The sequence below is a fragment of the Herpailurus yagouaroundi genome, unplaced genomic scaffold (assembly GCF_014898765.1).
Source record: "Herpailurus yagouaroundi ecotype Mexico unplaced genomic scaffold, PumYag 160, whole genome shotgun sequence".
NCBI lineage: Eukaryota > Metazoa > Chordata > Mammalia > Carnivora > Felidae > Herpailurus > Herpailurus yagouaroundi.
The window spans coordinates 13,547,929-13,614,551 of record NW_024412401.1 but is presented as its reverse complement, the minus strand read 5'-3'; the positions used below and the strand labels follow the sequence as shown (position 1 = coordinate 13,614,551).

Sequence of the window (66,623 nt, the reverse complement as noted above, 5' to 3'; positions counted from 1 at the left end):
GATTGGGAAATGTTACTCAATCTTAAAAAAAAATTCTAATCTAACTTCTAGTATATTTTTCTATAGAAAATTATACACTGTGTTTGGGCTGCTACAAAAAAAAAAATCCAACAATAGATTGGATGGATTAAAAACAAACATTTATTTCTCACCATTCTGGAGGCCAGGAAGTCCAAGACGATGGTGCCAGCATATTTGGTGTTTGACAAGAGCCCATTCCTATTTCTTGCATGGCAGAAGGAGAGAGATGGGGTCTCCCCATTCACGAGGACTCCACCCCCACTAATCATCTCCCAAAGGCCCCATCACATTGGGGATTAGGTTTCAATACAATGAATGGGGGGGGGGGGGTGTATAAATACAATTTTGAATATTTTTTCATTTAACAATATCTTTCCATGTGCTTTCCTTCAATTTTTTAAAATGAACATGTTCATACATAGAAGTTCAAAGAGTACAGTGAACACTCATGGACTTGTCAACTAGGTTCTACAGTTGTTAACATTGCTATATTGGCAATGTTAACATTGCTATATCTCTTTCTTTTGAAATTATTTAAAAGTAAATTATAGACATTACACTTATCAACCATATACTTCAATTTGTATCTTCTAAGAACAAGGACATTTTAAGGAATATTATTTATAACCATAATATTGTATTTAAGAGAATCAGTGATTTCCTAATATCTAATAACTAGTCCACATCCAAGTTTCCTTGTTGTCTCATAATACCTTTTATCACTTTTTTTTTTAATGTTTGTTTGTTTTTGAGAGAGACAGACAGACCATGAACAGGGGTGGGGCAGAGAGAGGGAGACAGAACTTGAAGCAGCCTCCAGGCTCTGCACTGTCAGCACAGAGCCCAACACAAGGCTCAGACTCATGAACTGTGAGATCACGACCTGAGCCGAAGTTGGATGCTCAACTGACTGAGCCACCCAGGCACCCTTATCCCTTTTTTTTAAAAGATCTAATATAAATAATCAAGGTTTATGTATGGTATTAATTTGGTTATGTCTCTTTGGTATCTTAATCCAGAACAGTTCCTCCATTTTTATTTTTAATATCATTGACTTTGAAGTGTTTAGGCAGTCCAGAACACAAGGTACCCCAATTTTATATTTTTAAAACATATTCCTGTAACTTCCATATTAAGTATTTACTACTGCTTAATAGATTACCCCACTACTAAAGTGGCTTAGAACAACACACATTTATTATCTCAAATTTTCTGTGAGTGAGGAATCCTGGCCCAGCTTAGCTGGATCCTCTGTTTCACATGAAGCTGCCATCAAAGGTATCAGCCAAGGCTGAGGTCTTATCTGAAGGCTCCACTGGGGAAGGATGCAGTTTCATGCCCACTTATATGGTTAGTTTCAGTTCTTTTCAAGTCATTGGATTGAGGACTTAAATTCTTAGTTGGCTGTTGGCCAGAAGCTGCCCTCGGTTTTTCTGTTTTATAGTTTTCTCTGTCACGGTAAGTGGTTTTATCAAAGACAGCAAGGGAGAGAGTCTGCTAGCAGAACCAAAGTCAGAATATTTACAATCTAACCACAAACATGCCACCCCCTCAACATCAAGGTATTCTATTGGTTGAAAACAAGTTGCTCAAGGAGAGTGGATTACACAAGGCTGCGAATATCAGAAAAAGGGATCACTGGGTGACTCAGTCAGTTGAGCATGAGACTTCGGCTCAGGTCATGATCTCATCGAGTTCGAGCCCCGTGTCGGGCTCTGTGCTGACAGCTCAGAGTCTGGAGCCTACTTCAGATTCTGTGTCTCCCTCTCTCTCTGCCTGTCCCCCACTCATGCTCTGTCTCTCTCTGTCTCAAAAATAAATATAAACACTAAAAAATTTTATTTTTTAAAAAAAGAAAAAGGGATCACTGGGAGCCTTCTTAAAATCTGCCTGCCATACTTATTTCTTATAAATTAAAAGCTAAATCCAAAGGCTTGGTTAGATTAAGCTTAAAGTATTGTAGCAAGAATACTCCATAGGTGTGTGCATTGTTTTTGTTTTTTTTTTTTACTTGATTGCATCATATCTGTGCTTCTTTAAAGTTTATGTTTCCCTTACCATAACTAAAGGAGGTTAGGAAGACAAAACAGGGCATAATTGGCCTATTTGCCATATGCATAAGTGTTTTATTTTATTTTATTTTTTTAATGTTTATTTTTGACAGAGAGAGACAGAGCATGAGCAGGGGAGGGGCAGAAAGAGAGGGAGGCACAGAATCAGAAGCAGGCTCCAGGCTCCAAGCTGTCAGCACAGAGCCTGACATGGGGCTTGAACTCAGACCGTGAGTGAGATCATGACCTGAGCCACAGTTGGATGCTCAACTGACTGAGCCACCCAGATGCCCGATGAATGTTTTTAAAAAGTTTTCTCATCTTTCTGTATTTTCTTTTCCTTTTTTTAATGCTTATTTTTGAGAGAGAGACAGACAGAGCATGAACGGGGGGTGGGAGTGGGTGGGCAGAGACAGAGGGATACAGAATCTGAAGCAGGCTCCAGGCTCTGAGCTTCAGCACAGAGCCTGATGCAGGGCTTGAATCACGAACAGCAAGATCATGACCTGGGCTGAAGTCGGCACTTAACCGACTGAGCCACCTAGGCACCCCTATATTTTATTTGTTTAAGTGATTATCATGTTTTTACTTGTTTAATGTTTAAAATTAGGGTACTTGTTTTCTGGAGGTACTAAGACAGGATCTTGACTTTGACGGCAACAAGTAAACCACTTTGGTGCCTCTCATGGAGGAAAAGGGTCTTGAGAATACAGTGAGTAATGGAAGTTTTAAAGAGAGAGCTGGGGTGCCTGGGTGGTCCAGTTGGTTAAGCGCCCAACTTCAGTTCAGGTCATGATCTCAAGGTTTGTGAGTTCAAGCCCTGAGTTGGGCTCTGTGCTGACAGCCCAGAGCCTGGAGCCTGTGTCTCCCTCTCTCTCTGCCCCTCCCCCATTCACTCTCCCCACACCCCCAAAATAAATAAACATCAAAAAAATTTTTAAAAATAAAATAGCTGACTAACGCCCTTCTGTAAAGTAAGTAGGCTGATACTGGTCCTAAGCCTTATATGATGAGGTCCTGGGACTTAAAGCTTGACCTTGGGGCTCCTGGACACATTATAATAAATCAGAAAAGTAAAAACGCACAAATGGCAATAATACTTTCATCAGATTTAAAGGCATATGATCTAGTAATACTTACAGGATAGATTGTAATACAGGATAGATTGTAACTGAATTTAAAGCAAACCAGTTAAGTAACATTGCAAAAAACAGAAATTTAAGTAGACTAGATAGCATGAATTAACTTTTTTTTTTTTTTGACAGAGACAGAGAGAGCGTGAGCAGGGGAGGGGCAGAGAGAGAAAGAGAGAGAGGATCCCAAGCAGGCTCCGCACTGTCAGCACAGAGCCTGATGTGGGTCTCCAACTCATGAAACTGTGAAATCCTGACCTGAGCCGAAATCAAGAGTCAGACGCTCAACCGACTGAGCCACCCAGGCAACCCAGTGTGCATTAAGCAATTACTTTATACTAGTTCTAAGTTTATCATATCTAAGTATATCTAAGTATATCATCCCTATGGGGAAATTACTGTTAGTAATTTTACTTTTACAAGTGAAGAAACTCAAAAGAGTCAAGTAAATCTTTCTGTAACAAGTCACTAGCAAGAAAACAATGGAGAAGAGAGTAATATTTAATAAATTTAATAAGTTTATTTAATAAATGATGTTGACAAAGCTGGATATCAAGATGAAGAGAAATACCAGTTTGTGGTAGGCACTTCACTTTATCATAATAGCAACTATGGTGTTTGGTACTTGCTTATACGTTTGATACACAGAGCCGAAAGTCACCTGAAACAAACTCTAAATCACATTTCTTTCATTCGTGTGTTTTCAAAGGAACTAATAAATTCAAGAAATGTTTGCTTATTTTTATGCCATTTAAATTTTTCAGTAGTAAAAGTGACCAGAGATGCAGTGTAATATAGTGAAAAAATACTGGCTTTGGGGTTTAAAGGCATACATTTCAATGACATTTCCACTTGCTATGGAATGAAGTTGCTTGATCTCAGCCCCAGGTTAATCAAAGTTACATTAGGATTTCATAAAATAGGATAAAATATGTAAAATGTCTGCGACCTAATGAGTACTTACCAAGCATTGCTTGGTAAGATAATATAAGGCTACCACCATCTTTAACAATAAAAGTGACTGCTGTATACAAGGAACATTTAGACCGGGAAGAAAAGTATTTGATTTTATTGCTACTGTGAAAAAAATGCCCATTAGAGGGTATCCTGATGATATTTTGTAAAATTAGTTGTTTGGAACTCTGAACACACAAATATCCTTACACCTCATTTAAACTTCCTATAATACCACAGAACCTCACCATGAAATATAAAAATGTTTCTGTTGGAATACAAGAATCGTATCTACCACACAATAGTCCTGGCATTGAATAGTGACTCATGCAATATCAAGCTAGTTTTGAAGACCCTTCTCATTGCTAGCAGAGAAATACAGGACAGGGGGCTTTAGAAAGTGTGCCTATGAGGTAACCATAGCCTCAATAATACTGTTCAACAACTAACAACAAAAACAATAGCATTTATTTTGCTAAGAAGTTAACAAGCATAGGGTTGGCTGATCCTGACTTGGACTCATTCACGTCTGCAGGTTGGCTGAGGACTCTGCTTTAGGCTAGACCTCACTGGATAGTTTAGCTTGGCAGCTCAGCTCTCTTTGTCTCTCATCTTTCTCTTGGGACCAGTGCGCTAACCTGAGTATATCATTTTCATGGTAATGGTGGAAGCACAAGAGTAAACCATCATTATTATAATTTTTTGGTTGTTTCTTTTGTTGTGTATTTGTTTGTTTGCTTTTTAAGTAGGCTCCATGCCCAAAGTGGGGCTTGAGCTCAAGACCCTGAGATCAAGTGTCATATGTTCTACCCACTGAGCCAGCCAGGTGCCCTTGTTTTGTTTTGAAACATTTATTTATTTTTGAGAGAGAGAAAGAGCATAAGCAGGGGAAGGGCAAAGAGAGAGGGAGACAGAGTTTCCAAAACAGGCTCAGTGCTGTCAGTGCAGAGCCCAATACTGGCTAGAACTCATGAGCCATGAGAACATGACCTGAGCTGAAGTTGGTTGTTTAAATGACTGAGCCACCCAGGTGCTCCTGTTTTTTGTTTTTTTTTAAATACTGCGCTTGCTACACATCTGCTAACATTCTTTTGGCCAGAGTAAGTCATTTAGTCAACTCCAATGGCAGGGAATTACATGTCTTGCCTGTAGTGGAAGGACACTGCCAAAGCACATGGCAAAGGGCATGAATACAGGGAGAGGTGAAGAAATGGTGCCCTTAAATACAATTTACCACGGTGGTGATTTGGAAAAGAGCTCTGTATGGATCCTGAACTTCTCAGTTCAGAATTTAATATTGTATTCTTAGTATATGCCAGGCCCTGTATTAGGTGGTCAGACTACAAAGATACATAAGACACCGCCTCTGTTCACGAGAACTAACAGTATATTGAAGAAGATACTGAACAAATACCCGCAGTCAAGAGTTCTGGATGCTCTGTAGGAAAGACAATGTCTAACAAAGGTATTAGTATTTCATTTTAACAGGATTAAGAAATGAAGTGATTTGGAATGGTTTTAAACAAGAAGTGATACTTAAAAAGAATTTTAGATTTAACAAGTTGTGTGGAGGTGGGGTCGTTGAACAGACCTGGAGGGTATATTTCTGGGAAAGATATGAGCTACAGAGAAAAATGCTGTGCAGATCATGAAAGGTCTTCTTAAATGTTGTATGTTGTTTTCATTAGGAATCTGGGTTGCAAGAGAAAGAAACCAATTCAAATGAGCTTAATGAAAAAAGAATTGTTTGTTCATTGATACGAAGATGACAGTATCAAGGACTCCCTGTGTCTTGTTTCAGCGTGTCTTTTGTTGGTCTCATTCACGTAGGATCCTTCATAAGACAGAGAATGTGACAACTAGAACCTATGAGGTAATTTATTCACTGTTCATTTAAGTGGAAGATTGAATTTCTTACCTAAGTGTTTTTTTCTTTTTATTTTTTTTTCAACGTTTATTTATTTTTGGGACAGAGAGAGACAGAGCATGAACGGGGGAGGGGCAGAGAGAGAGGGAGACACAGAATCGGAAACAGGCTCCAGGCTCTGAGCCATCAGCCCAGAGCCCGACGCGGGGCTCGAACTCACGGACTGCGAGATCGTGACCTGGCTGAAGTCGGACGCTTAACCGACTGCGCCACCCAGGCGCCCCAGTTACCTAAGTGTTTTTAAATAAAACTCCAGAGAAGCACTGATTGGCCCTAGCATTAATACCTATATAAGCCAGGCCGATCACTGTGATAAACGCTGAGTTGCTGAAGAGCAGTTATAAAAATGGCTTATAAATTCCTATCTCTGTCCACCCTCCCATATATTTGTTCCAGGACAGAAAAGCAGGCCTGCATTTGTTTGCCGAGCTGTAATTCCATAACAATACATAGTGCTGAGTCTCTTAAACGCTATAATATTCTATTGAAGCATATGAAACTGTCAACATTCAATCAGTTTTGACCTCCAAAAAAGGCAATTTCATATGATTCAACCTAAATAGACAATGGCCTTTCTCTGGCTTTAAGCCAACCAACCTTATGATGTGTCTACGACATGTTCACACCATGAATCAAAGTCCTTTCCCTGTTCTCTGCACAGCAAAACTCTATGCAGAATTATCTGGTTTCTGTTAGAAAGCTGTTTGTACCTATTGTTCCAAAGCCCATGTGACGTCAGCATCACAGCAGCAGCTAACTCCATATAGCTAAGTCTCTCTGCCCTGTGATAAGGAAGCACTGAACTATTCCCAGCAAAGCTTCTACTGACCTCCTTAATTAAAGACTAGTTTCTGGCCATTAATCTCACTAGGCGCTTTTACTCTCATAATATAATGAGTTCATATAATTCTGGATAAATCTGGTTCTCCATCTGAAACTATGCAATCATCCACTCATTTATTCAATAAGTTTGTATTAGGAACCAACTATGCAGGGAATTGCGTGCGTGTGTGTGTGTGTGTGTGTGTGTGTGTGGAAATATTTTATTAAGGGTATTTGGGTAGTGGGCATACAAAAGTGAATAAAACAAAGTCCTTGCTTTCATGGAGCTTACATTCAACTGAAAGGAGACAGACAAATAAATGCATGTATAGCAGTGTTAAGAGCACTGAAGAAGGGGCCCCCGGGGTGGCTCAGTAGGTTAAGGGTCTGACTCTTGATCTCGGCTCAGGTCATGACCTCATGGTTCATGGGCTCAAGCCCCATGTTGGGCTCTGAGGTGACAGTGTGCAGCCTGCTTGGGATTCTCTCTCTTTCTCTCTCTGCCTCTTCCCTGCTCACATGCATATGCTCTCTCTCAAAATAAATAAATAAACTAAAAAAAAGCACTGAAAAAAAAATTAAGCAGAGTAAGAAGAATGTACAATGCCAGATTGAGTGAGGATGGAAGCACTTCCTGTTGTGTATTTCCTTTGGTTTGTTTCTCCCCACTAGAATATAAACTAATGAAGGCATGGGTTTTGTCTATTTTGTACTTTTCCCTAGCACCAGTGGTCAAAACAATGCCTTTGTATTCTAGAACCAAAATATGGGAGAGTGGACAAAAACTGGGATTCATCTGTCAAATTGGTAAGTTCCTCAGCCACCTAGCTGAAGTGCCCTGACTTCTGCTCCAGCCAAAGAAATATGGGAACTATTGTCAGATTGCTGTAGAATGAGGTAAAAACAAAGAAGCTTTTCAACTGACTTTATTAAGGAATAATTTGCACCTAGTAATTAATAAACAACTAGCTTTATCCAGGCTGATACATTCCAGTTTAGGTTTATATCAGTCAGCTCAGGCTGCCATAATGAAGCACCGAGGACTGGGTGGCTTAAACAATAGAAATTTATTTTCTCTCAGTTCCAGAGGCTACAGGTACAAGATCAAGGTGTCGGCAGGATTGGTTTCTGGTGAGATCTCTCTTCTTGGTTTGTAGCTGGCCTGTTCCCTTCTCACACTAGCCTTTCCTCTGTGTGCTCACAGAAAGTGGGAGGTGGGGCTTGGAGGAGAGAGGGGAAAGGATAGAAGGGGACCAGGTGGGGGCCAGGGGGAGAGAAATCTTTAGTATCTCTTCCTCTTATAAGGACACCAGTTTTATCTGATTAGGGATCCAACCCTCAGGACTTCATTTAACCTTAATTACTTCCTTAAAGGCCCCATTGCAGGGGCGTCTGGGTGGCTCAGTAAGTTAAGCGTCTGACTTTGGCTCAGGTCATGATCTTGTGGTTTGTGGGTTCGAGCCCCAATTCCAGCGTGGTGCTGACAGCTCAGAATCTGGAGCCTGCTTCAGATTCTCTGTGTCTCTCTCTGCCCCTCCCCTGCTTGCGTGCACGCTCTCTCTCTCAAAAATAAATAAAAACATAAAAAAGTATAGATACATTTGGGGTCAGGATGTTAACATATACATTTTTGGGGGACATAACTCACCCCATAACAAGGTTACAAACATTATGTTATTATACGTTTTTATTTATGAGCATAATACTTTCAGTCCTTTCAGGTAAGATACTTAATGAGGCCAATATGGAACTCCTAAGAGCATAAAATGCTCAACTTCAGCATTAAACTTACAAGGCAAAACTAAGGGTGGGGCCAGGGGGTGGAGCCAGCTGGGCTCCAGTTTCCCCAGGGCTGGAATCTCCCTAGCTTTGGAATTTGTTTTAGACACTTATTAAATAGCTGTTGAATGACAGAGATAGGTAGGGGATATGGATATGGTCAAAGGGAAGTTTCTTTTTTTTTTTTTTAATTTTTTTGATGTTTTATTGTTTATTTTTGAGACAGAGAAAGCACGAGCTGGGGAGGGGCAGAGAGAGAGGGAGTCAGGAACCGTAGCAGGCTCCGTGTTGACAGCAGAGAGATGTGGGGCTTGAACTCAGGAGCCCTGAGATCATGACCTGAGCCAGTCACTTGCTTAGCCAACTGAGCCACCCAGGTGCCTCAAAGGGAAGTTTTTTAAATTGCTTTCTGTCACTCAAGTGAAAGATACAGGATTACTATCACTTAGTGTTGCCTCAGGCCCTATCTTTATTCTTCTGTGGCCAAAAGCCCCTGCTGAGACAAATCAACCCTGCCAAATGAGGACACTTTTTAAAAAATGTATTTGTGATCCTGATTTTTTTATTTTTATTTTTGAGAGGGAGAGAGCGAGAGCAGTGGAGGAGCAGTGAGAGAGAGAGACAGACAGACAGACAGACAGACAAAGGATCTGAAGCAGGCCCTGCAGTAACAGCAGAGAGCCCAGTGTGAAGGTGGAAATTATGAATCGTGAGATGACGACCTGAGTCAAAGTCAGACCATTATTCGACTGAGCTACTTGATCTTGATTTTAAAACCCGGCTTGTGTTTAGATCCAAAATCCTCCCCAGCAGCCCACAAAATCTAACCCTGACACAGCTGTGACACATACTCAGTTTTCAAAAACTCACTCAAATCCTTTACTTGTCCCTCATGCACTCAATGCAGAAAATATATAATCTTCAGAAATACTCCCTAAAGTCTCTTCAGTTGTCTTCCATTTGCTGCCCTCAGGCACTGCCGAAAATGCAAAATCTTTTGCGCATTTCTTGCCTTAAATTCTTTTTGAGGGGAAGGGCAGAGAGAGAATTCTAAGCAGGCTCAGCACTGTCAGCGTGGGGCTTGAACTTGCAAACTGCAAGGTCATGACCTGAGCTGAAATCAAGAATCAGTAGCTTAAACGACTGAGCCACCCTTGCATCCCGCCTGTTTCTTTCTAAACATGGCCTGGGATTTCCTGACCAATCCTGTGCACTCCTGAACTCTTCTTGTTTTCTTCTCCTTCAAAAACCAAGACCTACTCTGAAAAGGCAATTTTTGAGGAAGGGAGGGAGAGAGAAAAGATACGAACACTGATATGCCAAGATTTTTCCCTGTTCCTCTCTCCCATCTCACCAATATAAATAATTAACATACATTTATTCGGTCAACACACTGATTTCAGTAGATAAATGGTTAACCTTATTAGCACTTGATAATGAGGAAATAGTGTTCCAACCAATGGTAGTCAACACTGTAAATCAAAAGATATATATATGTTTACCGTAGCATTATTTACAATAGCCAAGATATGGAAGCAACCCAAGTGTCAACTGAAAGATGAATGGGTAAGTGTATATACACACACATACACACATAGTGGAATATTATTCAGCCATAAGAAGGAGATCTTGCCATATGCAACAAGATGGATGGATCTAGAGGGTATAATGCTAAGTAAAATAAGGCATCAGAGAAAGACAAATACCCTATGATTTCACTCATATGTAGAATTTAAGAAAAAATGAGCAAAGAAAAAAGAGAGTCAAACAATCCCCCCTCCAAAAAAAAACCAACCAAAAAACCCAGACTCTTAGATATAGAGAACAAACTGGTGGTTGTCAGAGGGGAGGTAGGTGGGGGTGCAGTTGAAATAAATAAAGGAAACTGAGAGAACATTTATTTTTTTAACAGAATCTCTTTAATGTTTATTTATTCTGAGACACAGAGCGAGATGGAGCATGAGCAGGGGAGGGACAGAGAGAGAAGGAACAAGAGAATCCCCAGCAGGCTCCATGCTGTCAGCTCAGAGCCCACACACAGGGTTCAATCTCATGAACTGTGAGACCATGACCTCCGTAGAAATCAAGGGTGGATGCTTAGCCGACTCAGCCATTCAGGCGCCCCGAGAGTACACTTACCTTAATTAGCATTGGGAAATGTATAGAATTCTTGAATCATTGTATTATACCCCTGAAACTAATATAACACTGCATGTCAATTATACTTGAATTAAAATAAAACAAAAAATGCAAGTTAATCTCTATTATATATTAGATTTAGGTTTCAGTGTATGGGTGACATTTTAAGTTGGATTAATCTTCAAAATAATTTATTAGGACAAGAAAAATAAGGTGCTGATCAATTGTTTTGGCGGGACAAAATACGATAGGGAAAATCGTGAAAATTTTTTCCTTAAGCTGTTCAGAGCCGCATTATTGTAAAACGTAACAGACTGTCAACAACCTAAACACCAGCACTTGAATATTAGGTAAATAAATTGAGAAAGAATACGGCGAAGTACTAGACCCAAATAGTTTTAGAAGTGAAAAGGAAACATGCCTAACAATTACTGTTAATGGGGAAAAACAAGAAGGCACAAGGCAATAGGTACAATTCCCTAAAATACACTTCAAAAAAAGATTCCCCGCTGATGATAATAATGATGATGAGATTTTCCCTAAGTTCTCTATTCTTGTAACGTTTTAGTGTCATAAATAAAAATTGGAAGACAAATGAAAAACGAGAACAAAAACTACACCTTTACCTTAGTGTATTTGTATACGACAACATTTGAAAGACGGTCTCAATAAGGCAAAGAGCTCTTGTAAAGCTCCACATTCCGTCCTTTGCAGAGGCAAGGAAACCCGAACGTGACCCGACAACCTGCGAGTCTTTCAACAAACTCAAGCCAACCTTCACGGCTCGCCCTGGAAGCTCGGTGGGTCCCGGCACGCCTTCCAGAAACGCCTCCCGGCCTCTGCGACGAGGCCGGAAGTGACGCACAAGCTGCGACGCCCGCGCTGGCAGTCCGCTGCCGCCGTCGCCGCCGCCGCAGCCGCCGGAGCGCGCTTTAGGTAGCTTCAGAGACGGCGGGCTTTCCCCGGATGGTTGCAGCAGGGGGATCATGACGGGGAAGAAGTCTTCCCGGGAGAAGCGGCGTAAACGAAGTGGTCAGGAGGCGGCCGCGTCGCTCGCGGCACCGGACCTGGTGCCCGCCCTCGCCAGTAGCGGCAGTGGAAGCACCAGCGGCTGCGGGAGTACCAGCGGCTGCGGGAGCGTCACCTGCTGTGGGAACACCAGCTTCAGTGGAAGTGTCACCGGCGGTGGGAGCGGCGGCAGCTGCTGGGGCGGGAGCAGCGTGGAGCGCAGCGAGCGCCGGAAGCGGCGGAGCACTGACTCATCTTCCAGCGTCTCGGGGTCCCTGCAGCAGGTGCGTGCGCGTCCTTCTCGCTGCTGTCTGAGCGGCTGCATTCTCCCAGTAAGGCGGACGTAAGGCTGGATGTGACGGCGGATGGAGGTCTGGTTGTAGCTCAGTTAGCGCTGCGACCGCGAGCTTCTACCCGGTCTTGAGGTTCATTTTCCTAAGTACCGGTGAACCGCATACTCCCAAGTCTTTAAACTTAAAGTTTCTGATTTGCCGATTGTCTAGTTCTTTGCGTTTGGCCCCTTCCACTCCTGTGGGAATCTGTCTGAAAAATATGGGTCGAGGGCTAGCCTTCAATGCCCATGAGAGTCACGCTTTACTTCTCTCTTCATCTTCACCTTTTAATAGATAATGATTAACTTCACAATATAGTTAATCATTAAAAATTGAGGCTCGAAGAGGTTTATGAACTTTACCCACAGTCATAGTTTATTAATAACACTTAAATTTGAATACAAAATCTGATTATAAAAGCCGTGTTCTTTATACTTTAGCTATCTATCAAGATACCGCCGTTTAAAAAAAAATGCTCAGGGACGCCTGGGTGGCTTAGTCCGTTAAGCGTCTGACTTCAGCTCAGGTCACGATCTCGCGGTTTGTGAGTTCCAGCCCCACATCGGGCTCTGTACTGACAGCTCAGAGGCTGGAGCCTGCTTTGGATTCTGTGTCTCCCTCTCTCTCTGCCCCATCCCCACTTGTGCTCTGTCTCTCTGTCTCTCTTAAAAATAAATTTAAAAAAGTGGTTATAAGACAAAAGCCTGAATACCTAAACTTCATACAACACAGAAATCAAGAAGTCAAATTGCTGGGTCAGATTTTATGCATTTAAAAAGATTTGGTAGAGGGGCACCTGGTTGGCTCAGTCATTAAACCTTGGACTCTTGATTTCCTTTCAGGTCATGATCTGTTTGTGGGTTCCAACCCTGTGTTGTGGTCTGCACTGACAGCCTGGAACCTGCTGGGGACTCTCTCTGTCCCTACCCCACCCACTGGCTTTCTGTCTCAAAAAAAAAAAAAACTTAAAAACAAAAACAATAAAAAGTTTTGGCAGGTACCACTAAATGCTTTCCAAAAAAGGCTTTACTGATTTATAGTCTAAATATTACAAAAGAGTACCCATTTCTGCAAATATTCATTATATCCATTTTTGAAAAATTTGTCAGCTTAATGGGTGAAATTGATGTTTCATGTTTTATATACTCTTGATTAATAGTGAGATTGAACATATTTTATTTACCATTGGATTCCTTATTATGTAAATTGCATATACATATCCTTGGGCCATTTTTCTTTTTGGTTATTTTCAGTTTTTTTTTTTTTTTTAATTCATTTTTGAGAGAGATCACAGTGGGTAGGCAGAAAGAGGGAGACACAGAGTTTGAAGTAGGCTCCAGGCTCTGAGCCATGGGCACAGAACCCTACACGGGGCTAGAACCCATTAAGTGTGAGATCATGATCTGAGCTGAAGTGGGCCCCTCAACCGACTCAGCCACCCAGGTGTCCCAGTTATTTTCAGCTCTTTACTGATAAGTTCTGAATCTTTCTACATAAACTCTTGGTTCTAATCTTCTGTGTAAAGTATACTGCAAAAGTTACTACAACTTTGTCTATGGTGTAACTGAAGTTTTTTATTTCTTTGTGGTCAAGGCTAATACTTTCCTTTGCCTTCTGAATTTGTGTGTTTAGGAAGATCTTTCCAGGGGCGCTTGAGTGGCTCAGTCAGTTAAATATCCTTCTGACTTTGGCTCAGGTCCTGAGCTCATGGTTTCTGAGTTTGAGCCCCGTGTTGGGCTCTCTTGCTGTCAGCACAGAACTCGCTTCAGAGCCACTGTCCACCCCCCACCCTTTCTCTCTGTCCTTCCCCCACTTGCACTCTTTCTCTCTTTCTCTCAAAATACATAAACATTAAAAAAAAGAGGAAGATCTTTCCATATTCCCTTCCCAACCTGTCCTAAAACTATTCTTTATTTTAATATTTTTAAACATTACATCCTTATTTATTGTTTAAGTTTATTGTTTTGAGAGAGAGAGCGAGAGAGCGTGGAAGGAGCAGAGAGACGGAGAGAGGGAATCCCAAGCAGACTTTGCATCGTCAGCGTAGAGCCTGATGCAGGGCTGGAACCCATGAACTGTGAGATCATGACCTGAGCCAGACACTTAACCAACTGAACCACTAGGTGCCCCTAAACATTACATCTTTTAATTGGGAGTTGTGGAAACACAGAAACCCATTTATTTTTATGCATTTTCTCGTATTTAGCCACATTATTATTAGTTTCAAATGACTTAGAAAAATTTGTGTTAACAGGGAGTTTTGTCTATTCTTTTTCAGCACTAATATATCTTGTTTTTTGTACTTTTTCATTATCTAAGGCTTTTAGTGTAGTGTTTAGCAGAAGCAATGACAGTAGGCATTTTTTTTCCCATTTGTTTTTTTTAGTGGGAACATTTCTTTTTTTCTGGAACATTTCTAATGTTCACCCATAAGTATATTTGCCAAAGGTTGTGAAAGATACTTATCATCAAGTTAAGGAGATTTTCTCCAATTCCTAGTTCACTGAGGGTTGTAAAGTGTTATTAGATGCTTTTATGGCATTCTGTTTAGATAATCACATAGCTTTCCTCCTTTAATCTGAAAATGTAATTTTTGGTAAGTTGGTAAATTAATTCACGTTAAACTGTCTTGTAGTCTTGGAATAGATCCTATTTGGCTTGGTTATTGTACTCAGCTGGAATTTGATATTCTTTCTTTTGTGTTTTATGTTTCTAAGTTAAGTCAGCCTATGGTTTTTATTTGTGTAGATATCCTGTCTGGTTTTGGTATCAAGATTTTACTAGCCTCATGGATTGATTTGGGAAGCTTTGCATTTTGGGGATGTGTTCCAGAATAGTTTCTCTCTCTCTCTCTCTCTCTCTCTCTCTCTCTCTCTCTTTCTCTCTCTCTCTCTCCCTCCCTTTTCTTTCTTTCTTTCTTTCTTTCTTTCTTTCTTTCTTTCTTTCTTTCTTTCTTTCTCCCTTTCTCTCTTTCTTTCTCTCTCTCTTTCTCACTTTCTCTCTTTCTCTCTTTCTTTCTGTTTATTTATTTTTGAGAGAGGGAGAGAGCGCAAGCCGGGAATGGACAGAGAGAGGGTGGGGACAGAAGATACAAAGCAGGCTCCGCACTAATAGCACTGAGCCTGATGTGGGGCTCAATCTCACGAACTGTGAGATCATGACCTGAGCTGCAGTTAGATGCTCAACCGACTAAGCCACCCAGGTGCCCCAGTTTATATCTTTTTCTTGAAGATGTATCAGAACTGGACTATTGGACCATACAGCTGTGTGGGTCTGGTGAGTGTTTTAGGGGCAGGTTTTATTTATTTATTTGTTTTTACTTTTTTTTCCTTCCAATTGTTTGATAGTTATAGATCTATTCAGTTTTTTCACACCTTGTAGATTTAATTTTGGATATCATTATTCTTATCTTAATTGTTTCCATATCTTTTATACTCTTTATCATGCTGAGAGGCCAATAAGCTACATATTGTAAACATTCGCATGCAGAACTAAGCCCTAGTTTTAATTTATGAAGGAAAAAAGAGTTCAGAATATATTAGGCATGTAGAGAAGACCTCAGAATCCTGAATGCCGTTATATCTGTTGTACATTGCATTCCCTATTATTGTTGGTAACAGCTTTATAGAGATATAATTCATATACCATATAATTCACCTCTTTCAAGTATACAGTTCACTGATTTTGAGCATATTCATGGAGTTGTACAACCATCACTGTGGTCAGTTTTAAAATACTTTCATCACCCCCAAAAGAAACCCAGTGTGAACCTTTCAGCTCTCATCCCTAATACTCACCGCTACCACATTCCATCCCTGGGCAGTCACTACTTCCTATCTCTATAGATCTATAGATTTTCCTGTTCTGGACATTTTATGTGAATGGAATGATATTTCAGTGAATGGCTGTTCCACAGTTGGTTTTTCCATTTTTCACTTGATGGACATTTGGATTGTTTCCACCTTTTGGCTATTACGAACAAAGCTGCTATGAACATTTGTGTACCAGTTTTTGTGCAGGCATGTGGTTACATTTCTCTTGGATGTATATCTAGGAATGGAATTGCTGGGTCATAAGGTAACTTTTTGAGGAGCTGCCAGACTGTTTTTCCAAGCAGCTGTACCACTTTCTATTCCTACTAGCAGTGTGTGAGAGCTCCAGTTTCTCTACATCCTCACTAACACTTGAATTATTTTGTGAGCCATTAAAACGAGCTAACGTTCTTTACTTTTTCAGTCTAATTATCATAATAGTCTTTAAAATTGGCATGTTTTTAAATGACTTTTAAAACAATTCTATTAGAAAATATAATAAACAGGGGCGCCTGGGCGGCTCACAAAGTTGACCAAGCGTCCAACTTCGGCCCAGGTCATGATCTCACGGTTTGTGGGTTCGAACCCCTCATCGGTCTCTGTGCTGACATCTCAGAGCCTGAAGCCTGCTTAGGATTCTGTGTCTCCCTTTCTCTCTGCCCCTCCCCCCAACTTGTGCTCTGTCTCCCTCTGTCTCAAAAATAAACATTAAAAAAAATTTAAAAAAAAATGATAAACATACCTGAACTATATAGTCAGGGAGAATTTTCTTGAAGAAATGCCTTTTGAATTGATATCTGAATTTGTTACTTTTAAGAGTATAGGATGGGGGAGGGGGGAGTGGGAGGAAAGACCATTCAAGTGGGAATGGTACATACAAAAGCCCTGCCTATGTGAGGTGAAGGGAGAACAGGTTTTATTTGAAGGCCCAGATAGGCTTTGTTATCCAAAGATCAGTATGAATTCACTGGAAGGTTATAAATAAGGAGGATGAGTATATGTACATTTTATAGAATCTATTCTAGTAACAGTATACAAAACAGATTGGAGAGACAGATTAGATGTAAGGCACCCAGTTTAGTAGCTGCTAAGGTAATCTAGGCAAAAGATGATGGTACCTTGGACCAGGATTATGGCAGTAGATTTGGAGAAACTGATTAGATTTGGGAGATAAGAGGTAAAATTGACAGAAATGTTTTAAATTACTTGGCTGCTTTGAATATGATTAAATTACATAACATTTTTAAAATGAGCATAGCTCCTGATAAGCAGTAATACTTTATAGTATTTGTGATCTTTAACATTTTTGCTGCTGTGCCATTCTGTTTTATGAATTTAAGAATAACAATGCATATATAAAATTTTGAGTTGAGTGGCCTGCGAGAGTAATATCCTAATTCTTCAGAAGTCTAAAATTATAGGAGGTCACTCAATAGTGAGTATATTTTCTTTTTCTTTTTTTGATGGAGTATATTTCCTTTTATATGTCCTAAGGTGGTATTTCTTTGCTTAATATCACCTTATCAAGTTAAGTGTAGTTTGGAGAGTAATATCAAGGAATATTGAACAATTAAAAGTCCTTGTTAATGGCTTTAGGTAAATAATCAATGCAAGCAAAGAATTTGGAAATGTTTAATGAAGTAGTTATTAAATATAAATGTATGACATCATATACATTCTCCTTTATTTAATGGTTCATTGTCTCTTTTAATTTTAGGATACCAGATACCTTCTGCCAACTTTGGAAAAAGAATTATTCTTGGCAGATCACAGTGACCTTGAAGAAGGTGGACTGGACCTGACTGTGTCACTAAAACCAGTTAGTTTCTACATATCAGACAAAAAAGAAATGCTTCAGCAGTGTTTCTGTATCATAGGCGAGAAGAAGTTACAGAAGATGCTTCCTGATGTGTTAAAGGTATTTCATTACATATATTATTGGATTATACCCAATATAGAAATATATACCTTTTTTGTAGCTGTCATTTTACTTAATGTAAATTATATAATTGGATGTTTTCAACTAAAACAGGCTACTTCAAAAAGATTAAAAAAAGGGATTTTGGAGAACTATAAATGGCTTTGTATATTGAAAAGTTTGCCAAGAGGGGCACCTGGGTGGCTCAGTCAGTGAGCATCCGACTTCGGTTCAGGTCATGATCTCCCAGTTCCTGAGAGGTTCCCGAGTTCAAGCCCCATATCAGGCTGCTGGCACAGAACAGTTTTTGAATCCTCTCCCACTCTTTCTGCCCTTACCCCGTGCACACGCCCTCTCTCTTTCTCTCTCACAAAAATGAAAAATAAATAAATAAAAATTTAGGTAAGGGATGTATTGACCTTTTGGAAATAATTCTATTAAATGCAGGCAATTTAGTAACTAAATTAGAGGTATAATGATTCTTTCTGGTGCTTTAGGAAATAATAATTCTGCTATGTAACAGTGCACAATATTGGTTGGCAAAAGCTTATATTTCATTAAATTCAGAAATATTTTCATATATTCATGGTATTCTAATTTTACAGTTGTGGAAATAGGGCTTAGGATCAAAGATGTTTAGAACCAGCACTTGAGTATTTAAATCATTAGAGGAATTACCTAACAAATAGGCTGCTATTAAAAACATCTGGGTACCTGACTTACTCCTTAGTTGGTTCTTTCCTAACAAACTTGACTTTATTTTCATCAAGTGTCTGTAAGTTGTAACGTTTACAAATTAATTGGCCCGTTTTTCAGATTTCATCTCAATGAAAAGATTTATCTGGCTTTTAATTTGTTTTAATGTAAGATTTTGCTAACCAGACTTTTTTCTTTGTAATTGCTGTTTTCCAGTTTACATTGGTGCTATATTACATAAGTGTATTTCTTTTAATGACATTTTCTTTAGAACTGTTCAATAGAAGAAATTAAAAAGCTGTGCCAGGAACAGTTAGAGCTCCTATCTGAAAAAAAAATCTTGAAGATTCTTGAGGGTAAGAACATATTTCTACACTCTGGTAACTTAGTAGTTAATATTATATTATATTTAGCATAAATCCTAGGTTATTCTTTTTTTAACTTGGATATTACTTTAATTTCGTTATCATTTTCTGAAATCAACTGTGTAGGTAAGAGCATAAGTTTGTACACAATAATAAAATGAAATGAAAGATTTTACCCAAAGCACTGTAAAAAAATTATTAATTATTGAGATAGCTTTTCTTGAAATAATTTTTTTTTTTTCTGCTTTATGTTCTTACGGCTTTTAATTGCCTGTTGTATACTGCTTTTGCTCTAATAAGACTTGGATGCAGAGTGGGAAGAATTTCTTGGAGATTACCTACATTTATCTGTCTGCCTGAAGTATGACTCTGTGACATTATTAGCTGTAGAATTTTAGATTTTCAAGCTTTTTTTTTTCTTTTGGAACTATACAAGGATTTTAGCATTAATATTACAAGAGAAGAAGCAGAAAAATGGAGACACTGGATTCCCAGAGATAACATCTTTTTTAAATGTGAAATGGTTTAATGGGGTGATGTGGCTGGCTCAGTTGGTAGAGCATATGACTCAGCGTTGTGAGCTTGAGCCCCACGTTGGGTATAGAAATGACTTGAAAATAAAACCTGAAAAAAAAAAAAATAAAAAATTTAAAATGGTTTAATGGAGTTTGTAACTTTGCTAATAGATGTATACATCTGGGTATAGTCTGTAAGTATATACACACACACACATGTATCTATAAAATAGATAAAGGGAAGGCAATTAGAAATACCTAATAAAGCATCGAAAAAACTCATTTTAAATGTAAGCAATTAAAAACGTCCTCTCATCAGTTACAAAGTTCTTTAATTTGCATCATTTTTCTGGATGACACTTTGTGTAATGATTAAATTGTTATGACATTTTATAAGTATGCGTTCAACAGTTTATTTTATTTATAAGGTGACAATGGTATGGACTCTGATATGGAAGAGGAGGCAGATGATGGCCCTAAGATGGGATCTGATTTAGTCAGTCAGTAAGTTAAAAACTTTCATTTCCGTTTCAAAATTTCTTTGTTGTTCCTTCAGTGATTTCTTACCTCAAGAATGTGATTGTTTTTCTGTGTTGTATTTATATAAAATGATTCAACAGTGTAGATTTGTTTACTTATAATAATTGATTTTGGTATATATGAACATACAGTTAATTGCTTTCAGGATTAAGATGATTTTCTTAAACTACTAGTCATAGATGTAAAACAGTGATGCCGGCCTGCAGCTGAATCACTTCTGTCATTTGGAATTTGAATTAACTACTAGTGATACTCACTATTTATTAAGTACTTTCTCTACCAGGTATTGTGTTAGTAGTTTAGAACACTTTAACTCACTGACTACTTCTAGTACCTGTTAATATCAGGTGATAATTGTCACATTTCACAGATGAGATAGTAAGGTGGTTCATTTTATATAGGTACATAAAATTTGACTATTGTGATGATAAAAAACACCCAGAGTTTTGGGGATGCTAATATAAGCCTTTTTATTTTGGAAAATTTCAAACTTACATAAAAGTTGAAAGAATCATATAATGAAATCAGCAACATTAACATTTTGTTATTTTTGCTTTCTCTCTCTTTATCATTTTTTTTTTTTTTTCTCTCAGAGCCATTGCATTAGTTAGGACTGCCATAGCAAAATATCATACACTGGTTGACTTAAAGAAAAGTTCATTTTCTTATAGTTCTGGAGGCGGGAAGTTCAAGATCAAGGTACTGGCAGGGTTGGTTTCCTCTGAGGCCTCTCTTCTTGGTTTGCAGATGGCCACTTTGTTGCTGCTTCTTGACTTGTTTGCCCTTCTTTCTGTGTGTCCCCTGTGTCCTCCCCGTGGACAGGTGTCTCTCCCCGTGTCCTGATCTCTTCTTTATAAGGACACCAGTAAGATTGGATTAGGGTACACCGTAATGGCCTCATTTTAACTTAATTACCTCTTTATTTTTTTTTTATTTTTTAATATTTATACTTGAGAGAGAAGAGAGGAAGACAGAGAGCACGCTAATGGAGGGGCAGAGAGAGAAGGAGGCACAGAATCTGAAGCAGCCTTTAGGCTCTGAGCTGTCAGCACAGAGCCGGATATGGGGCTCGAACTCATGCACTGCGAGATCATGACCTGAACCGAAGTTGGACACTTAACCAACTGAGCCACCCAGGTGTTCCACTTAATTACCTCTTTTAAGGTCCTATCTCCAAAATAGTCCTATTCTTTAAGTTTATTTATTTTTGAGAGAGAGACAACAGGTGGGGAGGGACAGAGAGAGGGAGAGAGAGAATCCCAAACAGCTTCTGCACTGTCAGCGCAAAGCCCAGAGTGGGACTTGAACTCACAAAATGAGATCATGGCCTGAGCCAAAACCAAAGCTGGATGCTTAACTGACTAAGCCCCCCAAGTGCCCCCAAAGTGGTCATATTCTGAGACACTGGGGTTGAGGCTTCAACCTATGAATTTTTTAGTAGAGGGAAACATAATTAAGCCCATAAATCTGTTTTTTTTTAATTTAGTTAAATTTTATTTTATTATTTTTTTTATTATTATTTAAATCCAAGTTAGTTAACATGTTGTGTAGTAATGATTTCAGGATAATTTAGTGATTCATCACTTACATATAATACCCAGTGTTCATGCCAACAAGTGCCCTCCTTAATGCCCATCATCCATGTAGCCCATCCTCCCACCCATTAATTTTTATTTTAGAGAGAGAGAGTGAGAGAGCAAGCAGGGGAGAGGGGCAGAAAGAGAGAATCTTAAGCAGGCCCCATGCTTAGCATGGAGACTGGTGCAGGGCTGGATCCTATGACCTTGGGATTAGACCTGAGCCAAAATCAAGAGTCCTTTGCTCAACTGACTCAGCCACTCAGGGGCCCCACCCATAAATCATTTAAAAATAAATTGCAGATGTCATAGCATGTCATGCTTAATTCGGTATGCGTTTCCTAAAAATAAGGACAGTCTACTCCATAGCCACAATACAATATCACTTTAAAAAAAATAAGCAGTAATTCAAATAATGTTCTCTAATATACTGCCCACATAAAATTTGCCCTGTTACTAAAAAAATATTTTATAGTGTATTTATTTATTTTAATTAATGAACTGATTCTGATCCAGGATCCAGTTAGAATTCATGTGTTTCATTTGACTGTTAGCATAACAAAGCTGAGTTTAAAGGGAGGGTTTAGATGTGAGAAATAAAAGCTTAATGGCTAGCCTGGGAACTTAGTGCCCATCTTAAAGGAATTTAAGAAATAACAAAGTAGGGGCACCTGGATGCCCCACTTGGTTGAGCCTCTGGCTCTTGATTTAGGCTCAGGTTGTGATCTCAAGTGTGGAGCCTGCTCAGGATTCTCTCCCTCCCTCTCTCCCTCCCCCTCCTGTATTCTTGTGCGTGAGTTTTCTCTCTCTCTTTCAAAATAAGTAAACATAAAATAACTTTAAAAATAACAAGTTAAGCCAAAAGAAAGTTGGAAAAATGAAACAAACAAATGTAAACATTAAAACTAAAGAAATAGTAAGCAAACAAAAGGATGAATAAGTTATAAACTTGGTCTTTGTAAAGACCAGAACATAGATTGACTCCTTGGAAAGACATCAGTGGAGAACAGTTATAATTGAGGTTAGGAAGAAAGGAGATAATATCATAATTATAGATAGGTGTGAATTCATACACAGCATTGTATAAACAAAGTTGAAACTAGCAAATGGATGATTTTCTATCAGAATACAAATAAACCAAGTAGACTTTCTGCAAAAGTAGAAAATTTGGAGATTAACAAAGAAGAAATTAGAAAGTGAATAGGGATCTACTGATGAAAAAACTCCAAGACAAGGTGAATTCACAGCTGAATTATTACTTAATAAGTCAAAACACGTAAAGTGTTTACAGCTAATAAAATATTCAATAATGCCTTCTGTTGTTATTTTCAAACACGTTACACCTGTGTTATTTAAATTATTTCAGGCCGTAGGAAAAGGTGTAAGGTCTTCAATTTACTTTAGGATTTCTGCATAGCTTTAGTACCCCAAATCTCATAAGTAGTGACGGAAAAAGTGTATGGGGGATTATAGGCCTTCTCACTTGTGAATATAGATGTAAAGATTGTAACTACATGTTAGCATGTAGAATCCAGCGTTGTGTCAAGTAAGTAGTTACACCACTGACCGTGCAGAATTTATTCCAGGAATAAATTTACAAGAAATTTAATTAGAAAGTCTATTAGCATAATGCATATCAGCAAATTAAAGAAGAAAAATTATATGGTCTGATAAGTAGATACTAAAAAGGCCTTTGATAATATTCAGCAGTCATTTCCAATATAAGCTATAGGTAAAAAAGATACCATAGAAAACAATTCAGATGTGATGAAGGCATTTGACCAAATTTAACTACCCACTTAGTGAATTAAAATGAGGAACTAGACAGGAAGCCTGTTAAGGCCATTAATTTTAAACATTTTCTAGCATTTCTAAACATTAAACATTTCTAGCAAATGCAGTTAGACCAAAAGAAAGATGGGTGGTGGAGAGTAATTAATTTTGATATGATAAACTTTGGAAGAAGAAATAACTGTATATCTCTTTTCAGTTTATAAGATTATAAATCTAGAATAGCTGAGAGATTCTAGGTTCTTAAAAAAAGACTAGAATTTGATAAGATGGACTATATATAAGCATAAGAAAATCAACAACTGTTCCCTCTTATAGCAGAAGCATCTATAAAAAGAATGCATTAAGCTTTTCCAGACAGACAGATGTGTGTGTGTGTGTGTGTGTGTGTGTGTGTGTGTGTGTGTGTGTGCATGTGTGTATGTGTGTATGTGTATAGGGTATGTATAGTTACATAAAAGAGATTCATTATAGGAATTGGTTCATGTGCTTATGGATGCCAAGAAGTCCCATGATCGGCTGATCTGCTCTCTGTAAGATGGAGAACAAGAAAAACTGGTGGCAAAATACAGTCTTAGTCCAAAGGACTCCAGAAGCCCAGAAACCAGGAGTGCCCATGTTCCAGGGCAGATGAATGTCTGAACTCCAGCAGACGGAGCTAATTTGCCCTTCTGCCTTTTTTATTCTAGCCCTGAAAGGATTGGATGATGACAGCTCAGGACTATCTGCTTTATTCAGTTCACCAGTTCAAATGCTAATCTCCTCAGGAAGCATCCTCACAAACACCCAGAACTAATGTTTTACCGGCTATCAGGCATTCTTGTGCTGTCACAGGGACCTAAAAAAAAAAAAAAAAAATTCTCTTCATACAAATTACAAAAACTAGGATGTGCTTTCCAAATACATTTTATAGGAAATTTATGAAGAATATCCTAACATTTTACTAAAAGACAAAAATCATCTGAAAAAAATAGCATAACATTCTTAATTGTGTAGTCTATGATGGTGGTGCGTGAAGTTCTTAAATTAGACTAAAACCCCAGATCCATTTGGGTAAAGAGACCAAAATTTAGATACATTAAAAAAAAAAAGTGCATCTGCGTGAGAATTTTTTTTTTTTAAGTTTGGGTGTTAAATTATGTCATAAATAAAGTCGGTAACCAAACAGAAGATCTGGAAGAAATACTTGAAAGATACAACAATCCTAATAGTAGTGAAAGCTGGTTTCAGGACAAAAAGATTTATGCAAGACAGTTAAGGGCAGTTTATAATGTGAAATCCATAAAGATGATCTAACAGGAATATATGCCTTACATATGCCACATATATGTGCATTTCCTGTATGTAGCTGTTACAAGGCAAATACTACAGGAATTGTGATGTGAAACCAGAAGTGCAGGAGTAATAGGAACTTGATTTTATCTCTCTCATCTATCTAATGATAAATCACTTGGTTAAAAAATAAATCAGGATATTGAACACCTAAATAAATTAATTGATATAGACCATATTCTGTATTCTGAAAACAGAACATATCTTCTGTGGACTATCCAGAAAAGTTGTTAATAAGTTTGGTCATAAAAACTCAATAAAATTCTCAAAGAACTATTGTCCTGACTTTAGAGCAATAAACTAAAATGAACAAAAAGGATGTGGAAACTCACTGCCTACATATTTTAAAACTCAACAGCTTTTAGGTTAAAGAGCAGTTATAAACTGTCTAAAAACTAACAATAAAAAACTAACCAGCTCTATAGGATACAGCTAAAGTAGTACTTGGAGGAAAATTTTGCCTTAAATATAGATAATTAATCCCCAAATTAAAATAAGTGAACTAAGTATCAATTCAAGAAGTTAGGAAAAAAAAAAAAACCCACAATGGAATAAACTTAAAAATAAATGCACACAGATAAAATGGCATACTTAATTGTGAAAATCTGCTCGGTTTCTTTCTAAGATTGGATCAAACAAAAATACCTACTCATTACTCCTTTTCAGCAATGTACTGGAAGTCCCAACATGTTCAGTGAAGCAATAAAAAGAAATAAAAGTCGCATAGATTAGAAGGAAAAAGTAAAACTCCCTATTTGCACAGGACTTAATGTGTTAATCTGTTGGGGTGCTATAACAAAATACCACAGACTGGATAGTTTATAAACAGAAATTTATTTTTTAGTTCTGTAGGCTAGAAGTCTGAGATCAGGGTGCCAGTATGATTGGGAGAGGGCTCATCTAGCCAGATTGCAGATTTCTTGTATTCTCACATGGTGCAAAGGGCTGTGAGATATGTAGAAAATGTTTTATAAGCGATACAATCTGTGTCTGGCTGGCTTGGTTGGTAGAGCATGCAGCTCTTGATCTGGAGACATGAGTTTGACCATGAAGATTACTATTAAAAAAGAGAGAGAGACAGATAATCCCATTCAGGAGATCTCCAGTCTCATGACCTAACCACCTCCAAAAGGTTTCACCTACTAATACCCTCAATGTTGAGGATGAGGATTTCAGTATATGAACTTTGGAGGGGACAGAAATCTTCAGACCATGACACAAAAAGCATCTATGTAGAAACATCTCAAGAATTTACCAAAACACTCCCAGAACACAAATATGGTAGACAGAATAGTGACTTCTCTCCAGAGATGTCTATGTTCTAATCTCCAGAACATAAGGAATATGTTAATTTACATGCAGAAAGGAACTTTGCTGATATGATTAAATTAGGAATCTTGAGATAAGATTATCTTGAATTAACCAGTTGGGGCAAGTGTGATCACAAGAATTCTTTTTTTTTTTTTTTTTATGTTTTTATTTATTTTTGAGACAGAGACAGCATGAGTGGGGAGGGGTAGAGAGAGAGGGAGACACAATTGGAAGCAGGCTCCAGCCTCCGAGCTGTCAGCACAGAGCCTCTCAGAGCCCGATTCGGGGCTCCAACTCAGAAACTGTGAGATCATGACCAGAGCCGAAGTCAGATGCTTAACAGACTGAGTCACCTGGGTGCCCCACAAGAATCCTTCTAAGAGGGTAGTAAAAAGATTAAAGGCTTCCAAAAGAGATGGGATGACATAAGCAGAGGTTTCAATGATGTGCTTGGAAAGGAGTCACAACCTAAGGCGTGTAGGGCGACTTCTTAGAAACTGGAAAAGACAAAGAAATAGATTGTTCCTTGGAACCTCCAGAAGGAAGCATCACTACCTACACCTTGATTCTCCTGTGCTAAGACTCCTTTGGGATTTCTGAATTCCGGAAGAGTAACAGAATAAGCTCATGTTGTCCTAAGCCACTAAATGGGTGGTAATTTGTTACAGTGGCAATAGAAAACTAATGCAAGGTATCTGATTAAAATGTAGATAGGGGCGCCTGGGTGGCTCAGTCGGTTAAGTGGCCGACTTCGGCTCAGATCATGATCTCGCGGTCCGTGAGTTCAAGCTCTGCGTCGGGCTCTGTGCTGACAGCTCAGAGCCTGGAGCCTGTTTCAGATTCTGTCTCCCTCTCTCTGACCCTCCTCCGTTCATGCTCTGTCTCTCTCTGTCTCAAAAATAAATAAACATTAAAAAAATTTTTTTTTAAAAATGTAGATAGAAGCCAGAATTATAGATGGTTTGCCTGGAGCCATAGAGAGGTTTTGTTTGATTTAAACATGTAAAAATTTCAAATCATTTCTAACATTTAAAAACCAAGTGACATCCCACCAAAAATCTGTATTTTTTGAAAAATCAGATCAACAACTTTTCCTAGGAGCGCAGAAAATTATTTGGACCTGAGTGTAGCTATTGTCTTTTTGTCTGGTATGTATGTATTTCATTGTGCTACATAGTACTTCATTTGCCTGAATACTTAATGTACAAAATATCTATAAAATGAAACTCTGATTGAAGGAGAAATACAGGAGAGCCAAAAGGTTGACGTTGGAACCAATTATGTCAGTTTGTCAGTGTCTTATCAACTGCGACATATACTTTTTTTATCCCAATTTTAATGAATAAAAATAATTTCAAATTGGTCCAGCTAAAGTAATCTATGTTACTAAAATATATGAAAATTTGATACTTTATTTTAATGGGTGACCTATGTGCTTTTATTACAGTTTTTATTGGAAGCTTCTTAGGATTGTCTAAGAAGCTATAAAGTTACAATTTTCAATATAAGGTGTATATGTATGGGTACGTGTATGTATATGGTATTTAATATGCCCTATGTAAATTAATCTTTTTTTAACTACCAGAAATAACAAGAAGGCAGAAGCAGTAGTTGTAAGAAATTTTTGACAGTGTGTTACTTTGAAATTTGAAACAAATGAGTGTTAACTTGTAGCAATTTTTAAAGAAATGGGATTTAGGAACTGTAAAGATAAAACTTCTGTAGTTTCTAAATATCTTCATTTTCAAAAGGGTGAGGGATGGGGTTTTGACTTTAGTTCACCTTAGGTAAGCAAATGAACAAGTTTATATTAACAGTCCAAAAACCTCAGCATCTCTAGTTTTGCAGTGTTTTAGAACTGTTGGTATTATGACAAGATTTGTAAATGTTACAGATTATGACAGTTGCTTAACAATAACAATAATTTTAAGTAAATAAAGTAATATAGAGGCCTGGCATTAGAGTGCTGTCTCCATTTGGAATGTGCTAGAAAAAGCTTTATAGCTAAAATAGCACTAAAAATGAAGACAGGTATTAGCTCAGCCTATAATATAAGATGATTATGCTCTAAAGAATATGTTTGTAATGATATTTAAATCTTCAATAGTGCAATAAAATAATCATGATTGAAGTTTTATATATAAAGAATAAAAATACAAACACTTTAGGGAGATCTTAGCAGTATTTTAGAATTGTTCTCATAAATAACTTTTCATGAGTCTTAGGTTAATGTGTTTTTAGTGATATTGAGGGAGGATGTGGTGGAAATGAAACTGTGTTTTCCTACAGATAATAAATATTGTTGAGATAATATCACAGTTCTAGAAGATAAAGAAATGAAAAAATCCAGGTTCTCAAAATAATGTATACCACAAAGTAGTTCCTATATGAGTGTTATGGAAATATTGTTCCATAACGCTCAGGTCATGGTGTTACACTTTGTGGGTTTGAGCCGCCATGTTGGACTCTGCCCTGACAGCGTGGAGCCTGTTTGGGATTCTCTCTCTCCCTCTCTCTTGGCCCCTTCCCCCTTAAAAATAAACTTAAAAAAATGGAATACGTGGGTATTAAATATAAGTGGTTGAAAAGATCAAGTTGGCTGGTGGGAATGCAAACTGGTGCAGCCACTCTGAAAAACAATATGGAGCTTCCTCAAAAAATTAAAAATAGAACTACCCTACGATCCAGCAATTGCACTACTAGGTGTTTATCCAAGGGATACAGAGATGCTGTTTCAAAGGGGCACATGCACCCCAATGTTTATGGCAGCACTATCAACAATAGCCAAAGTATGGAAAGAGCCCAAGTGTCCATCGATGGATGAATGGATAAGATGTGGTGTGTGTGTGTGTGTGTGTATGTACATATACACATACATACATAGGTATCCATATGTGTATATATGTATACATATATACACACACACAATGGAATATTACTCAGCAATCAAAAAGAGTGAAATCTTTAAATCTGCAACTACGTGGATGGAACTAGAGGGTATTATGTTAAGCAAAATTAGTCAGAGAAAGACAAATATCATAGGACTTCACTCATACAAGGACTTAAAGACACAGAACAGATGAACATAAGGGAAGGGAAGCAAAAATAATATAAAAACAGGGAGGGGGACAAAACATAAGAGACTCTTACATATGGAGAACCAACAGAGGGTTATTGGAGGGCTTGTGGGAGGGGGCTGGGCTAAATGGGTTAGGGGCTTTAAGGAATCTGCCCCTGAAATCATTGTTGTACTATATGCTAACTAACTTGGATGTAAATTTAAAAAAAAAAAAAAAAAAAAAGAACAAGTTGGTGTCATCTACTAGTTACAATGTACTGGTTATTATGCACAGTATACTAGATTTTAGTACATTGTAGTAATTATATCTCTTAAATAGCTTTAAGCTATTCTACCCTTCAAAATAGGAGTAGCTTCCTGTTTACTGCTGTTAATGGTCACTTGAGGGTTAGGCACTTTAGTGAAGATAGAATGCAAGAAGAGTATAGTGCTTAGATGTAGGTGAGTTAAGTGACTACTTTGCATTAATATATTTATTCTTGAAAATATTGAGCTATTCCTCTGGCTTAGTCAGTTGTCTTGTTGAGAGCAGCAGCTAGAACTGTGCTGTGTGACCACTCTTCTGTTGCTGAACCTTAGCAGTGATGTGTGATAGAACTTTGATGCTGTATGTCAGTTAGAGATTAACATCTGCTTTAGTTCTCCTACTGAGCTATCCTAACACAGCTACTACTGAGGATATTTGAAACAGGGCTCATGAGCAAATGGCTAAGAAAGAATTCTTGAGACGTTTTTGCTGCAAAATGGTGGTTTGATTGTAGCATGAGGACAGGACCCAGGAGCAGAAAGAGCTGTTTTGGGATTGTGAAGAGTGACTGATTATATACTTTGAAGTTTGTGAAGAGAAGGGGGATAGAGATAAAGTAAGTTTCTAAGAAGTTTGGAAGTAAGGCTTTCAGGACCTTGAGGGGTTGACTGCTGTTAAGATAAGGTTACCTTTAGTCTTTAATAAAAGGTAAACATGAAGACACAAGATAGCCATGAGGTCCTTGAGGAAGGTCTTGTCCTTCATGTTTCAGGTGTCTATCAGTGGGCTGCAGGCTGTAAGGAAATTTTTTTTAATACTTTTTTTTTTAATGTTTATTTACTTTTGAGAGAGAGACAGACAGACAGGGTGTGGGCAGGGAAGGGGCAGAGAGAGAGGGAGACACAGAATCTGAAACAGGCTCCAGGCTCTGAGCTGTCAGCACAGAGCCTGACGCGGGGCTCCAACCCACGAATCATGAAATCATGACCTGAGCTGAAGTCGGACACTCAACTGACTGAGCCACCCAGGCCCCCAGGAAATTTAACTTAGACTACATTTCTCTTGCCTTTGTTTCCCTCATTGCTTACCACCTTTAGTTTTTAATAAGGGAAAAACATCCATGTCCTTTTTGATGAATTAGAGCTATCCAGTAGGTTCAGCTCATCAAACAGGCAATAGTATTCAGCCAAATGCTAAGTTTTCAGTAAATGTCAATAAAACTGAACTTGTTGGGAATAAAAGAATCTTCCACAAACTACTGTTACTAAACTTTAGAAAAGTAAAGTATTTGAGGTCACCTGGGTGGTTCAGTCAGTTAAGCGTCCCAGTCTTGATACTGGCTTAGGTCGTGATCTTGACATCATGGGATTGAGTCCTGCATTGGTTTCTGTGCCCAACAGTGGAGCCTGCTTGGGATTCTCTCTACCCCTCATCCACTTTTTCTTTGTCTCAAAATAAATATTAAAAAAAAAAAAAAAAAAGGAAAAGTATTTGAGCAAAATTTACAGTGCTCTGGAGCATTGGATTAATGGGCAAAATAATACATAAGTAAGCATTTTTAAAAATTTTTTTAAAAATGTTTTTATTTATTTTGAGACAGAGAGAGACAGAGCATGAGCAGGGGAGGGTCAGATAGAGGGAGACACAGAATCTGAAACAGGCTCCAGGCTCTGAGCTGTCAGCACAGAGCCTGACACGGGGCTCGAACTCACGGACCGTGAGATCATGACCTGAGCCGAAGTCGGCCGCTTAACCGACTGAGCCACCCAGGCGCCCCATACACCACATCTTCTTAATCCATTCATCAGTTGATGGACATTTGGGCTCTTTCCATAATTTGGCTATTGTTGCTGGTGCAACATTGGGGTATATGTGCCCCTTCAAATCAGCACTCCTGTGTCTTTTGGATAAATTCCTACTAGTGCAATTGCTGTTGACCCAGTTATTTTTAAATGTTAAGCAGATTGGCACCTCTCCAGAATCTCTAGAACTTTCTTTAGAATGGGAGGAAGTGAACTTCTCACAGCTCTCAGATGGGATCTTCAGTTGAATTGCAACTTTATTTCCCCATAAAGAACTTTGAGGGACTTGGAAAGCATTGTTTGTGGTTTTGTAACTTCTCTCCACACAAGACAATGAGTATTCTTTGTGTTACAGAAACCTAATTTAAAAAAAAGGGTTTTTTTTAATGTTTATTTTTGAAGGAGAGACAAAGCATGAGTGGGGAAGGGGCAGAGAGAGAGGGAGACACAGAAACCTAGCAGGCTCTAAGCTCTGAGCTGTCAGCACAGAGCCCAACTCAGAGCTCAAACTCCCAACCATGGATCATGACCTGAGCTGAATTCAGTCCCCCAACCTACTGAGCCGCCCAGGCGCCCCCAGAAACCCAATTTTTAAATTGTATCTGTTGTCATTTTTATTGTCTGTCAGTTTACTGCCTCATCTTGCTGCTCAAGGACTTGGTTAGATGTTAGCAGGTATTTTTCTTTTTTCTGCTATTTCCTTATCACTATTTTAAAGTTAAGTTTTTCTTAATCACTTAACTGATTCTCTTTGTATTAATTGCCCTTTCTAGTTCATTTGAAAAATAAATTCACTGATGTTCACAGTGTGCTAATCTGGTTGTTGATGACTGTCTCCTAATATCTCTAATACATGTGTGAACTTGTCTAATAACACGTGTGAACTTCAAATACTCCATTTGAAGTGTTTGCTTACCAAGAGTCATTCATGTTTGTTTCCAGTTCAGTTATGGTAGTTGCATAATTTAGTTAAACATGTAAACAGAGGAAATACCAATATGAAAAGAATAGTTGATAAGTTGATTGCTTTGAAAAACTCAGAGTGGAGTTATTAAAAAAGTCACCAGTTAGCTATGGGATAACAATTAAAAGTTTGGGGAACATTGAATAAATATAAAGGCTAATTTTTTTTTGCACTCAGATTTTTGCACCTTAAATAAGCCAAAAGTAGAAATAGTTTATGTGACTAGGATGAAACTGACCTGTGTTCTGTGAATTCACAATAAAGGTAAGGCTGTGGCCTTAGATGCAAAGATTGGTGAAGGAAGGTAACAGTTCTGTTTTATGTTAACCTAAAATGCTTCAATTATATGTAACTTAAAGGTGCTTCCCTGTGTTAATAAGATTTTTTTTCCAGGCAAATGACATTACTTGTCTGAGTTAGAAAAAAGGAATTACACTCTATTAGGTTTGTTTTTGTTTTTGTTTACTTTTATTATGAAAAGTTTCAAGGGTGTAGAAAAGTACAGAGAATAATAGTGTAATGACACTCCCATATACCTATTGGCTAGATTTAGTGATTATAGCAATTTTCAATTTTCCATTTTGCTTCATCTTTTTTCTTGAAGTATTATAAAGCGAATTATAGTAATTTTGAATATTTGTGTGAATTTCCAGAAAATAAGGACATTTTCCCACATAACCATGTATCTAGTGTCTCTTATTTAAGAGCTTATTTATTTGAATGCACGTACATAGTACAAAAGTTTTTAAAATATATAGTGAAAATAAATCTTTTTGTTTTTACCCATTTCCTCCCTTCCTGTTCCTGCAGGAACAGTAAGCCAGGTTCTTGTGTATCCTCCCAGAAATATTCCATAGTTTACAAATATATGTGTGTATGTATTTTTTCTTTTCACACAAAATGGCAGCATATTGTGCAAACGATTCCATACCTTTCCCACTTAATTTTTTCCATATAATAGAATGTCTTTCCTTGGGTTTTGTTCTACCTAGTACATGTAAGGCTTCCTGTATATACCTGTATACTATTCCATTGTTGTATGTAGCAAAAATTTAATGGTCTATTGGTGGACGTTTAAGTTGTTTACTCTTTTGTTACTACAAATGTTATAAATATTTCTGTATATAAGTAATGTTCCTCTGTGTTTATGTGTAGCATAAATATCTAGAAGTTAATTATTGAGTCAGATGTTTGCACATTGGAAATCTTTAAAGATTTTGCCATAATTGACCTACAGAGTTTTAACTGATTTGTACCTCTACATGTGGAGTGTATGTGTTCCTACTCTTTAATTTTGATCTTTGTTCATTTGATAGATTAAAAAAATAGTATCTCTGGGCACCTGGGTAGCTAAGTTGGTTGAACATCTGACTTTGGCTCAGGTCATGATCTCGCAGTTCTTGAGTTTGAGCCCCATGTTGGGCTTGCTACTGTGAGTACAGAGCCTACTTGGGATTCTCTGTCCCTCTCTCTCTCTGCCTCTCCCACACTCATGCTCTCTCAAAACTAAAAATTAAAAAAAGATAGCATCTCATTGGAATTTTAATTTGTATTCTCTTATTATGAATGAATAACCATCTTTCGACACATAGAACTGTTGGAGTTTTCTGTGAACTCTCATTTTTTTATCCTTTGTATGTAGTTGGAAGACTTTGGTCTTTTTAATATACTGTTGGTGATATGGGTTGCAATTATTTTTTGCTTGTTGCTTTTTTAAAAAATACTTTTAAGGCTTTTACTTTTTTTTGCATGCATAAATATTTCATGTTTATAGTCTAATTTTGTTATTTTATTATATTTTCTGTGTTTTATTTTATATTTAGAAAAGGCCTTCTGTATTCTGAAATTATAAAAAGTATTCTTCATATTTTCTTTTAGTACTTTATGGATTTTTTAAATGTTTAAATCTTTGATTCATTTGAAATTCATTTTGGTCTAAGTTTTAAGGTAGGGCTCTGACGTACTCTTTTAATTTTCATTTTGCCATACTCCTCTTTATAATCATCAAGAATTCCCTTAGAATATTGTTTTCACAATTCTTGATTAGTCTGTTCTTACTCAGTAAATTTGATCTGTGTATTTATTTCCTTACTTTCTTTTTATTCCCTCCTTTGTTTTCTGTTACAAACTTGTGTGAATCTGTACTTCCATTAATTTTTTTTAAGTGAATAGCCAAATACATGGGCATGGTTTAAAAAATATAAATAGTACCATCCTTCCATGCCGCTGTGATGGTGTGCATGAATGCCTTGGCACATCCTTTCAAGAGCATTGGCAGCACCAAAAAATTGAAGTAAAAACAATGCCAAAAAGTGGGACAAACGCCATGTTCTAGGGTCTTTCTAGGCCATGCCCCAAAGTCATAGTCCGTTTTCCAACTGTGATGATGAAGCATGGTTACATTGGCAAACTTGAAATCATTGATAACAGAGCTGGGAAAATCGTTTGAATCTCACAGGCAGGTTAAACAAGTGGGCAGTGATCAGGCCCAGATTTGATATATGACTCAAAGATCTAGGAAAATGGCAGACTAGTCTGCTCCTGTCCCACCAGATTGCTTTCGTTGTACTGACAACCTCAGCTGGCATGATGGACCATAAAGAAGCAAGATATAAACCCACAGAAGGGACAATCCTGGGATTCTTTTTTCTGAGTGTGTAGTACATATGTGCAAATAAAATGCCTCAGTGGGGAATATAATTCAAACAGTACAAAATAGTACAAAAAGGTATACAGTTAGAAATGTTTCCTGCCTTTTCATTCCCATCTGTCTCAGGCCTTCCCTTTCTTGTGGAATATGCGTCTTTTGTTGTCTGTCATGCCTGTCTTTTCATTGAAATTCCAATTTTTAAAATAATTCTGTCTTGATGCTTTAAAAGCATAAGTTTATCCAAGAAGAAGGAAGTATTTTTCTCTGGGGCCTTGAGAGCAAATTCAGAGTGAAAACTGACTTTATGCTTTGAGATACATATTAGCCATATGAATATGTATATGGCTACGGCTACCTGTAATTTTTAGGTATTACTGCGTGGAGAAGTATTTCTGCAGGTAGTAGCAAGTCTGAATAAATGCAGAGAGTCAAGGTTGTAGAATTAAACTTTCTGCATAATTTAAATTTAATAATGCCTGCCAGCATAACTCCACAGCTTGGTGTCTCTCTGATGTTTGGCATGTTACTTAAATCTGGAGAATAGGGGTAATATCAGCACCTAACCTATAGGATTTTGATGGTGATTAAGTGAGAAAAAGATTGTAAGGTGGTTAGAATAGTACCTGTTACATGGTAAGCATTGATAAAAACACGTTGCTGTATTTGCTTTGGGATTTTTACTCTGAATCTGGAATAATAAGTATTCCTAAAATTCCACTTTACACTGCTGAGTATTGGGGATTTCCCCCACATTTTTTTTAAATGAAAGCCTGAGGAATGTGAAATAACTCATTGTGATTTTTAATTATTTTTCTTTACTGTTGCTTTTTAAAAAACAATTTGTTGCTTACAAGTGTCTAAATTTTTAAGTTGTTACAAAAAATAGTTTAAGAGGAAGCTACTGTACATATATTTTCAAGCATAAAAGGATTTTTCTAACAAATGAGATCAATTTGTTATGTTGACATTACTCTTTATAAGCTCAGTTCTCTTAGACATATATGAATATAAAGGATTGACTGTGCTTTTAGGCTAGTAAATGGTAATTGGTTATCTTATTTTATTTTATTTTATTTTATTTTTTCAACGTTTATTTATTTTTGGGACAGAGAGAGACAGAGCATGAACGGGGGAGGGGCAGAGAGAGAGGGAGACACAGAATCGGAAACAGCCTCCAGGCTCTGAGCCATCAGCCCAGAGCCTGACGCGGGGCTCGAACTCCCGGACCGCGAGATCGTGACCTGGCTGAAGTCGGACGCTTAACCAACTACGCCACCCAGGCGTCCCTGGTTATCTTATTTTACCACTTGTGTTCTCATATCCTTTATAAATTGCTGTTAGGCCATAATACTTAGGTGTAGACTATTCTACATAATAGGGTAAGTTTATCAGAAATGAAGGGATACATTTTTCGTGAAACCTTCACAAAAAGTATTACTAATCATTGACAGTGTTGTGACCTAATTCTTAGACTCTACAAAGTAGTAACATGTTTGCACATCTTACAAGTTTGTACCTTTATTTTTTTGTATAAAATTTTTTTTTTTAATGTCTATTTGAGAGAGAGAGTGCACGAGCAGGGGAGGGTCAGAGAGACGAAGACAGAATCTGAAGCAGGCTCCAGGCTCTGAGCTGTCAGCACAGAGCCTGATGCAGGGTTCGAACTCATGAGTGGTGAGATTCTGACCTGAGCCCAAGTCAGACCCTTACCCGATGATCGGAGCCACCCAGGCACTCCCATAAGTTTGTACCTTTAAATGCACTTACAAAGTAATCTCATGCTAATTCCTTGAAAACATAGAAATATAGGGATACAACAAAAAGAAAAACCTCTTTGATTTCCTTTAGTCAATTTTATATAGACTATAGCCCCCTATTTAGGGAATTGTCTCTTCACAAAAACAGAGTTGCAGGGGGCCAATTATACCATGAATCCTTAGAGAATCATGGATCAGAAAAAAACTGGAGTTTACTGTGACTCTTTGCTTAATGTTACTTGGAGAGAGGAAATGGAGAAAAGAGTTAAATTTTGCTGTCTTTTGCTGAAGGAATTTGCTGAGGGACACAGTGGCGATACGGATTGATTTGCTTCGTGGAAAGGCCCTTTGAGAAAAATTAAGATTATTTTGCCCCATTTCTTAGTTTTTGAAGGTGACAGTTTACCACTATATGATTCAATATTTTTGAGCCTGCTCTAAGACTTTTGTGGTATTTCAATTAAAAAAAAATTTAAGGTATAATTTAGATATAGTACAATTCACCTTTTTTTGCTATACAGTTCTGTAAATTTGGACAAATGGATGGTAATTTATCTACCACCATAGTCACAATATAGAATAGTTCTATCACACTAACAATTTCCTCCATGCCTCTTTGTAGTCTTCTCCCTCCATCCCCAACCCCTGTAAACCCCTGATCTGATTTCTGTCCCCATACCTTTTCTTTTTCTAGAGTGTCATATGGATGGAATAATACAGTATATAGCCTTTTGAGTCTGGCTTCTATCACTTAGCACAATGCATTTGAAATTCATTTGTGTTGTGTATATCAATGTCCCTTCCTTTTTATTCAAAATAATGACCCTCCAAAGGTGTTTATATTCTGACTTCAGAACCTGAGGACATGTTACTTTATTTGACAAAAGGAACTTTGCAGATTTCGTTTAGGTTAAGGACTTTGAGATGGAAAGCATATCCTGGATTATCCAGGTCATCCTAATTTAATTCTATGAGTTCCTAAAAGTTGAAGAGGAAGACAGAAGAGGTCAGAGACATCTAACATGAGACATCACTAGAATCTGGGCATGATCCTCAGCTTGCAGCCAGCAAGGAAGCAGGGACTTTGGTCCTGCAACCTCTGTGAACTGAATTCCGCCAACAGTCCAAAGGAGCATGAAATGAATTCTCCCCTAGAGCATCCAGAAAGGAATGCATCCTGTGGACACTTTGATTTGAGTCCAGTGAGACCCATACCAGATTTAGGACCTACAGAACTCTAACGTGGTGCATAATGTTGTTTTAAGCTATCAGGTTTGTCGTAATTTGTTATGGCAGCAATAGAAAATTAATAAAGCGACTTTTGAGCTGTTGACAATTTATGATGATTTCAAATAAAGCCACTATACATGTTCACACACAGGTTTTTGTGCGAACATAACAAGTTTTAATTGTCCTTGGTCAAGTACCTAGGAGTGGGGGTTGCTAGGGCATGTCGGCATCCTTGCTGATACTGTGTATGAGAGTTCCATTTGTCTGCTGTTTTGATTTTAGCCATTTTAATATATGTGTAGTGGTGTGGCATTGTGGTTCCAAATTTGCATTTCCTTAATAACAAATGACATTGAACATATCTATTATTGTGTTTATTTGCATCTGTATATCTTCCTTGGTCAAGTGACTATTAATTTTTTAACCACTGATCTGATTTTTTATATTGGGTTCTTTATTTTTTATTTTCATTACTGTGATTTGAGAGGTTTTTGTTTGTTTGTTTTTTCAGAGCAGGAGTTGGGGAGAGGGGTGAAGGGTCAGGGAGAGACTATCTTAAGCAGGCTCCATGCTCCGCACGGAGCCTGATGCAGGGCTCAGTCTTGGGACACTGGGTTCATGTCCTGAGCTGAAATTAAGAGTTTGACGCTCAGCCAAAAGAGCCAACGAGGCGCCCCTTGAGAGTTCTTTATATACTCTGAATACAGTCCTTTATCAGATACGTGGCTTGCAAATATTTTCTCCCAGTCTTGCTTGTCGCATATTCTGTCACCATCGCCTTAGAAGAGCAGATTTGTTTAATCTGGGGGAAATCCAATTTATCAACTATTTTTATATATAGACCATGCTTTTGGTGAAATCTGTTCTTAACCCAAGGTCACAAAGGATTTTTTTCCTGCATCTTCTAAAGATTTTATAGGTTTACATTTTTTAAGTTTGTGATCATTTTGAGTTAGTATTTGTATATGATACAAGATACTGATTGAGAATTATATGCAGGGTGCCTGGGTGGCTCAAGTCAGTTAATTGTCTGACTTCAGCTCAGGTCATGATTTCATGATTCATGGGTTTGAGCCCCACTTGGGGTTCTGTGGTGACAGCTCAGAGCCTGGAGCCTGCTTCGGATTCTGTTACTCCCTCTCTCTGCCCCTCCCCCACTCATGCTCATTCTCTCAAAAAAGAAACATTAAAAAAATTAAAAAGAAAATTATATCCGTATGGATATCCAGTTGTACTTGTACCATTCGTTCAGTTTGTTAATTGCCTTTGTACTTTGTTGAAAATCAGTTGACGATGTATATGTGGGTTTATTTCTGGGCTCTCTTTTCTTCCATCAGTACATATGTTCATCTTTTTTCCAATATCAGCGTCTTCATTACTGTAGCTTTGTAGTCTTGAAATCTGATAATGTACATCCTTCAACTTTTTTTTTTTTTTTTTTTCCTGTTTTGGCTACTCCAGTTTCTTTGCCTGTTTCTTATTTTTAATAGTAGGAAGCTCATAGAATGATAGGCTGGCTTCTTTTAACTTCTGTTTCTATTCCCTGGAATCTGGAGAGAATCCAGAGTTACACCTTTTGTTATGCCAATTTGCCTGATTGTCAGCTTTTGCCAAAATGGGAAGACACTGGCTGGTTGGTCTGGTTTCTTTATCCTTGAGGTATCTTCCTTTTGTATTTTTTTTTTAAATGTTTATTTCTTTTTGAGAGAGAGGGAGAGCATGAGTCGGGGAGGGAGGGAGAGAGGAAGGGAGGGGGAAGGAGAGAGAGACAGAGACAGAGAAAGGGAGGGAGGAAATCCCAAGCAGGCCCCATGCTGTCTAGGCAGAGCCCATCCTGGGCTGTGAGGTCAGGACCTGAGCCGAAATCAAGAGTGGGACGTTTAACTGACTGACTCACCCAGGCATCCCCTGTGTATTTTTTATTTGGATAGAATTTGACTTTTTTCCCTTTTAAAAGTACCAAAAGTTGAAACTTTTGGTAATTCACATGTGTAGTGGTTCTTAAGTTCCACAGATCTCCCCAGTGTATTACTCTGACTTAAAAAAAATATATCCTTTGAGTGTTGAGTTTTATAAGTTCTTTGTATATTTTGAATATTTGAATATATCCTTTTATTGGATATGTCATTTGCAAATATCTTCTCTTATTTCATAGGTTGACTTTTATTTTTGTTGATAGTTTCCTTTGCTGTGCTGAAACCTTTTATTTTGATGCAATCCCAATAGCTTATTTTCTATTTTGTTGTAAAAAAAAAAAAAAGGTCAAGAGTGGAATTGTATTTGGGGTAAAAGAAAGTAAGTTGGACTTATACTGGTTGGAGGACTTAAACCCCAGAGGTGGGTATAAGGCTGTCTTATATTTCAAAGCCAAGATTGTAAATTAAGCTGCTTTAAGGAGGAGCACTGCGGATGTGAGAAAGGAAGTAGAAAAATAAAAACAGGCTTTTTTCCCCCCTAATGGAAAGGACTACAAAAGTCATCCTAAGATTATTAACCCAAACCAGATTAAGCATGTGTCCCCCTCCATCCCCCACTTTTTTCTCTTGCCATCTCTCTTTCTCCAGTTGTTACAAAATTCTTATCTAAAGGGTGTGACAGAAATATTTAAATGTCATTTAAATATAAATTGGAATTACTTTAGTTTTCGTAACTCTGCCACCTAGTATTTCTTATCTGGGAGTAGACATTTTTTATTTTCATAAAACTAGAAATAAAAAGACATGTACTTGTAGGTTTCTTATATTTTTAAGACATTTCCTTTTTTGGTATATCTTGCTTTCCATGCTCTTTGTTAAGGATCTTTAAATTGTATTGGAGAGCTCTGAATGTGTATGGTAGTTTTAGTTGCAAAGTCTACATGTTGGGAAAATGAACTAGTATAGATTTTAAAATTCCAGGCTATTTTCTGGAATATTTTTTCAACTTCACATACTACTGAAGTAAAAGTATCTTGCATTTTATTTTTCAGCCACAAGGTGGTGCACTTGTACTGCGTCTACTTTTGAAATTCTGTTTGGTGACATTCTTTAATGGCATGTTCAAGCCTAACTTAAGATAAAACAGAATGTTATAAAAGTTCACTTTGGGCACTAAAGCAATTCTTTATGGAAGCAGGTAATCTTTATAGAGATGTCCAGTTTTATTTGAAGGACAATCAAGGGGCTTTCACAGAGAAAATAAAATAATGCATAGAATAATGCATTTTACTGCATTATTATTAAAAATTTTTATTTGACAATAACTTCACAGTTATTAAAATGTTATAAGAATAAGAATAGTACAAGAAGTATCCATATATCTTTTATTTAGATTTCTCTATAATATATTAATAAAATTTTATCCCATTTGTACCCTCTTCTTACATAGATGTGTGTCTATTTTCTAAAACATTTGAGGCTGTAAGTTACATACATCATGACACTTTACCCCTAAATACTGCATTGTGATTTTTTTAAAGGATATCAGTAGTCTATACATAACCACAATACAGTGTCAACTTCAGTAAATTTAACAATGGTACAACACTTTTACTCAGTCTGCTTTCGGTATTTGTTTGTCATTTGACTCAGTAATGTCCTTTACAACATTTTTTCCCCCTCCAGTTCAGCAGTCTCAAGTGAATTATAACATGTAATTGTTTATGGCTCTTCAGCCTCCTTTAACCTAGAATATTTCCACAACCTTTTTTTTTTTTTTTTTTTTTTTTTTGTCTTTTATACATTGACATTTAACTCCCCACCCACTTTTAATTGAACATTACTTATTTCCTTTTTTGGGTTTGACTGAAGATTTCTTCATGAAATAGGTCATACACTCTCAGCTATAATATTGCATAGGTGATGTTGTGTCCTTCTTATTAGCGTATTACAGATGTCCATGGCTCTTTTAATGGTGATGTTGCATTATGTTTTTGTTCAAGTCTTCTAAATGTTATGTGTTTAGAAGAAGAATTGAGTGGTGCCCACTCAAGGATGTGTAAGAGCAAACATTTTATCTAAAGAAAGATATTTAGAAATAGATTAATGTTCCCAGTAGGTAAAATCTAATTTGACTATAAGGCGTGAGGTAGCACATTTTAACTTTCTTCCTTGCAAAGCTCTTAATGTAGTATATTGGCATTTTATCTGTCCCTGGATTACCAAAGAATATTTGTTGGTATCTTCCTTGGGATCTGCCAGTCATTCTGGTGAAAGAATAAATACTGAATAGGTGATATTAGACAGAAAGAGGTATAAAATATGTATTTCAACTTTAAATCTTTTATATGTTATAATTAATATCAGATCCAAAGAATTTTATAGTCTCTATTTCACTTTGTGCTTGCATTAGTAAAATTCTAATGCAAAACACATAAGTACCAAATATGTTGACTGGAAAGAATATTGTAAACTTAAAGAAATGATCACAGGTCTTTATCTTTTGGTTATTTGAAGGATGTGTTATTAAGTGGATAGAAATCGTTTTGGGAGGGGTGCCTAGGTGGCTCAGTAGGTTGAGTGTCCAACTCTTGATTTTGGCTCAGTCTTGATCTCACAGATTGAGCCCTGTGTCCATCTCTGCACTGACAACATAAAGCCTGCTTGGGATTCTCCCCACCCCCCGCCTCTGCCCTTCCCTCCTTCTTTCTCCCCCATCTCTCTCAAAATAAATAAATAAACTTTGTTTAAAATAAAGAAATAGATTTGTGAGCAGGAAAATTCCTGAAATATTTCTTGTATGTTAGTTTTAGGATGTATATAGAAATTCTCCAAAAGGTAATATTTATTTATAAAGAAAAGTCATTTTGAATGTTCGCAACTAATTTCTTTTGCCAAAAAGTATTTGCAATATTATTAATATCTAGATGGTATAATGCCCTCTAAGAAAGAACATTAATTAGTTTAGTTTGCAGCTCTGTTAGAGAACATGGTGGATCAAAACTTTTTTATGATCTTATACTTGAATCCATTTACTTTGATTACATATGTATATTACATATAAAATATGTATTTCCCACATCAAAGCACTTGAGGTATGAAATTAGATGAATATAAAATAATTTGAATGCCAAAGTGCTCATTAAATTTAACACTTGAAAAATTATTGGATTCCTCTTAAGTTTTGATTTCTCCCACCAGCTATCCTGCAAGGTATTGGAAGTGAGAAAAGTTACCTCCATATTTCTCCAGTTTTGCCCTTAATTTTTTTTCTTGTGTTTTTCTTTTATTTTTTTAATTTATGTTCAAGTTAGTTAGCACATGTGCAACAATGATTTCAGGAGTAGATTCCTTAACGCCCCTTACCCATTTAGCCCATCCCCCCTCCCACAACCCCTCCAGTACCCTCTGTTCTCTTTTTAAAAAAATTTTTTTTTTTAACGTTTATTTATTTTTGAGACAGAGAGAGACAAAGCATGAACGGGGGAGGGTCAGAGAGAGGGAGACACAGAATCTGAAACAGGCTCCAGGCTCTGAGCTGTCAGCACAGAGCCCGACGTGGGGCTCGAACTCACGGACCGCGAGATCATGACCTGGGCCGAAGTCGGCCGCTTAACCGACTGAGCCACCCAGGCGCCCCAATGTTCTCTATATTTAAGTAAGAGTCTCTTATATTTTTGTCCCCCTCCCTGTTTTTATACCTATTTTTGCTTCCTTTCCCTTGTGTTCATCTGTTCTGTCTTAAAGTCCTCATATGAGTGAAGTCATATATTAGTCTTTCTCTAATTTCACTTAGCATAATACCCTCTAGTTCCACATAGCTGCAAATGGCAAGATTTCATTCTTTTTAATTGCTGAGTAATACTCCATTGTGTGTGTGTGTGTGTGTGTGTGTGTGTGTGTGTGTGTGTGTACACACACCACATCTTCTTTATCCATTCATCTATCAATGGACATTTTTGCCCCTTAATTTTTACCAAGATGTGTACTACCTAAATTGTTAGTGGTTTATAGCTGCTGCTTTTGACACTTGTATACACATGTTTCTGAGCTTCCACAGTGTACTAAATGATATCCTGGGGGTTCAGAAGAATTCCATGTGTCTTCCCAAGTGTCTGATTTAATTCTGGGAACCTGAGCAGTAAGTATTACTTGACTGAATAGAGTTTTAAAAATTGTTTTTATTTATTTTTATTCCTCAGACAAGACATCTGTATAGATTCTACATCAACCGTGAGAGAGAACAAACAACCTGAAGGTTTGGAATTAAAACAAGGTATAAACCAAGTATTTAATTTTTATATAACATTTACCTGAAGATTATAAACACTTTACCAGTAATAAATTTTCAGTGTTCCAGCTTGCCCCCATTTTACAGATAGGGGAACAGAATAATTTATTTGGTCCAAGATCAAAAGAATAAAGAATATGTCCTTTCTTTATTTCATGACTCCTTTAGCCATTGGAAAGTTCTGCCTTAGTGATACATGCTTATAGTGCCACCAGAAAGCTATCATCTTGAATAGTTCTAATTTTATCATTAGCTGCAAGATATTGGAGATACATTAACTGGGTAGCTTTGGGTTATATGTGGGGAAAAAAAGCTTTATGGATAACTTTTTTGTCTTTTTTTTTTTGCCGAGGTACATTGTTATTACTTTATTTTCTATGAATCAGTAGTGTTTGACATTGCCAGCTAGCAGAAGTGAAGTGGTAATTTGTAATTTATTCAAGCCAACTAGATGAGTAGGGCTAGTCTTTCATGTGTCTTTTTTTGTTTCCCCTCATCCTGGTAGGAAAAACTGAAAGTAAAATAAATTTTTATTAGTTACTCAAAGACTACCTCACATTTTTCCCGTTTCCTGGTATAATTACTTCAGAGCAGTGACAATCTACTCTAGCCAAAATGGTTGTATTATTTATTATGTAAGCAACTAATATTTGATTGGCTTAGAATAATGTCTGTAAAACTTGAGTCATAAGAACTTATTTGGTAGAGAGAAGTAGGTCATCAATTTATTTAGGCAGAATTTCTTTTTTTACTTGGGGTCTGTGTTGCTTAGTTAACACAGTGGGAAAAAAAGTTGGATAACTAATTTTGTGATTCATTCATTATATATGTAGAGAGAACAAAATCAAGATTTTCTGTAATTCTAATTATGTACTTTGGGGTTTTAATAAATATGTTTGACAGTTTCAAGAATTCCATTGTTTTTCAGAAGTCTTGTTGTGTTAGCCTCTTAAATAGCCAGACAAAATTGTATCTTTTTATATTCTGACTTCTGAGCACCCACCAGAGACATAAACTGAGATTCAGTGTCATTTACATGTCTTTGTCATTTATAAATAAATGTTAAGCATATTATCATTTTCACATAACTCTTAAACCCCGTGGGTAATTGGACATCTCTGCTATTGTTTCTTTCTTTGTTTCTGTTCTTTGCATCTAATGAGCAGGCAGTGTCGAGGGTATGCTTTTAGATCATCTGTGGAGAGAAGAATGTCATGTAATTGACATGGTTGATTCCAGTTCCTAGGGAAAAAGGAATGGGGACCTCATTGTACAAATTAGCCATTGCTGCCTTCTAAGGGAAGGTGTTTTTCTGCTTTCATGTTCAGGTACCTGGAGCTCTTTAAACTTGCTTCCCAGTGCTAACAGCCTATTTTGCTGTAATTTTATATGGTAACTTCAGTCTTTTAAAAACCAGACAGGGAAGCAAAGAGGAAGAGAAAAAGAACTCAGAGTAGTCAGGTATCACAAAGCACAAGTCTTTTATGCTTAGGAGCCTATATAGACCACTCTCAGGTTCTCATCTAGTCATCAGAAACATCAAGAACACACTGTCATCAGTAAGTGACATCAAGCAGAGGTGAGAAAACATAAGATCAAAGCACAGCAGTACAGTTCATGTTATGACTAAATCTGTAGGAAAAGGTCAAATTAAGTTGCAACTCTTTTTTTTTTTTAATTTTTTTTTTTTCAACATTTATTTATTTTGGGGACAGAGAGAGAGACAGCATGAACGGGGGAGGGGCAGAGAGAGAGGGAGACACAGAATCGGAAACAGGCTCCAGGCTCTGAGCCATCAGCCCAGAGCCCGACGCGGGGCTCGAACCCACGGACCACGAGATCGTGACCTGGCTGAAGTCGGACGCTTAACCGACTGCGCCACCCAGGCGCCCCAACAACTCTTATTTTAAAGAATACAGGGAAATAGTAGGTAAAGTCTTCTAGAAAAATGTCTATAAAATAGTTAAAATATAAAATGTTGCATAATGGAATAAACATAAGTTATCTAGAAGATCGAATTATGTAGAACATTTTCCAGGTAAATATTAGTATAGCTAAGATCTGAACCAGGTAGTGAGTAACTTGCTTGGAGTAACCCAAGAAGCTGAGGTACACCAGGAAATAGAAATTTTAGTAGTCTGAATAAATATTGTTACCTTTTCCCTAAATGAACCAATGTTGTCTACTTTTAATATGCACAACTTGCAAAGTTGATTTAGTATTATCTCCAGCTTTTCTTGCATAGCTAGTTGTTCTCTTTCACAGTGAGCTTAATAAAAACAGAATATAATGCGCCTTGTGAATGTATTGTCATTTTATTTAATGGCTTGACCATTTAAGAAAATTCATTGAAGCTTAGAACTAAATTCATTGAAGCTTAGAACCCTTTGTTCAGAAGAACAAAATCTAAAGCAGTGTTGAATTTTCTCTTTGCTTTTTTTCAAATACATCTTACTATATAACCTATTCATAGTATGTGATACTGACACATTACTTAAATTATATCTTCAGTTTTTTTAGCTTCTCAGCTTCTAAAATACTCAAATACTGAGAAATATTAATGGTGAATTAGTTACTTGAAATTGGCATTTTTTGGGTCTAGTTCTGGTTTCACCCATTTCATTGATAAGAAATATCATTTATGAAACAAGCTGTGCTGAAGATGAGTATCTGATTGTGCTCTGACTTTGACCACGCTTTCATAATGGACTAATAACCAAGATCTGCCTTCACTGTGCAGACATTATTTAAATGTAAATACAATCTACTGGTTGATTGATTCGTACTCAAATAAAATTGGAACTCTTCCATTGGGATTAGTTTCTTCACTCATTCATTTTTAGCAGGAGGGCAGCTGTATAAGAAACATTAGTTATAGTTTTGGTCTTTATCTGTAGCACAGCTGTGTTTGTGTACATGAGCACATATACATGTGCAAGCCTGAGATCCTTTATTAATTTCCTGGAGGATCTCAGGGCTTGTATTATTGAAATGGGTTTGCTCACTTTTTAAAATAATAATTATATAAATTTTCTGTATTGGCCATTTTGTGCTAAAAATATTTAAAACTTTAACATTCAGTTTAAAAAAATGAAAACTGCTATTCGTTGGAGGTATTTAATTTGTAGAAAATATTTTTAAAATGTCAAATCTAATATTAGTGAATTCTGTTTATATATAGCTATAAATTTGCTTAAGACGTTCAGGAATATTAAAATAATGGTCTGTATGTAAATAGTTGCTTTAAAGTCGACAAGCAGGAGTATATGTAACTTTGCAAATTTTTCTCCTTGGTAACTTAAGAATTAAGCTCCTTTGTGTTTCTTCTTGGAAGTGGCCATGAGAAATTTTTTTAACTATACATGAGAAATAGCTAAGTCAAATTTGGATACTTAGGTTGAAGAGGTGGTGAGGTTTTCAGCTCTCACTTTAAAGTATTTGAAGAGCTGTCAAGTGGAAGAATGATTAGGCTTGGTCTGTATTGCCTCTGAGAATGAAAACAGGGCCGCTAGGTAGAATTATCACTAGACAGATTTTGGTTCAATTTATTGATCTCTAATCGGAAGTCTCAGAAAATGAAGTGGGCTGCCTTCTGTATTGCTAAAGGGTGTTTGAACACAGGCTACAAAAACTGCCACTTGGTGGCTCTGTTGTAGAGCTAATTGAAGCAGTGTTTGGCTGTTTGGCCTTGATTTGAAGTTCCTTTCTAGCTGTCAGATTTTGTAAAGACCAGTGCCGGGTGCAGTGTCTGGACTTGAGAAGAGTGCTTAATGACTGGGTTTTGTTTTGTTTTTTAATTGCTTAATGGAAGCAGAATAAAATATACAGTGTTTTTTTCTCTATATTTTTTATTCCATTAGAAAATCATTCTTCCTTTCTATTAGAGAAAGACAGGCAAACACACACAAAATATGCAAACTGAATTTTGCTGTGGTGAGGCTCAAATTCTGCTACTGTTGTGTGTGTGTGTATGTGTGTGTGTTTTAAAATAATGTCGTTGCCTCATGCAATTATATTTTGACCTTCCAGTTCATGAATTAGTGAATGATAGACAGTTTTAAGAATTGTCTTGTTAACAAGAGCTTCAAAAAGTTGTAAGGTAGACTTTAATAGGGGGAAAATGTTTATCAGTGGTTAAACTGTCTGATGGAAGTTTAGATATTTTCTCTGGGCTTCTCTGACCAATTTTAGACGGGTGGTCACCACAGTGTTATCATACACACTTCCAGAGAATGCAGGAAAAAGAATACCTGTACTTCTAAAGTAAATAAAATGTATAAATTTATATATTTGTCCCTCCACTGTAAAATTTCTGGTTGCATGTGTTGTTGTATTAGTACATACTAATTTATAGCAATAATACATGCTATTTTTTAAGTAAATAATATATACTGGAGCTGGTACTTAAAAACATTTTCACTGATAGGTTTATGTAAATAATGCAGTTGAGAGACCTCTTTTAGACTATCATGAAGAATTGATGATGGTCGCAGCTTATTCACTTATTACTTACAAAAATTAAATGTGGTAGAAGAGATTTTTGCCATCATTTAGCAAAGGTATTAAATATAAAAGTATATGAGACCATTTGAATCCTTAAGGTGAGGGATTAATGGAAAACCCCAACTGATTTTTGCTCTTCTTGTTGGTATTGTTACTGCCATTATTCTAAGATAGTACTGCACCAGGAGAAGCAAAGGTGAGTAAGTAGAGGGCCTAGAATAAAAAAAGAATGAAGAAGTGAATTTGCAGTAGAAAAGGAGTTGAGTTTTGCCAAAAAGAACTCTATAACCATAGCTGAAGGACTACATGCAAGTTAGGAGAAGTTACAAAGATAATGAGAAAAATGCCTTCAGTGATTTGTGTTGCTTTGGGAAGAAAGAGAGAATGAAGACCATCGGTTAATTAAGCCTGTTTGGAGCAGTTTGACACGTATGTATTGCTGTAGAAACCTCTGCATTGTCAAGTGAGGTCTTGTGGTGCCTCGTCCTTTGAGGAGCTGAACTGGAGGCATGAGTGTGGGGAGACCAAAATAAAAGCATCCCAGGCTGTTCGGAGTTGGAAACAGAGAAGCAGATGTACAACTGATTTGTTCTCAAAGTGTGAGTCTGATTTCTTTTTTCCTCGCCCTTGATTGTCTCCCTGACTGGCTGTAACAAGTAAGTATTCACACAATGCAGCTTCTTAACATGAGTTAACTTTTCAGCAATTGGTGAAGTAAAAAGAGATTGTGGTGTAACCTTCAGTGTGACTTAAGAACTTACATTTCTCTTCTCGTTCCTTTGAGCTTTTTCACAAGTTATTACCAGCAATGACAGCAGACAGGACCCTCCCACTTTTTCATTTGTCTCTTTCTGTGTGTAGTAATTGAACAAAAGGGTGAAAATTACATTTTGTGTGGCACATTAGCCCATACTGTTTCTGTACCTTTTGAAGACCCCTCTGTTGCATTTAATTGTGCAACTTTTCTGCATTAAAAAACAAAGTACACTGGCAGGGTTTTTGGATGCATAATGCCTTGTGCGTGTTTTTCAAGAATGACATGAAGGGTTTGATTTAGTATCTGAGAAAAATGTTGATTGCCACGTTTCTTTAAATTTTACCCATTCTCGGGGCACCTGGGTGGCTCAGTCGGTTAAGCGTCTGACTTGGGCTCAGGTCATGATCTCGCGGTTTGTGAGTTCGAGCCCCGCGTCGGGCTCTGGGCTGATGGCTCAGAGCCTGGAGCCTGCTTCCGATTCTGTGTCTCCCTCTCTCTCTGCCCCTCCCCCGTTCATGCTCTGTCTCTCTCTGTCTCAAAAATAAATAAACGTTAAAAAAATTTTTTTTAAAAATAAATTTTACCCATTCTCTCTTGTGGTTTCATAGGATCGTAGACATACTGTTAGGGCAGCCACTTCAGAGGTTATATAGTCCAAACCTTTAACATGTTTGGATCTCCTTTGGATCCATGGTGCTATTCAGTAATTATGTCCTTGTCCAATCGTTGGCAAAAGTACCTCCTTATATAGAAGTAACTCCTACCACAGGGAAGATGGTAAACATTAGATTTGAAATCAGATTTTGTTACCAGTTAACGAACTTTTTACTCATCCTACACCATAGTCTATGATTTAATTAGAAGTTTTGGTTGTAATATTATATGTAGTATGTAGTCTTTTGAGATTGGCTTCTTCCACGTAGCAGGTATGCATTTGAGGCTCTTCATGTCTTTTTGTAGCTTGATACTGCCGGACAGTCTTCCATTGTATAGATTTACAACAGTTTGCTTATCCATTTACCTATTTACCTATTAGAGGACATCTTAGTTGCCTCTAGATTTTGGCAATCGTGAGTAAAGCTACTATAATCATTTGTATGCAGGAGTTTGTGGACATAAGTTTTCAAACTCTGGGTAAACACCAAGTTTAGTTTTGTAAGAAACTGCCAAGCTGTCCTTCAAAGTGCTGTACCATTTTATGTCCTGCTAGCAGTGAATGAGATTTTCTGTTGTTCCATCTTCTTGCTAACATTTGGTGCTATCAGTGATTTAGATTTCGACTGTTCTAATAGACGTGTAGGTGGTATCTTGTTGTTTTACTTTGCAGTGCCCTAATGATATATGATGTTAAGCATCTTTCCATGTGCTTCTTTGCCATTTGTATATCTTCTTTGGTGACTTGGCTCTTCAGATCTTGCCCATTTTTTATTTGGGTGGTTTTCTAATTGTTGAGTTTTAAGAGTTCTTGATGTATTTTGGACACCAGTCTTTTATCCAGGTGTATTTTGTGAATATTTACTCCTAGTCTGTGGCTTGTCATTTCCTTAATAATTTTTCACATTTAATACATACTTTTTAGCTCTGTGCCTCATATATTTTATTCATTCATGTGGACTTAAGGGACCTCATACAAGAAGAAGATAAATTCAGTCTGAACCAACATTCTCATCAGTGATGCTTCAGTGGTCATTCTGATTCTGTTAAGATCTGGGAGGCACTATAGAATATTTAAATGCATAGATCTGTGAAATATACTTGGGCTTGAATTTTGGTTTTGCCACTTCAGTTGTGTGAACTATAGGGCAAGTTACTTAAACTCCGTTCCTCAGATTCATCAATTATAAAATGGGGATAATAAATATGAATGTCTATTCCATTATGGCTAGCATAAGGATTAAATGAGTTAATACATGTTCAATGCTTTAGAGAAGTGATTAGTACCTGGTAAATGCTCAGTAAATATCCACTCTTGTTATAATTATTTCTGCCATCATTATTGTTGTCATTAGAATTTTCTGCTTCATCCCCCCAATATCACCCTGGCTGTCTCTAATTGGCAAAAGTGTCTCCGTATTGAATCATAGTCTGCCAGTATGTATTTTCTGCTCATTTATCCTTGTGTGTCCTTTGGATTATAGAAAATGAATTTAATGCTTTTTCTAAATGATGTCCCTTCAGATTTTGAAGCTGATCCCTTCTTCCAACAAACAAATTGTGGTTTTGTGCTAGGCACCAGAAAGATAAATAAAATATGGCCTGGCTTGGAAAGAACTTCTCTAATAAAGGAAAGTAGATGTATAAATTAATTTTTCATATCTACCTGTTTCTGAATTTATATAGTCCCTGTCTCTCCTCTTAAAAATGGGTGAACTCTTTCTGTTGCTGCGACCAGCCCCTGTATTTGTATAGTGAACACATTCTCTTTTGGTATCTGCAGGTGTTTTTTTTTCTCTGTCCCTAATTATTGCCCCCCTCTGTAGTAAACAGTTGTCAGCAACTATTTCACTGATGTGGCTGAGTCCTTATCTTGGCCTGTCAGCCATGTGTAACACAGTTGATTATCCATCCTTCCCTGACACTTTCTTCTCTGTTTCTTTTGTGTCTTGCTGTCCTCTACTCGACTTCTAAAGGGTGAGTGCCCCAGCACTTACTCTTTGGACGTTTTCTCTTTTCTATATCCTAACGTAATTCTAGGACTGGCAACTACGAATTTATTTCTCCAATTCAGACTTCTTTCCAACCCTGAATATCTAGCTTCCTTATTAGATGTTCAGTAAGCATCTTAATATGTTCCAGAGTAAATTCTAGATTCTTCTCTGACCCCTCCCCAAAAACAACAAAGAAGAAAACAGTACCACTCCCCCTCCAAACCTTGCTTCTCCTACAGTCTTCTCCATCTCAATCAATAGCATTTGCATTCTTCTGAGTGTCTAGGCCAAGAACCTGGGAATCATTCTTGAGTGCTTTCTTTCATCTTTGTCAACAAATCCTGTCAGCTCTACTTTCACAAAGATCAGAATCCCACCACTTCACACCTCTTCTTGGCCAAATTATTCTGGTGTTGATTCTTATAGCATGTTGATCCCCTCTGTTTCTATCTATGCCCCCCTGTAGTCTCTTCCCTATAGCAGTCTGAATAACTGTAAAAATTAAAACTAAAAGTTGTCAGTCACTGTCTTATCAGAGCCTTCTGGTAGCTTCCCATCTCGAAAGTCCTTGAAGTCCTTCCTTCCTGTGGTGGTACAAGCCATAATGTGATACAGCCTGTCACTCTCCCCCTTGTTCTTTCTAGTCCTTCCTCCTCACTTTCCTCCAGCGTTATAAGCGCTGTTGTGTCAGAGACCTGACTTTTGCTGTTCCCTCTTCCTGCATGTTCCTCCTGAGGTAACCAGCAGTCTACAGCGTATCATTTAGATCCCCTGTCAGATGTTACCTTTTCTGTCTAAACTGATTAACAGTACTTTTTTCAGAGCTAATTAACCTCTTAGTAAACCTAGAATTTTACTGAGCCTTGGTATCAGGTTTACTGTACTGTAGTTTTGTAGAAGTTATTTTTCGAACCCAAAACCCTGATGCTTTGTCATGCGTCTGGTTCACAGTGTATCTCAGAACAGAAATTTTAAGCTGTCCTTTGTGACTACAAGTTTTACTGCTTGTCATGCACTTTGTCCAAATCTGAGAATTAAACTCATTCACACCAGTGGTGTACTCTTATTTAGGTCAACTACTTGTTCTGTAAGATCACACCTTTCCAAATCCGTGGTCTTCCTTAACTTGTGTTTACCTCACCTCTTCTCTTGTACTGAATAATTATCACCTAGTTCATACTACTATTGCCTGTTTAATTGCTTATCTGATCTATTGTAAAGGCTGGTAAGAGGTCCCTGTTGTGCTTTTTCTCCTACAATGGTGATGTCTTGTCTACAGAGGCAAAATTTTTGGATACTGTCCTTTTCTATGTTCTCATGTGTACATTTTATCTGAAAGGCTCACATACTTCTGTATTGTTTAGCTCTAGCACCTATTTTTCCATTCTGTCCCTTACACTTGGAGTTTCCTCCTCTGTCAACATCACTTATTAGATTTTGAGACCTACTTCATATCACATCTGTAGATCTCCTTGACGTTTCCCTATTGCCTTATATACTCGAAAATTCTGTTATGCTTTATACCACAGAATTTAGCATTTTAAAGTATCATGTCCATATTTTAAGCATACCTAATTACCATAAAGGCAAAATCTGTGCCTTAGTTATGCTACAAATATTTAGTTTACCCTACCTGTAGGATTTTGTAGGGCCCACCTCTTCTGTGGCCTTTATAGCACCATTGTAGCATAGGTAATAAATACTGAGTGAAGATTTGTTGATTCTTGGAGTAATCTCTCAATTTGTCATTCACAAAAGTTAGGTTTATAGGCCTATGGACACTCAGTTACCCAGAAATTGAGTGTGGGCTTGGTAGTATACTAGATAGTTTTTCTGTATTAAATTGTTTGCATGTATCTCAGTAACCATCAGATAATGTCATGATTAAATTTTGAATATCGTGGTTAACATGATACACTTAAATTTAAATCAATAGTTTAAAATACTACATGAGAAAAAATAGCCAAGTTCTGTCAGTTTTGCTGAGAGGAAGATTAAAGTCCTCTACAAAAGATTATTTTTACATATTAAAAAAAAGTTGTTTCTTTTTCAGAAAATAAAGTTTTGATTTCTTTCTTGAAAAGGCTAGAACTCACTAGAACTGTTATAAATTGACTTTCTACAGTTACACTATAGTAGAATTGTCTTCCTTATAACTTAAAATTTAGTAAAACCGAAGTTTTCTGTTGTCTCAGAAAAGAAATCCACAGAGGCATAGCATTGCTTTCCAGTGAACTCTGGACTTTGTTACTGATGAGATTGTAGTAGGTTGATAACACTTAGAAGCCTTAGAGAGTTGAGATTCTAGAGGGAAGGACCTAGAGGGAAGGATGGTGAAATGTGCTGTTCTAAATGGCATAACCACTGAATGTGATTAACTGAAAATCTGATGAGAAAAACTAAAAGAGAAAACAAAGTAAGATAGTTTAACCCTTTTGATAACCAGGTCTATGGTTGCCTAATAGGAATATTAGGATTCTGATTTTCTTGTGTTCTCCTCCAGGATATATATATTTTAAGGTATTTTCAAAATTGTTACTGTAGGTTTCTGAACAGAAATCACCGTAAACAGACTTTTTATCTTGGAAATTGTCAGGCAAAAATAAGTAAAAAAATAGCATTAACTCCCATGTACCTCTCTCCATTTTCAGTTATCCACCTATGGCTAATTCTTTCATGCATACCCCTACCTGCTCATACTGCTAGATTATTTTAAAGCAGATTCTAAACCTCTTTTCAGTTCATCTATAAATATTTCAATATGTTTCTATCTCAAAGACTAGAGATCTCTTTTTAAGCATAATCACAATGCCTTAAAAAGTTAACGTTGCTTAATATCATATATTCAGAAAGTGTTCAGGTTTAACCTACCGCTTGTATTCATTGGTAGTATTGTGATGTTAAGATTGATTGGTACAGGTGTTATCAGACTACCACCTAATGGTTTTAGTAGCTATTAATGTTTAGATCCAGTATTTCATTAGGGATTACAGAATAGTGATGTTTTTAATCCTCAGATAATCCAGTAGTTAGTTTTCTCAGGTTGTCTTATAATAGTTTTAAACTATATTTGTATGAATGGACATCCAGATAAGTACCCTATGTTACAATTGTTTGGATTCTAAGTCTCTTTTTAATCTGTATGCTCCTCCTTCTCATCCCTCCCTCTCACCCTCCTTTGCCTCCCCCCTTCTCTTCGAAGTTTCTTAAATCAGATTGTCAGAGTTTCTCAGTTCGAATTTTGCTGATTGCATACCATTGTTCTATTTAATGTTATTTTTCTGTAAATTGGTAGTTGGATACTGAACCTTGATCAGATTCATGTTCAATTTTTGACAATATTTTAGAAGCAATGTTGTATCGTTGAGGCACATAATATACCGTTACTTCTCTTTTTTGTGATCATGTTCATAGCCATAGGGATATCTTGTCCACAGGGCTGATAGAAGTGGTCTTGATTTCTTGAGGCTAGCTTTTGTTGGTAATCTAGTTTTTTTCTTCTGGGAATTTTTAGTAATTTTTTTTTCCCCCTGGGTTCTGATTTTTTTATAGGATGTGTCTTAGGTATGATACACTGCAGTTGGCAAGCCTTTTCACTAAGAAGACCTTCTTCACCTCAGATCACCTATTTTGTCATAATTTTCCCTCTCTACCCTTTTTTCTGTTTTCTGACTTATTCTATCACTTTATTCACTTCTCTGCTCAGTTTCCTTATCAAATCACATCGATCACTCTCTGAAAGCATCCTGCTAGTGTCTTCTTATCATGCTTTATTTTTCTTCATAACACCTGGCATTTATTTATAGTGTCTCCTATGATTTAAATATAGCACAAGGACTTTTTTTTTATTCACTGTTTCCTTAATGTTTAAAACAGTGTCTTGTACATAGTAGGTGCTCAGTAATATTTGCTGAGTAAATTATATTAAGTTGTTGGACTCATGGGTCATTCATCTCTTAACTTTTATTGCATATTTTAAATATATTTTTATTTCTTTTCTACATAGGAGGTTTTTTTTCTTTCACTGTCTTCCAGCAACCACTGAATGTTTGCTTTTGATAACTGTGTTTTAAAATTCTAACATTTCTAGGGACGCCTGGGTGGCGCAGTCGGTTAAGCGACCGACTTCAGCCAGGTCACGATCTCGCGGTCCGTGAGTTCGAGCCCCGCGTCGGGCTCTGGGCTGATGGCTCAGAGCCTGGAGGCTGTTTCCGATTCTGTGTCTCCCTCTCTCTCTGCCCCTCCCCCGTTCATGCTCTGTCTCTCTCTGTCCCAAAAATAAATAAACGTTGAAAAAAAATTTTTTTTTAAATTCTAACATTTCTTGTTCTCTGTTCTTCTTTCACTGCATCATGTACTTACTTTATGGCTCCAGAGTCTACTTGAGCCTCTCTAAGGATACTAATTAGACTCCTCTGCCCTTCCTTCTCCCCCGTTAGATTATCTTTTGATCCCTAGATTTTCTTTATTTCGTCCTTTGTTCATCTTGGTTCTTTACTTACTGTAGCTGGGTTTTTCTGAAAGCTGGTTTGGGTTTCATCAGTAGCTGTTTAGATATATCTCAGACTCTAGGAGAGCTCTTTAAGTGGATGAGGTAGGCCTCCCACTAGAGTGCTTGGGCATGTGGTAGGGAAAGGAAGAGAAAGAAGGAAGTGTTCAATTGGCCCAACTATTCTGAATGGATTTAATTTAATTATCTTGCTGTGTTTCACAGCCAACTCTTCGTTGCTTCCAAGATTCTCTAAGAAAGAGTTACACTTATCTGTGGTGTCTTTGGCTGTGGTTTTGCTCTGCTTTTATTTTCTGTCAATTTCATCCTGCCTGCTTACATTTTGTAAAAATCCTGCAAAATGTCTTTTTAGATGATACCCTTCTGTGTTATCTAATATTATGGTTTCATTTTTTCTTTTTAAACTTTTTATAAGGATTATATTTTTATAAGGATTATATTCTTAGAACTGGTTGAAGAAATACTATGTTCATAGGGCAAAATTGGAAAGCTCACTTTCTTTTTTCTACATTAACTTTCCTCCCCAGAAGTAACCACTATTAATAATTTACTGTTATTTTGAATATAAATATTACTCTTTAGTTTTCTTTGTTCACTTAATCATGTCTTGATCATTTTTCCATCTTATAAATTTATTAATTTTTTTACAGATGGGTAAAATTCCTTTTTGTAACTAATGAGTTAAAAGTAATATTTTAATTTGCATTGCATGGTTAGAAATTAAGTTGAGCATTTTTATGTATTGATGCTTTTTGTATTTCATAGTTTGTGAAATGCTTGACTTGTTTCTACCCTTTGCCCTTGTTTTTAGTTATCTCTTAATGATACCTGGACATTGTATGTATTATATTTCATTAATATTTTCTTATAGAGTGCCTCTGTCTTATTTTATTTATGATGTCCCCCGCCCAGAGGTCCTACTATTTATTTAGCTAAATTTGTTGATTTTTCCCCTTTATGGATTCTCCATTTTGTATTTTACTTATAAAGGACTGATGTTAGTTTTATTCTCAGTTAATTTATAGTATTTATGCTATTATTGTATTTTTAAGTATCGGCCTTCTGTCACTTCATTGGCTTCTTGGTAGAGAAGGGAATTAGATATGTGTGCTCAATTTGCCATCTTCAGCAAGAATTCAGACAGATATTTAATTATTCTATGTTCTAAGGTTTGTCTCCTGGCTTAATTTAATAATTCACTATCAGGAAGTTTCACGAGCATACAGTCACTCATAACATTAGATATGCCTCCGTTTTGTGCATTAAAACTACTCTTAAGTTGAATTATTAGCAAGTAGAATGTAGGCTCTATTGAGGTTTAAATATGCTAGCATAACTTTAAAATCCTTTAAAATTTTTATCCCTCAAAATCTTTGTGACTAATAATTCTTGTACGTTTATGTACTTCCAGTTGGGTATTTAAAACTTTTAACAAAAAGCAAACCTAAGATAACACACACATACATTTAAAATTTTTATTTTAACAAAAAGCAAACCTGAGACATATGTGTGCACACACACACACACAGACACACATGCGGACTGGTGGAAAGACAGAACAGACAACACTGATGTTGTAAGACTTATGAATGAAGCATTTTGAGGTAAGGTTACTTTTTTAGAAAAAATGTACAAGTTTCACCGCTTCTACCTTGAGGATCATAATTGACAAGAAAAAAACTATAAATTCCTAATACCAAGGATGAGAATAAATTATCTTTGGAAGTGTATTCATGTGTTTACAAATGATACTTTAAAGAGCAAGTCAGTAGAATGATGAAAATTAAGGAATAGTGAAGTACGATCCTAAATCTTTAAATAATTTACCATGTTACATTGTCCAAGTCACCTTGTTTTCACATTTGTGAGATGAAGTGTTACGCTAAGTTGTTTCAGACACAAATTCTGCAAAGCTTTGGGATCCGTGGTGCAGGTGTAGTGGGCAGATGGAATCTATGAATGTATTCACCAGTACTGTGTTATGGAGAACTCAGGCACTTAGACTTCGGATAATTTTTTTTTTCAAGTTTATTTATTTATCTTGAGAGAGAGAGTGAGAGTGAGCAGGGAAGGAACAGAGAGAATCCGAAGCAGGCCCTGTGCTTCACAAACCGTGAGATCATGACCTAAGCTGAAATCAAGACTTGGGCGATTAACTGACTGAGCCACCCAGGCGCTCATGGATCATTTTTTTTTTTTTAAGATTTTATTTTTAAGTAATCTCTACATCCAATATGGGGCTTGAACTTACAACCCCAAGATCAAGAGTCACGTGCTCTACCAACAGCCAGCCAGGTGCCCCGACTTTGGATAATTTTAAATGTAAACAGAGAACACCAAATTTATGGAGCACCATTTCTTCAGTGATAGGATATGTATAGCTGTTTACAGAAATAAAGCAAAGCCCACCTTCTGCCTGCTGAAAACTTTGAAACAAACCCATAGAATATATAAAGAACTTTCTTGTCAAGATTTACCTCCTTTGAAACATGGGAAGTGTGCATATAAACACTTTGACCCTGAATTTCCTGTGCTGATAACTTCATAAAAAAAGGATTTTATTATTTTAAGCTTGGGGCAAAGAGGCTCTTTAGCTGTGGTTGCTTCTTAAGCTTATATAAATAGGCTTGAAAAATTGTCTGAATTAGGTGAGAATATATATAGCTCTGGTTCTTAGCCATTTGAAGTGTTTGATAAAACACAGTAATAAGATGAACATAATGTACATTCCATTAAAAAATATTTATATACACTCCTATATATCCTTGTAGTCTTTTGGTCAGAAATATAAGCTGATGGTATATGACAGTGATACTCAGCTGGAAAGTTTGCCATTTATGTCTTCAGGATCTACGAGTGTAGATTCTCCACTTATTTAATGAAAATATCTCTAAGATTTGCTATTATCATTTACTCACATATAAACTCAAAGCAAATTAATTTCATAAAAATACAGCTACTTCAGAATTTGTGATTTAGCACATAAGGGATTCGATAGTTATAATATTACACATTGAACCCTGTACCCAAGATAATAAGTGAGCTTCATTTATATTGCCTGGATATTGTAAATGTACTTCTTTTCTCTAGAAAATCTGTTGTCCTTTTAAAAGGTTATTTGGGGGCACCTGGCTGGCTCAGTCAGTGTAGCATGTGACTTTTGATCTCAGGGTTGTGAGTTTGAGTCCCATGTTGGCTCTAGAGACTGCTTAAAAAAAGCAACAAAAGAACCCCTAAAAACCCCACAGGTTGTTGCGTGAAAAAAAGTAGATTTACTGATGTTACTTACCTTTCATTGGCTACTGCTGTCAATGTGAAATTCTTTTGGATGATTATCCAAGTGATCAACATATTAAATGAAAGATAAATGGTAATCATGTCTTGGGAAAACAAAATAGCTGAAATATTGCCATTTTATAAACATTTATATAGACTTAACTTAGGGTAGTATTAGACATTGCACTTTAGAGATGTCCTAGGACAATTTGCCTTAATTTCAGGAAATTCTGGGAAGTTAAGGGATTTGCTCAAATCACATACTTTATAGCAGAGTAAAGTTTTAGAACTCAGGTATCCCAAATTTCAGACCTTTCCTCTCTCCCCACCCACCATTATATTCTTCTGCTCTTAATTCATTATCAGGCAACAACTTATAGTTTGAAAAACAGATTACATTTTTTCAAAAACTTATGTTTTAAAATCTTTTAAAGAGACCGCAGGTTTTCACTCAGAATCAGTGAGAACAGATTTAGAATTTTAGATTAAAGATGGCTAAGCATGAAAGTGAACTTTTTGAGGCTATGGACAACTTAGCGCTTCATTTCTTAAATTTGTTTTTGTCTCAAGTTGCAATACTTATATAAAGCATTATTTCTTTACATAAATGGCTGTATTTTTATTTATATTTTTAGATATTTGGGAATATTTGTTTCTTTGGGGAAGATACGTAAAATCTTCTTTGGCATCAAATAATTAAAACTTGCAACCTTTTTTTTTTTAAACAATTTTGTGGACACATATAATTTATCAATTTATTTTTCCACTTTGATTTTAGAATAGGGAGTAGTTTTTTAATTATTAGGATGTAGGAGGATCAGTCAAGGTCAGTAAATTGTTATTACAAAACCAGTGGAGTAGAATTGTTTATGGCCTAACCCTATAACATTGTATTATCAGAATTTTCCATCTGTTGGTAAATAAGTTTTTCATACTATAAGAAGACTTAACAAAGGTAACCTTTGGGGGATCATGACTTAAAAAAATTTTTTTTTAAAGATAAATAAATTGGAGGTGTAAGTGAGCACTCAAAGTTTAAACAACACCTGGACTTCAGTAATGTCCAAGGCCAAGGTAGTTGAGAGCCATAATCTGTGTGTATATTGAAAGTTTTAGTATCAGTTATACAAGTTTTATAACATTTTTTAAAATTATAGTGTACTAACTTTATTAATTAAAATCCTCATGATGAAAATTTATTTTATCTTAGAAAATGGCCTTAGGCATTCTCCTTTAATTTATTGATTTATAACAAAGTGTTTGAAAAAGCAAATGAAAAGATGTAGGTAATTGCATTGCACATGGTGTCCAGCTTGCCAATGATATTTTTTCTTTTTTTGTAGTAAAGTTTTTTAAACTGTTTCTAGAATGGAATTTTACTTTTTTGTTAATAAGCCATGCTCTACTCAGACAATATCTAGCATCACCTTTAATTTTGTAATGTAGAAGCTTCACTGTGGTATAAAGTGGTGTGACATTTTAATTAGGAAAAGAGATCATGTGATGGTATAAATTTCCTACTGCTTCCATGTTCTGCTAAACTGGAATGAAAAATTCATTAAAATTTACGTTAAATTACATCTGTTTTCGTAGTTGAGGAGTCAGGGGAAAAAGGGATGGGACAGAGATTATGGAATGCATTTGGGACTTCATGGTGGGAGGTGGGGTCAAGGTAGCCCATTAATCATAAATAGAAAGGACATTTTGACCAGGGCATTTAGGTTACGTGGTTCTTTCCCCTTTTTTGTTTGTTACAGGCAAAGGGGAAGATAGTGATGTACTCAGTATAAATGCAGATGCTTATGACAGCGACATAGAAGGCCCATGCACCGAGGAAGCTGCTGCTCCTGAGGTCCCAGACAATACAGTCCAGAGCGAAGCTGGTCAGATAGAGGACCTGGAGAAAGACATTGAGAAAAGTGTGAATGAGATTCTGGGGCTGGCAGAGGGTAGCCCCAAGGAGCCCAAAGCAGCCACCCTGACTGCTCCTCCACCCGAAGACGTTCAGCCTTCCGCACAGCAGCTGGAGCTGCTAGAACTGGAGATGAGGGCGAGAGCTATTAAAGCCCTCATGAAAGCTGGTGACATAAAAAAGCCAGCCTAGTTACTTGAATCTGAATTCTAGGTGTGTTTGAACAAAGCCACATCGTATAGTTTTGTATATGAAGTTTATTTTGGGTCTTATGTGATAGTTTTCATGTAACCCTGATTAGATAAACTCATTTTAGGCCTAAAATACCTGTGGTTTTTTTTTGGTTGTTACTTTTATATTATATATGTGTCATTGCTGTATGAATTCATGCCAAATATCATTGGATAACCTGGATACTTTGTTGGATGAGTCTTTATGTCTGCAAATTGATATCTGAAAAGCCATTAGCAAAGAGTCACTGTTTGTTCCCCTTCATTTTTAAATGTTTTGGCTTCAGACCTAAAAGCTTAAGAAAGATTGACCAAGCATGTTGCTCTTAAGGTTACCTATATTTTTGTGGTAGAAAATTAAATTATTGCTCTTAGATTTATCAACAATTTAAGTTTAGTCATGCTTATATGCACTTTTAAAATAAGTCCATCTTGAACACACCTTCTCTGGGTGTGGATTTAACTAGTAAAAACTGAAGAGCATTTTTTGTTATAAAGTTTAGCGGGTCTGAAATGGCTGAGAAAAATGTTTTGTATAAAAGAAAAAACGGACTTAATTTAAGGCCATTTTTTTAAATGTGGAAGTAATTGCCCAACTTTAATTCTAGCAGACAAGCCATTCTAACAGGTATTTGATATTATTGGACACTTGGTTCAAGTTTTTTCCTTCGGTAAAAAGGGAACATATTTTCATTTACATTCCAAGCTATCAAGAAAAGAATATTTTATTGTACAGGCTTTTGTCTCGTGTTTTCGCTTGAAGATCTGATGTGCTATAATTCCATGAATTAAAAATAATAAAGACTATCATTCTGGATCCGAAGACTTTTGATACATTTCCAAAAGCAAAATTAATTTCAGGAAGCTTTGATAAGTTGGTGTTATAATTAATCTAATTTTGTGTAGTTTTTGTAAATAAATTAACATTCTGCCACAATAGCAGATGCTTTTTGCCCTATAACTAGTTGTAGTTGTTTGATACAAAAAGAATTTAGGTAGAGACTCTTAAATTAATTTTTTTCTTAAAATATAAATCTGAAACCATTGCTTTTATATTTGCTTGCAAGTATATATTATTTGTAAGTCCTGCTCTCCTAGTGTGGTATGAGGATTTTCCTCATAGATAAGACTTGCAGGGATTGCATTTTATTAATTACCTGTAAATCTTAGTTTCTTCTGGAAATAGAGTGTGTTATGAAACATTAGAGTTGCAAAGTTACAAATTTATTTTTTGTTGTTTTTGAACATGACTTTAAATAATCCTGTCATCCCCCCCCCTCCCCCCGAATCTTTCTAATGTAACACAGGCCTATATCATTTGAGGTACTTCTCTTAGGTAAATGTGGGTGTGATTTCATTTCTTTTTTTTCTTTTTTTTTTTTTTAATGTTTATTTTTGTGAGAGTGAGACACAGAGTATGAGTGGGGAGGGACAGAGAGAGAGGGAGAGACACAGAATCTGAAGCAGGCTCCAGGCTCTGACAGCTCAGAGCCCGATGTGGGGCTTGAACCCACGAATGGTGAGATGGTGACCTGAGCCGAAATCGTACACTTAACCAACTGAGCCACCCAGGTGCCCCAATGTGGGTGTGATTCCACTAGTGAGTTCTCACAGTTACAGCTTCAAGATGAGAAAGCAATGATTACAGTAAAATAATTTTTAAATTCCAACTTGAACTAAAAATTGCAATAAGAACACAGCGATATGGAACAAGCTGTCTTGCTGCTTACTAATTATAAAATGCAGTAGATGACCTGTAGCTGTAGACCAGGGTGTGAGTGCTCTGTAGCTGACGGGTCACCCCCTTTGTGCAGCATGGTGTGTCTGCTCTGTTCAGTGTGCAGAACGGTATACAGGGCATCGGACCAGAGTGGTATGTGGGAGATAGAATAAGCTTCACAAATTAGAAGCTGTTTAGTTTCCTGCCTTGGAAAATCAGCTTTTCCTCTCACTCCTTTTTATTTTTTTAACGTTGAAAGACATGCGGACTTTTTGAAAAATAAATGGCTTTAGAGAATAGGAATACGTTTGTTTTAGAAAATACCATATATTGATCTAATGCTGCCATTTAAGTCACCAGCTCACAGGTATTTATTAAATGCCTCTGAGGTGTTTAGTCTTGTTCAGAATCTCAGACTCAGGGATGTTACAGGATAAATTTGAGCACAGAATAGACCGAGTAATAATAAAGATGTGGGTGCTGCTGCTTTTCATGCCTCATTTCCCGTTTGGCCAAGGTAAGGAGAATTTTGAGGTGGTGTGTAATTAGTAAAATAAAAGAGCAAAGAAATTTTTAAGTTTGTTTATTTAGAGAGAGCCGGGGACAGACAGACAGAATCCCAAGCAGGCTCTGTGCTGTCAGTGCAGAGCCCAATGTGGGGCTTGAACTCATGAACTGTGAGATCGTGACCTGAATAGAAGAGTCAGACACTTAACCAACTGAGCCACCCAGGCGCCCCAGCAAAAAAATTTTTGACAGCCTTACTTTTTTTATCCAAATTGAAGTGTCCTGATATTTGAGGAGGAACTTGACCCAAATCTTGAAAGATAGGTGTTAACCGATAATAAGGGGTCCTGAAAGATAGGTGTTAACCGATAATAAGGGGTCCTATGCATTAGGCCTTGAGCCAGTTTTCGATATTCCTACTAATTCACATGCACTCAGGTATAGATCTTAAAAACCTATGAGGGGGCACCTGGGTGGCTCAGTTGGTTAAGCTCAGTTCATGATCTCATGGTTTCTGAGTTCGAGCCCCGCATTGGGCTCTGTGCCGTGAGCTCGGATTCTGTTTCCCTCTCTCTCTGCCCCTCCCCCGCTCATGCTGTCTCCCTCTCTGTCAAAAATAAACATTAAAAAAAATTCAAAACAAAAAGTGGTTAATGAGCATATCAATAGGCATACAAATATATTGACTTGATATTTGTTATTTTGAAATGCACTGTGATGCAGAGTTGAGAATTCATAGCAGAGCAGTCTTATTTTGCACAAGTAACTGTAAAAATGAGGGACATAAATTGTTAGCCAATATATAAGATTTCCTTCTGCTGTTATACTCTGTGATTTCAGTACAGAATACTATACAATTTGGTAAACTTATTTCTTAACTCTTCCCTTCCCCTTTCTACTGATTCAAAAATGAAGCAATCTGTTTAATCTTTTTTGTACTACAGTGTTGCTGCATATGAACAACAGTCCAGTGTTTGTGTTTTTTTTTCCCTTTTTTCCTTTTGCCTATTAGAGTCTTTATTGTCAGGATCTTTTGGTAAGTATACTGTCTAGAATTATTCAAATTGGTGCATAAACTTAAGTTATCCTTAATTTACTGTTTTATTTAATTTCAGGATAATAAGTAGATGATTTTTAAGTTGATAAAGGTTTTTCTCCCTCAAGGCTTAAAAATGGAAAAACAGAGCTCTCCTTTCCTATTCTTTTTACCAGCTTTTGCTGCTAAGAGATAACCACTTTCAAATCTTTTAGCTATTTTTCTATTAATCTCTGTATTTCAAAGTAACATAATTATTATGCTATTTCTTGATATTTCAGTTTTAGGTTTCACTGACCTGTTTTGGAATATGAAGACGAAGATCCGTTCCTTCTACCTCTTCCCTAAACACATACCTTCCTCCTTCTTCCTCCTAATACAGTGCAGTTACATCACATGTCTTGGTTAACATTCACTATTTATACTATTTTGATACGTAAATACTATTCACAAATGGGTTGTGTGGTATCTGTAATTATATTTTCTTTTTTGGTCCAATTTCTGTTCTAAGTTTTTTGGTATTACCCTATTACTTCATTTGCTCAGTGTTCTTTGTAGCACGCATTAACTTACACCCTAACTGTCCTCAAGGGGTGTAAATCTCTTGTCAGGAGATTCAAATATATCATCTCCCATCCCCCCCCCTTAAAGACATTTCTCCTGGAACTCTCTGTTCTATGTTAATCTGGATTGGTTGGGCTTCACCTCTCATGTTGGATATCCCAAGTTCCTGAATCTTCTGTTTTTATCTTTTAGTTTATTCCCTTATTTTGGTGGTGTGCCTCTTCCAACAGTTTCCTTTGAAAGAATTCATGAACAATACATTGTTTTGATTCATTAGTGTGACTCAGCATGGCTCAGTTCTGTCCATACACTGAATTGAAACATTATGTGAGTGTTGATGTCTAGGCTAGAAATCATTGTCCTGAATTTTATAACATTACACCTGTGCCTTCCGGCTTCCACTGAAGCTGTTGAGAAGTCATTTGTCATTTTGATTCTTGATACTTACGTGTATCCTGTTTGTTTCTCTTCATAAGCTGTTAGGCTCTTTATTCTTGGTATTCTGAAATTTCTTGATGATGTGTCAGAGAATGAACCTTTTTCAACCTTTGAGTTAATCACTGGTGAACTTTTTTAGTGGGGAAATTCAGGTCATTTAGTTCGGGGAAAATATTTTATTTTATTTTATTTTATTTTATTTATTTTAATTTAATTTTTTGACTTTCTATAATTTATTTTTTATAATTTACATCCAAGTTAGTATATGGTGCAACAATGATTTTAGGAGTAGATTCCTTAATGCCCCTACCCATTTAGCCCATCCCCCTCCCACAACCCCTCCAGCAACCCTATTTGTTATATTTAACAGTCTCTTATGTTTGTCCCCCTCCCTATTTTTATATTATTTTTGCTTCACTTCCCTTACATTCATCTGTTTTGTATCTTAAAGTCTTCATGTGAGTGAAGTCATATGATATTTGTCTTTCTCTGACAAATTTTTCTAATTTTGCTTTGCATAATACCCTCTAGTTCCATCCACATATTTGCAAATGGCAAGATTT

General features: G+C 36.9%; 1 protein-coding gene across 2 annotated transcripts; it reads left to right on the top strand.

The window, feature by feature from the left end:
- The first annotated feature begins 11,694 nt into the window (after nucleotides 1–11,694).
- On the top strand, nucleotides 11,695–62,614 carry CAAP1 (caspase activity and apoptosis inhibitor 1). 2 transcript variants are annotated; one of them, XM_040481400.1, is made up of 6 exons: nucleotides 11,695–12,118; nucleotides 17,696–17,896; nucleotides 18,864–18,948; nucleotides 19,901–19,976; nucleotides 43,871–43,944; nucleotides 61,411–62,612. In XM_040481400.1, the coding sequence occupies exons 1-6, from the start codon at nucleotides 11,813–11,815 to the stop codon at nucleotides 61,755–61,757; spliced, it is 1,089 nt and encodes a 362-aa protein (XP_040337334.1). In that variant the 5' UTR covers nucleotides 11,695–11,812; the 3' UTR covers nucleotides 61,758–62,612. The 2 variants fall into 2 exon arrangements, with proteins under 2 accessions (XP_040337334.1, XP_040337336.1); XM_040481402.1 differs by lacking the exon at nucleotides 11,695–12,118 and adding an exon at nucleotides 12,121–12,205 and having other exon boundaries at nucleotides 61,411–62,614.
- Nucleotides 62,615–66,623: the final 4,009 nt, after the last annotated feature.

Excerpts from the sequence above, each read along its gene's own strand:
- CAAP1 (XM_040481400.1), top strand. The coding sequence starts at position 11,813 with ATGACGGGGAAGAAGTCTTCCCGGGAGAAGCGGCGTAAACGAAGTGGT. Across the intron at positions 12,119-17,695 it reads TCTCGGGGTCCCTGCAGCAG|GATACCAGATACCTTCTGCC; the intron begins GTGCGTGCGCGT and ends TTTTAATTTTAG. Across the intron at positions 43,945-61,410 it reads AGGTTTGGAATTAAAACAAG|GCAAAGGGGAAGATAGTGAT; the intron begins GTATAAACCAAG and ends TGTTTGTTACAG.